We start from the raw sequence: 68,445 nt of genomic DNA, 5'->3' as shown, positions 1-68,445 counted from the left end.
AAAATTCAATTTTTTATCAAAATCAAAAATTTTAATGATGTAACCCCTTATAAAATTTTGCAAAAATGACCCAAAAATCGATTTCTTCCTGACATATCTAGAAAGATTCCCCTGTTGATGCTGATCAAGAATATATATACTTTATAGGGTCGGATTCGTCTTATAATACCCTGCAAGGGTATAACAAGAAAAGAAAGGTAGGAAAGGAAAACAAAAAAACATCAATAAATCTAAAAGGCATTAATTTTAATTTTAAATTTAAATTTATTTATTTTATTTCAGGCTTAAATAATATTTGTTTGCCTCTTTTCTTACTTAATTAAAAAAAAATGTATTTACTTTTTTTCTGACAAATAATAAATAATTATCAAATATATTTAATTAATATAAATAATATTTTAAATATCAAAAATATTTAATAAATATATAAATAATATTTTAAAAAATGTTTAAATATTAAATATATTAAATAAAACTATTTAAACCATTTTTTCCCATTTACAATCAACTATTTCCCCCTTTTTTTTAATATTCCTTTATATTGCACTTTTTTTTCTCAGTGTAAGCATCTGCATGTGTGTGTGTGTACGTGTGTGGCTGTTTGTGTTTGCTTGCCCGACTGCGTTTTGTGTCGTAAATTTAATGGGCAGTGGCGGAATCGAAAAGGAATCGAAACGAATTGAATGGCAAACTGGGAGCCATGCATAAAAAATTGCCAAAGCCAACGGACGTGCGTTTGGCTTTGGGGGGGTTAAAGAGCAGGGGGCCAGGCGGCCAAGGGTTAACTTCGATTAGCCCTGAAAAAATAGCAAAAAAAATAAAAAATGTTGTCATGGCCTGTGGTCGCACATATGTGCCAGGCTGGGTGGGTGTGTGTATGTGTGTGGGGGTGGTCACAAGACACAAAAATAAAAAAAACACACAAATAATAACAACAACAACAACAACAGCCATCTGAAGTTGTGCAGACGCGGCAAAAATAAATAAATAAATATAAGAAAAAGACCAAAAGACCAAGTTAGTCGCGGCTAATAAAAAATAAAGGCTAAAGAGATCGACCAGCAGCTACCCTAAGCTGATTTTAAAAAATGTTAAAAAATGTATTTAAATGGAAATTGATAAGAAAGTAAAGAAAGTATTGTATAATTTATTAAGGGGGGACATCTGAGTAACTGGCAAAAAAAAAGCCCATTTTCTAGAATTTTTTTTGGCCAAATGAAAAAGCCAATCGAAAAATTTTAAAGTAGGTTTGATAATGTTAGATGTGAACTACAAAATAAATTTTTTTGTTAATAAATCGAAAACAAAATGACGGCTGTGCAGCATGTCTTCGTAGACCCTATTTTTTTGAAAGGGGTCCATGGCCGAAAACCTAACGTCCTTAGTTTTTGATCTAGAACAAAAAATCAAATTTTGTTAGTTTCTATATCTCAACCGCTATCGACGTACGTAGGATTTTTTCGATATTTTGATTTTTTGCAAAATGGTGAGTGATTAAATAAAATGTTCAATTTTCATGAAAAAAAACGTCACAAAATTGTTGATAAAAAAAATGTAAGCAAAAAAAAAAAAAAAAAAATCCTACGTACGTCGATAGCCATAGGTATTTTGGATATACTGTCAAAATTTCAGATCGATCGGTTAAGATTTGTTCGAGTTATGTCTTCGGCCAACTCAAAAAAAGTGGTTTTGAGAAAAACGCGTTTAAAGTTTTAAAATCGTATATGATTACATGTGAGGCATCGCCGCAGAATGGAAAATTTCGACACTTAGAAACTTTTGCCGGACTCTATCTTTTGATATGTTATTTTAAAGACCCTAAAGTATTTTTTAAGCAAAAAAAAAAATTTCGATTTTTAAAAAAAGTTACTCAGATGTCCCCCCTTAAGTAAAGAAATAAACGAATAAAAATTAACAATGATAATTAAAAATAGTAATAATTGAATTACTAAATAAAAATTAAGAAATATTTTAAATTGTTTTGGAAAAACAAAATTAAAAAATATTAAGAAATTTCAATTATATTGGAAGATATTTGAAGAAAATTTAAAGAAATTACAGCAATAAAAAAAAAAAATAAAATAAGCTTCAAGGTATTTTCATTAAATCTTATTAATCAAATTAATTTTAATAATTATATTAATATTGAAAATAATAATACATTAATTTAATGATATCTCAAACCTGAAATATTTATTTAATTTATTTACCATCTCATTGGAAATGTTTTTAAAGCATTAACAAATAGATATAGATTGCTAACGAATTTTAAAAGGATATTTGAAGAGAAAATAATAAAACTTGCTTCTAAATATACATAAGAATATATACATTTAATTAATTAATATTCTTTAACATTATAATTAAAATCACAATTTTATACTTTTTATTTATGGTTTTTTTTATAAAATCGTAGATATATTTAAGGAGATTTCCCTGAACATATTTTATATATTTTTTAATATTTATTTATATATTTCAAATATTTTAAATAAGTAAATCTATTTATTAATATAAAAAGTATATCTAAATATGAATAAATAGACACTGTATTCATATTTCTCGCGAAAATATAAATATAAATCCGCATTTTGACGTTGATATTTTACAAACATAAATCTAAAACAGGATTGATATATCGATAATATCTGTATTTTAATGTTAAATGCTATAAATTTGCAATTTAAAATTCTACATTTATTAAAGTTAACTATACCTTTTCGATATAATAATTGAGCACTATAATTTTATTCGAATTTTTATATTAATATACATCCTTATCCTGACTTTTACTCTTAATTAGGACCTTCCCTAATATTCTAGGTCTCCTAAGGTGGCATCTCTGTTATATACACCCAACTAATGTCAAAGGCAACCTGCAGGTCCTGCGTCCTTCGTTCTCTTTTGTTTTGGAGCGGGGGGGGGGTTTTGGTCGAAATAGGGCCATTGATCAAAATTGCCACAATAATGGCGAAAAAGCCACCCCCACTGGCTCGCTCGCCCACATTCGCATCAGAGTCCGGCGCGTTTAGCCACCCCCTACCCTTACCACCCTTCCCACCCCACCCTCCTCCTCCTCCTCCTCCCACTCCTTGGTCCTTCGTCCTTCGTTCCTTTTCGCCTCACATTTCATTTCGGTTTCATGGCGGAAAGGAAAGCAAATATCGCCATTGCTGTCCAACATGGCAACGGGCAGAACGGACAACAGGACATGCAGGACTTGGCGGAGGAGTGTGAGGTGGGTGTGGTGGGAGTGGTGTACTGTGCTGTGCTGTGGGTTGTGAAAAGTGGGCGGGCAAGAGAGGTCCTCTACCATTGAAAGCCTTTTTTGATGGCTGCTGTATATGTGTGGTGGTAGCAGCCCGATGAAGGCAAAGGTAGCAGGCGGTTGCCAACGCGCGCCTCTCGGCACGGAATGTCCAACAAGAACCAAGGGACACGCTGCACTGCAACAAAAAAAATGAGGTAGGTGTTCAAAAACTATAAAAAAATATTAACATTTTGATACTTTAATTTGAGTTTACTTTAAAAGCGAGAGTGTTTGAATTTTTTAAGGCTACTTTTTAAAATTATATTTTGCTCTCACTCTCTCTTTCTTTTAGGCTTTGCCTGCAATGTATCAGTCGGGTAACAAGAACTGTTAAGAAGCGTCGACCTAAAAGTAATTTCATTATTATTATATATTAAAAATTCTAAAATATTTTCCCTAGAACCTCAATAAGATGTAAAACCAATAAGAAAAAAAGCAAACCCAATAAGCCTAAAACAAGCCACGAAAATAAGAACTTTTTTTGTTGCCTAGTTTTGGGCAGCATTAAAAGTTTGTACAACTAAATTATATATTATATTTCATTTTTTTTTAATATATATATTTTTTAATATTATTAGTTATAAATATTTTTTGAAAATTGAGTAAGCCTTTGTTTGCTTTTTTTTCAATACTTAATTTTTTTTAAGATTTTAAAAGCAAATTGAAAAATTTAAAACATTATTTTATTTTTTTTATAAATTTTGATATATATTTTCTATAAATAATAATAAAATATATACAAAATATATATTTAATTTCTTTAATATATTTATTTTATTCTTAATCTTAGCCCAATTTTTTTTCTACAGTGCACACACACACTCTCCCAGGCGGGCTCGTATCACATGCGCTGGCTTCGTAATGGCCACAGTTGTTGTTATGGCCAAAGTTCGTACGTGAGGGTCGAGTTGAGTCGCAAATAGCAGCAGGACCGCCAAGGCAGGACCACGAGAAGGGGCAGATCCTGCTCACAGGACAGCAGCAGTCCTTTCTGGTGGCCGTTAGCTGGTCGGGTCGTTTGTACATATTGCATCAAAGAAAACTTTTGCCTCACACACACACACACACGCAGTCGCAATGGAAATGGGGAGAAAAGCTGGGTAAAAAAGGAAACGGCTATGGCAACAAACGGACAAGGGACAACGCCAAAGGACATGGTCGAATATGTGTGAGTGTGTCGGTCCCCCCGTTCACATATGTACAGGCATATGTACACATGTCCTATGTGTATGCTTCGGAGGGAATGGGAAAGGGGGCGAGGGGGAGTGGGCAACCCAGCAAGGACCTCCTGAAAGAACTGGCCACGCCTCCTCTTGGCCACTCTTTGCGGACGTTTCAGGGCTCGGAAAATGTCCTTTTGGACAAGGGAAATCCCCCAAAAAGCCCAAAAACTTTAATTTGATTTATTTGAATTATTTTTTATTCGAATTCTTTCTAATTTATTTAATTTTTTATTTGTTTAGTTTTGCTTTTAAAATCCTATTTAGATTTTGAACAATACATTTTATATTAAAAACCTCGAATATAAATTATAAAAATCCTTTAAAAAATAACAGTAGCTACCATGAAAAACCAAGACTTAGTAATATTCAAGACCGATATATAAATCGATATTTTAACGTTGCGATACATAAGTACATATTTGCGATCGATAAAAACATATTTTATAGGATATTTTGACCCATTATAAACTGATAAAGATAGAGTATATATTTAAATAAAAATTGTGGAAATCTTTCCTCAATAATATCGATAATTAAGAATTAAATGCGATTTTTTTAGATTTTTAATCTTAGCAAAAATGCATAAAATCCAAAAAAAAAATCTATTATTTCCAGAAACTTTTGTGCGAAATCCATTAACAGATCCTCTTTCATTAACCATTTAACAAGATCAGCACAGAACTACCAATAAAAACTTAGGAAATTCTAGGAAACTAAAAAATGCTATAAATTTTTGAAATATTTGTGGTTTAAAATCGGTTAAGGCCCCCACATACGCACCGGCCCCCAAGCTCAACCACAAGACTCAACACCAACCCCAAGGACCGCAACCCCAACGACACCCCCCACCCCACCCCACGGATAAGCAGGCAATCAGAGTCCAGAAGAGCAGGCTCAAGACCAAGACCAGGACCACGGACCACGGACCTGGGCTGATCTCTGGGACAAAATATTAGTTCTGTCAAAATAAATTTCTTTGAGTAATGTAATCCCATTTTGCGGTCTTCGCCCACTGAAGCGAACGAGAGGAGGAGGAGGGATGGATGGTCAGGGGCGGGGTTGGTCTCATTTTTTGCACCCCGGAGCCCCCTCCTTCACTCCTGGTCACATATCGCATCAGGCTGAATATGAATGCGATAAATCTGTTCGTGATTGTTTTTTTTTCCGCCGCCTTTCTGTGTGTTAAGAGTATGTGTGTGTGTGTGGGTGGTTGAGGTGTCCAAAAAAAAATACAAAAAAATGGCAGTGGAATTCGCTAATCCCAGGCGAGGGGTGAGGGTGCATGGAGAAGGGGTTGCCAGAATTCGCAAATTTAGCTCAAATCCCAATCTGAGGTTTCAGCGTGTGGGCTTCAGCTGGCCTTTATTACACTATTTCCTAAGCAGCGCCAATCTAGGCTCAAAAGAGCGGACAAAATGGGAGGCAGGCACTCAAAAAAAATATAAGAAAAAAAAATTAATATTTGTAGCAAACAAAAACAGGAATAAATTTATAAAGAAGCTATATTTCCCATAAATTGTTATCATTTTCGATAATATATCGATAAATATCATAAATTTCGATAAATGACATTTATAATATATAAAATGCTTTTTTTTTAATTTAAATAATATATTACTGAAAAACAAATACATTGCTTTATATCATATTGAATATATCGTAAAAAATATTATTTTAAAAAATTTCAAATAAATTATTAATTATTAATATTATCAAAATATATCGAAAATATCCAATAATTATTTATTTATTTGTTTTATTTTTGTTTATATTAATTCCATAAATTATTAATTAAAGTCAAAAATAAATTTTAATATTTTATTTATCCTTCTTAAAATCTCATCAAATCTAAAATCCAATTTAAATCAACATTTTGTCAAGTGTAGCGTAGAGCAAGGAACTCAGTCGATTACGGACACATGTATTGTCGTTTCACGCACATGGAGGACGTGACCAGGTGGGTGGATTGCCCCCCTGCCCAAGGCCACCCCACACACATACACCCCTCCTGGCTGGTGGATGGTGTGGGCACGGCTCTTGACTTGGTCGCCTGGATGATGACAATGTCTCCTGACAGCTTCTGCGGCCTGGGCCTGTGATTGCCAAAAATGCGACACGATGACGGCAACGAGGGATTGCAAAAAAAAAATAATATATATATATATATATGTATAAAAAAAAACACAGAATAAACCATAATATATATGTGCATGTATAAAAAATGAAACCCAGAAATGTAATACACTCTGAGGGGGAGAGGCCACGGCCACGGCCACACACACGCAGCGTCAGACATTGATGAGGCCAAATTTCTGTGATTCGTCATCTAAATAGGTTTTCCACGAGACACACACCCGTACACCCAGGCACACACGCACAAAACACTGCGCGGAATTGGCTCGCATTACACGCACACACTCGCGGACCGGGGGAAAATTGTCCAATCTCTGGGAAAAGCGGCGCTCGGCAGCTGAGCAGGAAATGAAAATGGGCAGCAAAAATTCGCATAATTTAAATATTTCTTCTATTTTTCAGCACAAAAAGAAGGCTAGAAAAAAAACGGGGATTTGTTAAAGAGTTTTCTCGTTCTTTAATTAATTTATTTATTTAAATTTAAATATTGAAAAATATTTAAAAGCATTTTAAATGAAAATTTATGCAAAGGAAGCTAATTTACCAAATTAACAACAAATTAAACTTAATGCAAATGCTTTATTCGAGCTTTTTTGTGATGATTTTTATTGCGTTAAATTAAAAATAAAAATATTTAAATTTTAATACCCCAATCAGAAGCTTCAAACGCCTCGAAGGAGTCATTTCCGACTCCATAAATAATATATATTTTTGATCAGCATCAACAGCCAAGTATTTCTAGTCTTGTTTGGAAGAAAAAAAATTGTTTAATATTTATTATATTTATATTTATATATATATTTATATTAAAAAAAATGTTTCAATTTTTCAAAAATTGAAAAAAATTTAATTTTTTTTAAATATTAAAATCAGTATGCAGATTTGTTAATCTAATAAAAACATTGAACTTTTTCCGATTTGAAATAAATGCATTTTTGGCTTAGTTATGTTAGATTCCAGATTTGGTCCCCTGATCCAAATGCAAACTTTAAGGATATACAAACTTTGACTTCCCAAAAACAGCTTCCTTTCTTGTCTCTTGATCTAACATTATTAATATTCTTTTACTAAAATACCTCTAGATATACCTGTGTATCTAGTATAAGTTTTATTATAAGTAAGCCATTCAAATGAAGTGAAGTTTAGTTTTAAATATTAAAATATTTTAAATATTTAAGTATTTAGATGATGACCTTAATTCTTTTTAGAGCGCTTCTTCTCAATGGCATCCTCGATCGAGTACAGTTGCTTAAGCAGCTCCTTGTGGCGTTTCCTACGCTCCTCGCCGGCCATTGCCTCCCCATTTGAGGCCTTCTTGGGTTGATCATTCTTTTCCTTCTCTTCGTTCATGTCCTTGTCTTTCTTCTCCTTCTTGTTCCCTTCCAGATTCTTCTCCTTGTAATTAGCCACCTCCTTATCCGTCTCCACTTCCTTCTCCCTATTCTTGTCCTTCAACTGAGGCTCCTTCATGTCCTCTTCGTGCTCCAACTGCTCCTTTAACTTAGTCTCCTCCTTGCCTTCTTCGTGCTCCACCTGCCGAGGCTGCGGCTCATTCTCATTGTCAGAATCAACTGACTTCTGGGGAGAGGCGTGTGTCGGCATTCCCATTATGTTGCACATCTTCTTAATTTTAGTGGATAAAGACAAAAGCTTCTTGGTTCTTCTTGGTTTCTAGTTCTACTTGGAAGTAAGTGCACGTGTGTGTAGTGTGGAGTGGTTGTAATAAGTGTAAGAAAATCTTCCGAAAACCAACACCTACGCTTCTCACACGCTTCTGGGGTGTATTTCTTGATCCCGACGAGCTTTCCAACCACGAGGATCCTGATTCCAGCTCCAAGTAGCAAGGCGATTGATGAAAGTGCAAAAAAATCGAATTCAAGCGAACACTTCTTGGTCACTTCTTCTAGCTGCTGCTTCTTCAAACTGCAATGGATTTTTTTTAACAAATTAACTAATTTATTCACTAAACGAAAAAGAGAAACCAAACTTTGTAAACACTTCAGTTGTAATTATAGCAATGACTTGGAGAAACTGCTATTAGAGTTGACACAAAAAAAAACGATGTGAAATTGATAGAATCCAATGTAGCTTTTCGCCGATTCTGTCTATCGATAAATGAAATCGATAAGCACCTTACACTTAAGAATATTCTTATATATAAAAATATAGAAAATAAATATATAATAATATGTAGAAAATATTTGAAGACACCTTTCCTGGCTTTTGTTCACCCGACGTGATCCGATCAAAAGTAAGGGTATGGTTTTTACAATGCCAGATATTTAATATTTAAATAAATAAATAACCAAAAAAAAAATATATATGGAAATAAATAAATGGAAAATAAGACCTAACAATGCGCATGCGCAACATGTGCCAACATGTCTTTAAGTACTGTACATTTGGCGTTGCCAGATAGTTGGAGTGAGAAAATGGAAAGTACATAAACAAACATGTGTGTTTTTATATATACACCTGTGTGTATATTTTAAAATTTTTTCGTTTACTATTAGGCATAAACTTTATACACTAAAACAGTAAAATAAATATATATATATATATATATATATAATATAATATAATTGTTATTTTATTATTTATTTATTTATTTAAATAAATAATAAAATAACAATTATATCTGGTTTTTTTTCATATTATATTTATTATTATTTTTTTATATTATATTTGTCTGTATTAAAAAAATAAATAATTTAAAATATTTATTTTTCCAACAAATAGTATTTAGCTTTCATTAATATTTACCCTTAATTTTCCATAGAATTGCAATAAAGCACAACAATTGTAAATGTTTTTTATCATCCTTTATTTATGATCTATTATAAACATAATTTTAATTGTTAATGCTCCATCACTTGTGGTGGGGGTGTCAAACGGAGGAAATAAAAAAAAAGTTAGGACATTTTTTTTTATCTTTAAGCCTAAAATACATTGAATTGATAAATTGCCAACGCTGCGAACGAGGCTTTCATATATCGAATCCGATGCGAATGTTGCGTTAACCACTAAGTATTGATTGATGCCGAAAGATGGGATGATTTGGAGGGACCTTGGGTAAAGGAGGGGAGCTCTTTTGGAGGAAGTAGGAGACGTAGACAATGATGGGCCTTAGGTCAGCCTTGAGCGCTTCTTGGCAATGGCATCCTCGACGGCGCGCAATTGCTTCAGCAGCTCCTCCCGGCGTGACTTCTTGCCAACGTCCATGTTTTGGCCCAGCTCCCTCACCTTATCCTTTGTTGTCTCCTTGTCTTTATCATTCTCCTCCTTGTCCTTGTCCTTAACCTGTGGCTCCTTCTCCTTGTCCTTTCCGGTGTGCTGCCGCTGCTGGTCATTCTCATTGTCAGAATCGGCTGAGTTATTGGGCGAGGCCAGCGCCGACACTCCCACCATGTTCGATGCCTTCTTAATCTCAATGGAAATGGGCGAACGCTTCTTGGTTACTTGTTCTACGGCTGTGGATGGGAGGTTATAGGAGGATTGAATTAGTGTAAAAAAATCTTTGAAAAATCCACACTTACGCTTCTTGATTAGTTTGCGCTCGTTGAGCGCCTTGTCGGTGGCCCTCACACGCTTCTGGGGTGTCTCCCGCGATCCCGACGAGCTGCCCGACGACGAGGATCCCGATTCCGATTCCGAGTACGAGGTGGTTGATGAATCTGCAAAGGAATTTTAACATTTATTTTTATTTTAATAATTTTCTTAAAAACAAACACACAGACAGAAGGATGTTATAGATCAACTCGACTTTAAAAACCGACTACTAATTCTACTCCTTACCTGAGTCGGATGAGCTGGAGCTGTGTCGACGTCTCAGCTTGTCAAACTTCTTGGCCGCCGGCGAGGTGAGCTTCTTGCGCTTGGAGGCGGGACTATGTCCACCGGATCGCTTGTCCATGGCCGGACGCTTGTACGAAGGCGAGAGGCTGCCCTCTGCAAAAAAAAAAAAAAAGTAAAGCGGGATAACGTTATTATACATCAAAAAAATTAGAAAAATAATTACAAACTCACTGGACGAGTGCCTAGGACGTCGCGGTATCTGGCTGGGCGAGCGCGCCGTCCGACCGCCTAGACGACGCGCCGAGGAGGCCGAGGAGGCGGCGGCGGCCAGCTTGTGCGAACTGCTGCCATAGCGCCGCTTGTGATCCGGCGGCGGACTGCTCGAGCGCGACGAGTCCGAGCTGGAGTCACTCTGCGAGCTATTCGACGTCGAGTAGGACGAGTTGCTGCTGTAGCTGCGACGATCCCGACGCCGCCGCTCCTCACGCTCATACGAGCCACGTCCCATGGACTTGGAACGCATCCAGGGATCGCTCCACTCATCGCCACGGATCCCGTGGCCACCGGCTGCCTCCACACGCTGGACAATCACCTCACGCGCAGGCCTTAGCCTGCGATCATCCTCGTAGTGCGGCATCCGATGTGGCGGCAATTCACGATACCGCGCCATACGCCCGTAAGCATCAACATCCTCGTAATGATGCGGCGCCATATACTGGCTCCGACCGTAGCGATCACCCGGCGGTCCATACACAGAGTACTGCAGCGGCATAAGGGCACGCGGATTGGGATGAGCATGGGCATGGGGATGGGGAACGGCATGCGGATGCATGGACAGCGGCATGCTGAGCGGATGCAGTAGGGCTGGATCGCGGGACGATGATTGTAGTGGCGGCGGTGTGGAACGGGCCATGCTGGTGCTTCGCTCCTTGAGGTAATACGGATCCTTCTCCAGTTCGTCCGGTGAGAGTGTGAGGTTCATTTTCTTGTCCTCAAAGTCCATGTCCTGCTCCTTGCGTTTATTGGCCTTCCGCATCATCTCTTTGGCGGTGCGGAGGCCCCGTTCCCAGGCATTCTCCACCACGGGTCCCCCCTCCGGCACCAAGGCAGACCGGGCATCGTGAGCGCTATACACGCTCGGCGAATGGAGTAGCGCCGGCCGATGGAGCAGCGCTGGCCGTTCAGTCCTATAGTCATGATAATCGGCGGCTGCAGCAGCATGAGAACTGTAGGCAGAGGCGCTGGCCCGGGATGCAGAGCTAGAGGAGCCAGCAGCAGCAGCTGCCGAGGAGGAGGAGGCTCCACCGCCCTGCATGGGCACGGAACGGACGAGGCTCTCAAACATCGTATAGTTACCCTTGTCGGTGACACCAGGATGCAGGAAGCGACAGCTCATCCCCCAGGTGCACTGACCCCGCGTATAGAAACGACACACGGGCTTGGGTTCCGTTTCCTCGGGACGCTTTTCATCCTCGTCAGACACCTCGCCCTCCTCCAGCTCCTCCTCGTCCTTTTTCTTTTTTGCTGCGGCTGATGATGTGGCTGACAAGGCCTTATCTTGGGCTTCATCCTCGCCATCCTCGAGACTTCCATTGCTGGCAATGCCATCCTTGGCCTTGCTTTTGGCCTTGCCTTTGGCTTCCTCATCATCGTCGGCATCCACCTCACCATCATCGTCGTCGTCGTCGGTGTCGATGTTTTTGTCGCCGCCAACGCAATCCTTGTCATCGTTCCCGGCTCCGCCCTCATCCATTGGTGACGCCGACGACGTCTTGGCCTGTTTTGTTTCGCTGGCTTTGATCTGCTCTGGGCACTCGCCCTCCTCCGCTTCAAAGTCCAAAGCATCATCGTCATGGGTCTTGACCAGATCCTCCTCAAGGCCAGAGGCAGGTGTGCGTCCATCAAGCTGGAAGAAATGGAAAACAAAACAAGGATGAAGAGAGATTCGGTTTGGCTACGTAAAGATCGGGAATCTACCTTGGCATCCTTGCTGGCCTTGGCTGGCTTCTGGCCCCCGTTCTGCTTGACCTGTTTTACCTCATCCTCGTCCTCGTCCATGGCCGAGAGTGAGTCATCTGACAGGGCGCCATCCTCCTCCTCGTCAGCCTCCTCCTCCTCCTCTGCCTGGCGGCGTGAGTTCTTCGGCTTCTCCTCAGCCTCAATATCGCTTACATCACTCAGATCCTCATGACTGATGTTGAGATCCACGGCCGCTTGGTTGTACAGCCGTGGACTATTGCTCCGACTGCGTGCGGAGGAGTGGAACGATTTGGCGCTGGGCGGTGAGCCAGGTTGCTCGGTTTTAGAGGTCAACGAAGCTGTTATGGGTTCCGTTGTCGTCTCTGAATCTCGCTCCGGTTCGGGCTCGATCTCGGGCTCTGCCTCTGGCTCCGGATCCGGCTCAGCCTGCTCCTGCTGTGGCACTTGTTCCGGCAGCTGCTGCTGCTGCCGCTCCTGTTCCGGCTCATCTTCACTAGACGAACCGCTGGAGGAACTGCTGCCACTGCCGCTGCTGCTGCTGGAGCTCTTCTTTTGCTTAGTGGAGAGATCACTGCGACTGGAACTGGAGCTAGAGTTGGAGGAGGAGCTGCTGGTGGAGGCGGCTCGAACAGAACGATCCAGTACTGGTTCGCCAGCCGATTCTGAGGTCTGTTCCTTCTGCTCGGTAGGATCTTTATTGGAATTAACGGGCGAATTGGAACGAGACTCCGACGAGTTGGACGGAGAGCTGGCACGAGAATCGTCCGACTCCATGTCGAGGACCATGGGTTCGCCGCCTTACGCCGTTGTTGCGGGCAACTCGGACGTTCCACGCCTTCCTGCAGGAGATGGTTAAGGGGAAAAAGATTAGACTTCAGGGCAGGCATAAGGGGGAGAACAAGAAACAACCTCCTTGGACGCGACACACAATTCTTCGGGAACCGAGAGCGGAACTGGATTGGAGCAGCGAGTTGAACATTTGTTGAGGGGAGGAGGAGAAGAGATTTTTCCTGGTTTCTTCACATTCAAGCGGACAAATAGAAAAACCTTAAAATTACAGATCTAAAAATCGTAATCTTCTTTTTAATCTTGTGAAATGTTATTAATCGAAATTCGAAATGCGGACAATAAGACAAGGCGCAGCAAAAGGTCAGTGTCACCCCCCAACAAATGTCGATAACTGTGTGATTGCGACGATAACGCGATGGGCATTGCTATCGATAACGTCTCTTTAAATTATCTTTTTTTTTACTTTTTTCTTTGTGGGAATGAGAGGGGGCAGGAGTCGAGAATAAAGTTTTTATTTTATTAAAAAATTTGTTGCTGTTTGTTGGCTTTTTGTGGGGTTCTTACCTTCATTGCGTTTATTAGCATTTATTTATTTTTAATTTTATTGATTATATCGTGTGTGTGTGTGTGCTACGGTTTTTTTTTTTTTTTTAATTTAATTTTTGACGCGAACGAGAGCGAGAAAGAGGGAGAGGAAGAGAGAGCGAGCGCAGGAGGCATTTACTGAAAGAACAACAACAATTACAGTTGAAAATACGGGATAACTTGCGCCATTCCTCTTCACATTCTCATTCTGACAACGGCGGGACGGTCTGTCTCCCTCGCCCTTCTGAATTGTACACACACAAGTAGGACACGCACGCACGCACACACACACTCGAACATACACAGAGGCACACACACAGGAGAGAGTTAATTATTTTCGGACTTTTGCGCACTTTTCGCGACCGACAGACAGATTTTTTTACTTAACCACTTTTCACTTACTTTCAACTTGTACATTAACTTTTACTTTTTTACTTTTACTCATTTTTCTTATACTTTTCTTTTATTTTTACTTTTTTTTTGTTTTTTGTTTTTTTTTTGAGGGGAAAGATAGAATACTTGAAAATATATCAATTTGTTGGTCTGAATTTGCAATATGCACATTTTTTGTTGCTGCTTACCTATGGCTGAGTGGCTGCGAGTGAGAGAGAGTGGGAGAAGTACGGAGAGCCAACGCCGCCGCCGCTACTTCTCGGCCGCCGCCGTCGTCGTCGTTGCTGTATGCTGTGCTTGTCCCCCTTTTCTGCTGGCGCTGCGCCCGATGGAGAACCTTCAACTCCTGGTTAGTCCTGATGGAGCGCGTTACCTGGATCCTGTTTCTAATTGCAATTCCTGGTTTTAGCTGCCGAGAAATGCGTTCTTTTTCAGTCCTCGCTGTCCAAAACCAGCGTGACCGCGCACCGATAACGATAGAAAATACTCTCCTGCCCAACTATAAATACCACAAAATACCATTTCAGTGGTACCACCTTTTTTTTAGGTTGCTCATAGTTAACTTAAAACATTTATTTATTAATTTAATTCTCCTTTTTTTACATCATTTAAAAACATAAATTTAATTTCACCCGTTTTTGCCATTAAATAATACCATAAAGTAGTAAAAGAAATACAGTCCAGGTGTTTCTCGCTTTTTGACGTTTGGCCGGCGTTGCCAGACTGCTGGCAAAGTAGCGCTTTCTAGCTCATTTTTCAGTGGTGTAGCTAGTGGGGGTTGAATTTTCATATTCGCAAGCTAAACATAGAAAAATTATTTTAAAAAAAGTTAAATTATTGGAATGTATTATTAATTTACCCAGGAATACGAGATATAGCAATGATAATTGTCTATTACTCGATATATCATTTAAAATCTATGTAATCCCCTTTACATATTTTTCCCTGCGCCTCTGACAAATCTAATCTCTCCCCAAATAATTATGGCAAACCATTCAAAATTAACATTTATTTTGCATTAACATCTAAATTACGCAACTAAGGACCGTGGAAATAAACCCTATCCCCACCAACCGCCCGCCACTGCCCGTCGATCGTGTGTGTGTACACACTGGCCCAAAGATGCAGCGACTTACGAAATCGTTACGTTTACTACCAGCCGGCACGGGTAAGAGCCCGCTGCAGGCGCTGCTCCTGCTGAATGGCTTCTTCCCCACTCCCTCCTCCTCGTACTCCACGTCGGAGCCGGTGGAGATGAGCTTCGAGGTGTACCAGGGCGAGGGACAGCCCACGCAGCCGCCGCTGATAACATTACACGGCCTCTTCGGCTCCAAGCAGAACTGGCGCGGCATCAGCCGAGCCTTGGTCCGTAAGGTGCCCAGAAAGGTGAGTGATTGATTTCCAGTTATTCTGTAGTCTCTTAAAGACTTCGTCCCACTACTCCAGATATATACCGTGGATGCCAGGAATCATGGCGAGAGTCCGCATTCGATTGTTCACACATCGCGGGTCATGAGCGAGGATATCCGTCTATTTCTGGAGCAGCACCAAGCACCAAAGGCAGCCTGCCTGGGTCACAGCATGGGCGGTCGTGCCATGATGTACTTTGCCCGGAAATATGTGAGTAGCAGCCGGAAGAGGACTTCCACGATTAAGGAGGTAAATAATCCACCTCAACTATCTATCCTTTTAGCCCGAACTGGTAGAGCGTCTAATTGTGGTGGACATCTCCCCCATATCAGTGCCACGCGGCACCGAGGAGATGAAGCATATTTTTGATGCCATGGTTAATTTGAATCTCTCGCCCAGCCTATCCATGTCCGAGGGTAGGAAGATAGCCCGGGAGAAGCTACTGGAAGCCACCGAGGACGAGACGGTGGACTTTATTATGCTGAATCTGCGCAAGGATCCAGAGACTGGAGCGTAAGTGGGAGTACAAATGGTATAGAAAATTGATATATCGACTTGGAATTTGATATACAAATTGATATTTTTGCGATAAAACATCCTTTTACATTTGATATATCGGTTTTCCCTTTCATTGTTAAGCTTAAAATATTTCTTTTTGTTTAATATATCAGCTTTTCCTGGGCCTGCAATGCTTCGGTGCTGCGTGACTTTCTTACTCGCTTCGAGGATTATAGGACTAACATCGACCAACTACCACCGTACCCAGGACCCACCACCTTCATCTGTGGCTCCCATTCATCTTACATGAGGTTGTATCCTTATTTATAACTATTAAAGCTTCTAAACTAAAAGGTTTTCTTTCTTTTAGACGAGAGCACTGGCCAGAGATTTTGGAAATGTTCCCTGAGGCTGATATCCACTGGCTGGACGCCGGCCACCTGGTACACTTTGAGCAGCCACAGGAGTTTATTTCCATAGTCACCGAGTTCCTCAAATAGAAGAAATAGATTTGACAATTAAACTTGTTTAAAAATTGTACAAAAAAGAGGCAATAAGAATGAGCTTTAAGCTAAATTTATGAGAAAAGGTTACATTTTATTTCTGTGATTTGGGGAAATGCATGTAATTATTATTAATTTATTAATTTATTTATTTGTTTTTTAAGTAGAAATCGATCTTCTACTTCAATTAGAGGGAGACAGAATTTAGTTAATAAAATAAAACTAAGAATTAAAGCTTGCTTTAAAAATTAATTAAATTATAAAGTAATTAATTTTTTAAAATTCTCTATATTTGCCAGAAACCCACTGAAAAAAAGGCTTGTAGCTCAAAGAGCTTCTACTTGGACATCGCTGCTTTTAAATATTTTCAAGGTTTTCAAGTCCTTTCAAGGATTATATATATACCATATAATATAGACCCTCTTTCCTCCCTCCTATCATATTAAAAAACATCAAGTTGTGGTGTATGTACATTTAAAATGTAATTTAATTTAATCATTCTTGTTGTTCGGCGTGTGATCTCTCGTTAGATACATTCGATTTTCAGGGTTTAAGGTTTCCTTTTTTTTTGCTTGCCTTCCTTGAGACCCCCTCTTTTATTTGTTTAAAAAATATACATACACAGGACACGAAAAAATGCCATATTGAACAAAGAGAGAGAGAGAGAGCGAAGCTGATGATAGATCGTATCGTTTAATTATCCTTCCGCAGCCTCCTCCTTCTTCTCCTTTTGCATACAAAAAATTGACAGCAAGTGATGCTTGATCGTTTTGCTTTGGTTTCGAGTGTGTGATGTGTGTGTGTTTACTTACAATTAGTAATAAATAAAAAATGTATACATATTCATATAAGAGATACCGAAAAAAACAGGCGAAATCACATTGCACTTAAAATTAAATATATTCAAAGATCGGGGAAATTATTTATCAAATAAACACAGTTTGCGTGCTTCGGTGTGAGTGTGTTTTCTTTGTATTATGAGTGTGTGTGTGTGTGTGTGTGTGTGTGTGTGTGTCTGTGTGTTTGTCTTTATCCTTGCTAAAATACATCAAACAGGAATGGTGGGTAAAACTCTCGTGCTAAGGCTAAAATGGCTGTGATAATTCCCTCAAATTCGATGTGTGTGTGTGGAGTGTGTGTGGGTTGTGGTGTGTGTGTGACAATTCATTTGGATTTTGTCTCACAGCTTTTGTAGTAATTTTTAGTTATTAGTTTTGCTCTAGTTTCTTCGATCCTCCTTCTTAGTTGTAGTTTTTGCTCTGTTCTTCCTTTTTTTAGATCCTTTTAGATTCCTTTTGTAGACTCTTTTTTAGATCCTTTTTGTTTTGGATTAGCTTTCTTTAGATTCTCGTTTTTTTTAGATTTTTGTTTAGACTATAATGCCTCCATCGTAGGCGTAATCGGCTTTGTTGTGCATGACGAGTCGGTTTTCCACAAAGTAAAAGCTGTCCGAGCGTGTCTCAAAGGGGCTCGATATCATCTCAGCCACTGTAAGGTTAAAGATATGTTAATACATTAGTTTATTTAACAATTTAATAATTTTGTAATATTAAATTTAATTTAAATTTTAAAAAATTTGTTGAAATTAAATTATTAAAAATTAAAAATTATATATAAAAATTATAGAAATAAAATTTAAATTTAGGTTTTTTTTAACATGATTTCTAGTTCAGTAAAATGTTAATTCAGAATTTTTCCTGAAATATGAATTTAAATTCGTCTTTGTGAATAAATAAATATAAATAAACTATTAAAGGACAGTAATAGTGGATTTTTAAGCTAACATTTGCTTCAAAACATTTTAAATTATAATATTATTTATATTATTTTATTATAAAAAATACTCTTAGTAAAAATGAAGGTAAAAAAATATTTTTAATTTGCATAAAACAAGGCAGAGTTAAAAGCAAAAAGCAGAGCTCGCCTTGACCTACATTAAGAGCCCCCTCCCTTTGTCCTAATTTTTGGCCACTGAGCTGAGATAAAGCATTACGCAAGGCGCTAAAGTAATTTTCCTCTAAATTTAAGAAAAAATCTTCACTTAATTTATATAAGAGAAGATATAATCCGGCTAACCAATAAGAGATTCAGTGGAAAAAGTAATACACACTTGATGGTTCAAGGGGAAAACAACTAGGAAATTTATATCGACAACTAATATCGTTATCATTTTTAAATATCGAAAAATATAACTTTAAACGTTTAAATACGAAAAAAAAACAGGAATTTATATCCCCAAAAATACTGAAAACATTGCTATTCCATTTTTAAATTGTGTAAAATTATCTATGCCATCTATTAAATATCAATATTTCCAACAAATAACCGAATTTCTCCGATTATATTAGTTAAAAACAACACGTTTTGGGTTTCGGATCTCACCTAGGTCGGGTGGAAGGTTAGGAAACTCGTAGATGTGCTCGCACGTATTCTTCGAATACGGAAAGCAGTAGCCGAACTCGAAGTCAAAGGTTTTTAGCAGGCGATCGCGAAAGAAGTGCCGCTCGATCATGCGAAAATTATTTACTGGCTGGCTGCCCACCGTGAATTCCACACTGCAAAGCAATAACAAGAAAGTTTACATTTGTATCATATGAAGCTTTATCTATTCCTTACGTGGCTCCCACTGTTTTGAGGTTGAGAAATGCCGGCGTAAACTGATAGCGCACATAGCGCCCGGCATTCGGATCGGCAGTGTCCTCCAGCGTTAGCTCCTCGGCCGCCGCCAGCATGGTCTCCTCGACGGACAGTCCGTCTGGAAACTGTTCACTCGGCGGCTTGGCGATCTCAAAGAGCACCGCTCCGCTCTCCAGATCACGGATCTTGAAGCGCGTAAAGTCAATCTCGAACACATTTGCATTGGCGGAGCACAGATAGTCGTCGGTGATCTTGGTCAGGTGCAGTACATCTTCGGGCGTCACGCTGGACGGCTCCGAAGATCGCTTTGAGTCACCTGGACCAGCGCATCCTTCTCCGCCGACGGAGGACGACGCCGCTGCTGCCAGACCTGTGCTGCTGCCACCATTAGCCTCGCCACCGCTGCCGCTCGTGGCCGTGCCGCTGACTGAGGAGGAGGAGGAAGAAGATGCGCTGGCGGCGGCTCCGCTGGATGACTGCTGCACAGGATTTAGTTGCTTGCCCACCACACTCATTTTGACTAGGATTTATGGTTGGAGTCCGGGTTTTTGGGGGGTTCCTGTTGCGGCTGCTGAACAGTTTCTGGTGGAGATTTAAGGCTCCTGGCTGGCTGGCTGTGCTCTGGCTAACGATGGCTCACTCTGCAAAGAAAGACGTCAAAAGGTAGGCAATGAAAAATACACACAAAAACAAATATTATTTACAACAAATTTCTACGGTTTTTGGAACTTAAAATTGATTTATCTTAACTTAAAAGCTTCTAAAACACACAAAACATAAAGAAAATAAATGTCCAACAAAGGGAAATCGAAAAATAACTGCACACTTACCCACACATACACACACTCCGGGAGTTGCCATCAATTGGAACAGGATTTTGTTAGTTATATACACATAAATATATAAGGCTTCCTCCTTATTTGTCAATATCCTCAGTCTTTAACAGGGAAACGGAGAACGGAGAAGAAACCACAGCCAAAAGTCAAAAACGAAAAAGAAGTAATAGAAATAAGAACGTTAAAACTGCACACACGAACTACTCTAACTCACTTACCCACACACACGCAGGCTGCAAGTGTTGCCATAACATTCGCTATTCTCTCTTCCTCTTCGCTCCCTCTGCCAGCAACAACAACAACAACAGCCACAGTTACAACAAACAAACGACAAAGACCAAGAAGAAGAAGAACAACAACAACACACACACACACACCTAACAAATATGTATGTATATGTTTGTATAAATACAAATCGAGGAAAAATCCAGCAACAAGCTCGAAGGCGCGACCCAATTTCTGGAAAAAGCGCTTATCCTGTCCTGCTCTTTGTGTTTGTTTTTCTCCTTTGGCGTCCTTTTTGTGTGTGTGTGCGTGCGTGTATTGGCTTTGTTTTTGTGCGTTTTGTTGTTGCTGCTGCTGCTGATGCTCTGCCGCTGCGCTGCTGCTGCTACTACTCTTCAAATCAATTCGGCTTGCATGGCGATAATTAGTGCATTCCAGCCCTGAAAATACTCACGTACTCGTTTCTCATTGCCTCGCATACACACAACTGGTTCATGCTCATTTTTGCGTTGAGAGCGATCGAATTACTTTTTCTTTTAAAGGGGGTCACACTGTTTGCCAGGCGGGCTGAAAAATATTTTTAAAAACTAATAAAATAATTTGGTAAGAAAATAATACATTTTTCTAATTATAAAGTAGTTTTTATTTAAAGTTTTAATTTAAGAAATATGTAATTTTGTTTGTTTTTTTAAGCTAAGCTAAGAGAATGTGCGTTACACACTGTTGGCGGGCTATTGGCACATTTTGAATCCTATTTACAAATTCAAGAAAATAGGAGGGAAATAGGAAATCTTTAATTCAAAATAAAACGGAATAAAAAAAATTATTATATTGTAAAGAAAAAAACAAAAACTATGGTTTACTTGCGGGCATCAAATTGCAACCATAAAATAAAATTCGAAAAGGAAGTACTTTTTTCAAGAAGGCAAATGTGTTAAGTGGCGTGTCGAGCGCATTCCCTCCTCCCCATGGTTTCGTGGCCAACAATTAGTTAATATCCATGCCGGCTCTCAAGTGCTATACCATCTGGATTCAAGAAGCAGAGGAGATAGGAAGCGGATTCCGATTTGGTTTTCATATTCAGACGCACGGGCGCCGCTCCAAGAAGAGTGTGTACACACTGCAAAAAATAGGAGTATGTAACGGAAAATAAATTTTAAAAATGTTTAATTGTGTTTTGATTTCGCTTATCATATATATTATTCAAATGTTAACTATACTCAAATTAATATCTATGAATTATAATGAAAAATTATTTAAAATGTCATATAATCTGATTTTTGTAATTTTTTTTAAGTGTCAGAGAAAACTGCTCGAGTTCAATTCTAGCTCCTCTTTTTCGTATGCTTATTTTCTCCGCTTTCCGCCGCTGTTGTTATTGTTGGGCCCTTAAGTGGGTATTTTAATATTCGCAGCCGGAGGAGACCAAAGAAGTGTTAAGTTTCAGGGGCCACATATGCACTTATCCCCTTGTCTGCTCCTTCGTTCGTTCCCTTTTGCCGTTGCCCACTCCTCCTTCTTCTTCTTCTGCTTCTTCTTGTGCTCCTGCTCCTTATCCTCCTTCTTCTTGTTGCACAGTGGGACATAAGTACCATCCAAGTTGCAAACTTAACGTCACACGTACGCTTAACGTATTATTTAATTATTTACATTCTGTTTTCTTAACGTAATGTGGTGAATGTGCTGTATTTCTACTGAAATAAAATTATAATAAAATCCCCGAATGCCTACACGCCCCCGTGGTGGGAATCCCTTCTTTCCTTGCTTATTTATGACAACTTATTAGGGGTTTAAAAGTCGGTTCATAATATAAAGGCGCTATTAAAAGTACTTTTAATGACTGTAAGTTATTCAATAGGCACCTAACCCATACTTTTTTTTTTATTAAATCATCCATCCAGCCCACTGTACCTAGGCGTTCCGCGTTTCCTGTATGCGCCCGTATCCGTGTGGCAGAGTGGAAACGTGTTCGCTCCTCAATGCAATACATACATATACAAATTTATATATACATATGTATTTGTATATGTTCAGTACAGTTTGGCTGGGAGTCTGTGCTGCAAACCCCAAACATCCATCCCATCCCCAATCTGAAAAGGAAGGAAACCCCTCTCCCGGCAGATTTATGCCCGAAACTCAAAGATAAAACTGCAGACTGCCGGGCAGCACCTGAGGAATATGGAATTTGATAGCCCGAAAGGGTCGAGATCCCAGGAATTCGACGGTATAATCCATCTTTCGGATCGGTAAAATGCATAAAAAAACGACGCGGTTTTTATTTCATTTCGAAATTTCACAGCTTGTTGGGATTTCAGATTTTAGTTCTCAGATTTTAAGCGATTACAACAGGTGGTCCTTGTACCTTGTACAATTAAAATAGAATCTTTTTATTCACCATAATTTGACATTTAAATATTAAATGCTTGTCATATATTTGGTTAATGTGGAAATTTAACTAATTAGTCTTAAACAATTGTCGCTTTTCTCTAACATCTTATCATCTCAATTTAAAATTTAAAAGTGTTACATGTTGTTTTATATTTTTTAATATATTTTTTTGAAAAATACTCCAACGTTTAAAATCAAATTAATATTACGTTGTTTTTTGGGGAATTTTTTTGAATAATTATTGGTTTCATAGGCGGGGAAAGGGGGTTCCCAGCATAGGCATCGAGTTGTCCGCACCCCCAATGCATGTGCCCCCACAGGGGAATATGTGTGTGTGTGTGTGCCGGGATATCGAAAACAAACAGTAGAAGAACAACAACAAGAGCAAACGAAATCGTGGGTGATAAAATTCGTACTCGAGAGGGAGAGCAAGGGTGTATGAAATGGGGTTTATAAAATTTATCACTGCCTTCGGTTTCAGTATTTTTTTTTCATTAATTTGTTATTTATTAATTTTTTTTTTCAAATAATTGGGTTTTTCTGTGTTAATTTATTTAATCCTTTCTAATTTGTTTGGTAAACTCACCTGCTCCTGTGGTGACGCCTCTGCTGCAGGCCACCTCTCTCTCTTTCTCTTTCTGCCGCCGCTGTCCCAAGTGGCGATGACGTTATGAGCGGCGACTTGGCGCGCCGGACGGTCTGGCAAATGCAATGCAATGCACACTGCAGCCACACGCACACAAGCACCCTCCGTCGAGTGCTCGTTTCCGTGAGCGCGTGAACTTGTGTGTGTGTGCCTTTCTGGGGTTCATTGAGTGTTTGTGTGTATTGTAACACCTCCCAAGCAGCGCGTTTAGTTCGTCAAAAGCGCCAACAACAACACCAGTGCCACACACTGAGAGAAATAATACGATATTCGCTTCTGGTATATGTTTGTTTATTCCCTTACAATATAATCAAAACCTGAACCGTTGTGGGATTTTTTCTCTCTGCATTTGCAAGAAGAAGAAGCAGAAGAGCATAATCTAAATGGAATTTTGCTTTGCTTTGCGCTTCGCTTTTTCGAGCGATTTCTCAACCAAGATACAAAAATTACAACAACATAGACGAGCCAGTGAGTGAGCTGGCAGCGGCGTTGACGCCGACGGTAACGCCGACGCCTCGCTGCCCACTCTCCTGCCTTTGAATCTCGAGTCTTTCCCCCAACCCTTTCCCCCTCTTCAACGATTGTCCCTTCCTCCACCCACTCCACATTCCACATCCCCCACCTTTTCCTTCCCCAGCCCTTCCCTTCCAACCTTTCTCATTCGCCTGCCCTCGTTTCGACCGCTGTGCGGTGTGCGTGTGTGTGTGAGCGCTCTGGCGCTGTGTGAGTGCGGATTTTTCTGGCGACAGACTGTCTGGCCTGACTCTGCTGCCGCCGCCGCCGTCTTCACGTTTGTTCGGCCGGTACAATGGCGGTCACTCTAATAGCAGCGCAGCCAAAAGGAACTTAAGGGGGGATATACATGTAAACCAAAATTTTTTTGGCAAATTTTTTTTTTGTTTAAAAAATAGTTTATTACTTAAAGAATAGACTGTGTAAGTTTCACCATTGAATTCCAACTTTAAGTGCCTCAAATTAAGTATGCAAGCAAAGTATACAAGTGTTAACGTGGGCACATCAAAAACTTTAAACGTCTTTTTCTCAGCTTCTAATTTTTGCATTTCTGCCTATGCTATGGACACGATTCAGAAAAAACTACGTAACATATCGGTGTGAATAAAATTTTATTATGATCAGCATGAAATTATCTTCTATTTGAACCTACATGGTTGTTATAAAACTGAGTATTACTATTTTTTAAGAGGGTGGGAAGTGAAAACTGATCACCTGAAAATGGCATTTTTTCCTTCAAATCAAAATTTAATTTTTTTGTCTTGATTTCTTTTGGGTTTTTTAGGTTCAAATAGAAGATACAGGTGTAATGAATACAAAAAAAATTTAGTTTACGGGTTTTGGACTGGAATTACGACCCCTATCGTGTCCATAGTACGGCAACTCAAAGCTCGAGGCGCTACGGCATATGTTCCATAAAGCCGCCATTTTGTAAAATATTGTTTATAACTAATTTTTTTTGTCATCTGTGACTCTACTTTTAACTATATCCAAAGTTTCACGACGATTGCTTGACTATTTCTTATAAAAAAAAAATTCACGAAAAATGGCCAAATTTTGACTGCTTACATGTATATCCCCCCTTAAAGATAAATATGTACAGTCAAGGCTTTGAAATTAAAATTAAAATTTAATTATATAATAATATTAATTTCCTTATTTTAACGTTATATGTGATTTTTTAAATATTTTAAATGCCAATATATCTATATTTATGATATTTTCGATATAATATTTTTTATAAATCCCTATAAACACCGCATAACTTAACATTTTAGACCCACTTTCTTGACCCCCACTGTGCATGTGCCTCCAGAGTTCGTATGTATGCAAGTACGTATGTAGGTGTGCCGGCTTGTCCGTTTGTCCCGGGACACGAATGTTTTGTTATTGCTGCGTTTTGTTATTGTTCCTCGGTGCTGATATGGATTCTCGATGCCATGCACATGCACTGGTGTTGGTTTGGACGGTGTGAGTGGGTGCATTTTATTGTAGGTATCCCACAACACACACACAATCTAGTGCTGCCATTGCAGAGTTTTAACCCTTGAAAGGGTTGCTTCCTTTGGCATTCCCTGACCTTCAGGAGCGAAAAGGAAGCCAGCAGTTTTGAGTCCCGGAGACCCTTTAATTGCCCGGTTTCCTTACAAAAAAAATAGCTGCAATAATGGCAAGATTTTACTTTACCATATATTCCTTTAATTTATAATATTTGAATACTTCTTAAGGTTAAAAATTAAATTCGATTCCTTTTTGGTTTTTGTTTTTGAATTCTATTTTGAATTGCACAGTTTTGAATTTTCTGGAACACATAAATATTTACTTTGAATGAAATATGTACATACATATGTACATATGGATGTATATTTCTGTGTATGCCCAAGCTGCAACTACATTCAAAAATAAAATTCAAAGCGAAAAAAAAGAGAAAATAAAAAAATTCTCGTACATCCACATAAATATTCCGAATAATGCATGTACAGACACGCCTGGAGGGCCCAAAAGTTTATTTTGTATGTTTTCCCAAGGAATACTTACTGGAAGGGGGGGCCTCCCACTCGCCAAGCACCCCCTGCATTCCTATGCTCCATATGGGGACTGTTATCAGACTCCAAATATTGGATTTACATAGATAGATAGTTGACCCCACCGCACACAGACACAACCAGAGACCCCACCAGCACAGTAAACAAACTTCATTCCCGCTGGAGTACAGTAGGCACTGGAAAAAGTGTGCTAAAAGAGGTGGGGCCTCGCTGGAGGGAGTGAGTATTGTGTACTACAAAATAGAAGGTAGAGATAACTGATCCACAAGTTTAATTGAAACGATTTTTGGGTTATTTTAAGGAAGAATGGAATACTAAGATATCCTTTTAAAGGATTCGAACAAGTTAAGCTATCTTTAGCCTGCCTTTTTTTTATTTTTGTACATATCTAAAGTCTATACTATACTCTCAATACCTTAAGACCCCATCCGGAAATTCATAAATTACTCAATTATTATCTTAAAATCAAATAATATCGAATTCAAACATTGATACTTCCTATCGATGAGGAAGAAGTAACATATTCAAGTCAGAACACCCACAAATCAAATCAAAATCAAGTCCTGCTTGAAGGAAGACCCTTTGACAGGGGACCCTTGGACACAAATCATGCAACCGATTGTGAGATCATTATCAATAATCTCTAGGGTGTTTTGGTTTCGGGTCTCTCCTGTGGTTCCGATGTAACGCTTGCGCGAACGGAATTCAAGTTTGATTTATGGTTGGGCCCCCGATAGATTTCATTCCCATAATTTGTATTTCGGGTGCGTCCTCCTCTTGGCTTTGACACACAGTTATAGGCTATAGCTATATGGCAGGCTATATGCCAATGGGTCTCGTCTCTGAGCGATTTATGGACAGGTGGCGACGGCGGTAGCTACTGTGCACCCGATTTCTCGATTGTCAATGCCAGGCGCGTACAGCATTATAGCTTATAGAGATATGCAGCATATATATATATAGATGTATGGACTGATAGATAGACGTGTCTGGTGCGTATCTAATGGGGTCTCCGTATGCTCATTTAACTTTTAAAAACGAACAGATACCGCCGACACCTAAATTATGGCCACCTGTGTGCGATGTACCCAGCTGAATCACCAAATATATCGGCGATATATACTCTATATGCATAAACCCGATCACGTAGCCGATAATCTTGCTACCGGATATGGATTCATTCATCATTCGAATTTCTCATTTCACCTCCCTCTATCCATGGATGATAAATGACTTTCTTTAGACATTTAAAATATTATAAAACTGAGGATCTCTTTTTATTTTTAAGACTTTATATTTAATTTTTAAATTTTTCATAATTACTTTTCATAACTTTTGATTAAGAGATCTATATTTAATCCCATCATCAAATCAAAATGAAGATCGTAGATCGAAGATCTATGATAGCGGCAGGTAGCAAATATCTGACTAGGATCCGATGGCTATATGGTTTATGGTGCTGCGGCCGTAAACGCAAGCCAAGTTCTTTACGGCTTCTACGACACGCACCCTAAACGCGGAGGATTACGCTAATATTGCCCCCCGTAATAAAGACGCGAGACCTGGCCCAGGGCCGAGTGTTGCGTCTGATTGGTTTTTCCCACGATTACAATTAGCCGGACGGTGGACGGACCAAGCACTGACCTGCTCTGACCTGACCCGAGCTGACCCGTCAGTCGGAACTGAAGGAAACTAAAGGAAACTGAAAGCAGGCAACGCAAGTTGGTCTTAATCCGACGGGAAATCCAAAACACAACCCGCAGTCCGACTTGCCGAGTTGTTGAACTGACTCTCGGACCGATCCCCGCACCGATCCGGGCTGCGATCCTAAGCCAAAGTTAGGGGCACAGCAACAGGACACACAACACATGTGTGTTGGTTCGGCCGGGGAAAGCCCCGTCTTAAAGCTGGCCCTTTGGTAACAACACATGTTATATAGAGGGCCTACACAGGTTCATGTTCCTTGGAAGGATGGACCAGACACACCAGAGTCCTGTCCTGGGAGTTTCCCAGAGAATATATGTATAGGGACCAGGTCGAACGGAACTCCTCCTCCAAGGAGCCACTTGTCTCTGGAAAATCAAGCATCGCAACCAATGCGATGATCAAGTGGCGTCTAGAAGAACCGCAGAGTTCCTAATCTCCACAATAAAATTTGGAGTTTTTGGTGGGAGGTTTGGTTAAAAAAAATACAATGATTAACCATGATAAAAATATATATCCTAATTAATTAATCGATCTCCTAAAATTTGTACGAAATTTAAATGGATTGGATTATTGACTAAGCAGTTATGTACTAACATATGTTAAAAATATGGAAAATATGATTAGATCATCATGAGATTAATAAGTTAGGATCAGGAATCGGGGATCAATGATCGTGCAATTTGAAGGGCTTAAGCCAAGTCGAACGAGGAGTCATGGAAGAAACCCCAGAATATCTGAAAGAGAAAAATATACATATATCCATGAAGATCACTGATCAACCGCTGATCTGCCTAAGCCTCGGCTCTTACTTTTGGGTTGCACAACACTAACGAGAATATCTTGAATCTTGGATCTCACTCGATCTTGGATCTTTTGATCTTCACTCTTGATTTGATTCGCTCTGATCGATGGCTGTTGGTTGCGATGGATGGGGGCTAATGTGAAAACAAGTTTCGTAACTATGTAAATTAACCTCCATACGGCCAGATCACGCGTTGCCAGTTACTGCTTCAGCTGATCACGAAAGTGCAGTTCGTTCAAAAACGTAAAAAAAAAAAAGAAATAATGAAAAATTAAGGGAGAAGGTAAAATACTGACACCGAACTTAGGCATACACTTCTATGGCTTTAATAAAGAGTTTAGATGTAATATAAGATATAAATGGGTGAATATAATAAATATAGATAGATATACCATATAATAGTATTATTATTGGATATAATAGTATACATACTATTAATTATTTGAAAATTTTTTCATATCCTTTAAAATAAACCTTTTTTGTTTTTACTCTTTGTAATGACAAAAATTTAATTAAAATATTTACTGGGATATATCTCATTAATATACATAAATATATTATTATATTTTTCCATCCCATAGTTTTCTGTAAACCGTTCTTACATTTAAGCTCTCCCAAGCCCAAAGAGTATTATTATATGTACCATTAATCTAGAAGCCCCAACCTAAGCAAATTTACAAATTAATAATAAAATTCAGCTAAGTAGAATAGATCAGGAAATTACCAAATAATATATATATATAATTTTTTTTTTAAAGAATGAAAGAAATAAATAAAGATTGCCACCCACACGCGCCTCAAAAATGCTAAAACATGCACAAAATATTTTTGCTGATCAAGGAAATGCAAATGCAATGGCGAAAGTGAAAGTAAAAGAACTTCTCGGGGGCGCTGGCTGCATACAAACTATAGTCTATATATATGTATATGTACGTATACCGATACAAAGAAACATATTTGGCTAAATTTATGTTGACTAAACAGAAAAATATTGCAAGTTATGGCCGAAGCGAACTCACAAATTCATTGAGAACGTGCGTGTATATATATAGTTATATGTGCATTTGTGCAAGTTCTGGAATATCTGCATATATATAGAGGGGACCCCAAAAAGAATTGCATAGCAACATGCCTTTTATGGCTGCGTTTTATTTACAAACATTTAGCAACAAAGTCTGCTGGAATATAGCTTTTATCTCGAAATGGAAGAAGATCTAAAATTGAGGAGTTCAGAAAGGCTGATAGTCTCAAAGGACTTCTTTAATTGATTAGTAACATTAATAATTAAATGGCTTAATTAAGAATTTGGACACTTATTTGAACATTAAAAAAGATATAGGATCAAAGAATCTCCAATTAAAAATAATAAACTTTTATTATATGTTATTTATTAATATATATATATAACTTTATTTCTATTCAATCCAAAACTTCAACTGAAAAAATCCCCATTTCATTGGGATCTGCGGATCTTCGTTCTCGGAAGAATCGGAATATAATATGTACATTTTTATATTGTAATTTTTCCATTACTATAATTCCCATATTTGATTTTAAATTGATTTGACTGAATGGGGACTTTTGGGCTTTCCACTTTTTCGTTCTGACTTGCGTTTCCCAGAAGCTATATTATATACATATATGCCTATATGTATATAGTATTGGTCGTGGTCATCGGTATAGTCATACCCGCGGGTGGAAAAGTACCCGGTCACATTCCGAAACCTGGTGGCTGATAGTTAGTTAGTTGGCTGTCAGTTTGTAGTTGGTAGTTGCTGGTTACGTCCATCGATCGATCGGTTTGCCAAAGTCGAGGTCGCACCACAACACACATTTCTATATAGAGGCTTGTATACAGATGTATGTATATAAGAGGGTATAAGAGGGTGGCATGTGCATGTGCAGAAAGCCAAAAGCCAATGGGGAAACTGAAATACAGCAAAGCCCCAAAAACTGAGAATAGATCTGAGATCTAGATCTTGACCTAAACGTATCCTCTCTAGATCTCTTGAAATAGGGATGATCTTTATAGTTAATTCGACAAAAATCTATCTTAATTTTTTAGATTTCAAAGAAGTCTGAAAAGATCCACAAGATAAATATTCTTAGAGATTCTTAAATGGATTCTTTAATGGGGAGGAATATATCTATATATTTATTTTAGCTTTATGAGCTTAGATTTATTTTTATTTCCTAGCTTGTAGCTGGTAGATAATTCTTCTGATCAGATAATACTTTTGATGAGTTTTGATCAGATAACTCATCTGATCAGATCAAATTTTTTAACGATTTTATGATTTGATCAGATCTTTCATCTAAATTCTTCTTTCAATCCTTGAAACAGTAAAAGACTTTAGGGATAGAAAGTTTAAGTTGAAGTTTAATGAAGAATTAATACGTTTTGGATAACCCCACTTCAGAATATACTTCATAGATGTCCATTCCATTAGGTTTTTATATAACGAGATATATTTCATAGCCAATATGGGTTCTGAAAGTGCGTTTCTTGGAGGTTCGCCTGTAGCAGAGATATGGTGGGTGGTGTGGTGTAAAGGGGTCCAGGGGGTGGTGTTCCTGTTGTCCGATCGACAGAGGCAGCGACACAGCTGCGTCGACGGCGACAGCGAGAGGAGCAGAAGCCGCAGCAACGACGGCAGCAGAGGCGGCGGCGGCGTCGGCGCAACACCGACGACAGAGTGTCTGGCGGCGTAGCATGAACTGGCGACATTCTGTCTGGTGGCGATCGGTGGCGACGTTGCCGATTTTCAACAGCGGCAGCCACAATCGGAATCGGATTCGGAATCTCGCTCTCTTTCGGCTGGCTCTCGCTCGCCCTCACCCTTTCCGTCTCTATCTCACCTCACCTAGCTCCTTGGATGTGGGTACCTGTTGGGCGAGCTTGCGAGCTCGCTCGATTGCTTGCTCTCTTGTTGGATCAGCAGACAGAGCGACGTCAGGGAATGAACAGGCGTTGGATGAATGTGGCTCTCTGTGGCTCCCCATATCTCTGTGCCCCCAACACTCATTCGTACGCTCTCTCGCTCACTGTCGTTCTTTTCGTTCATTCTCCGAACCGCATTCATCCACACACACATATTCACACATAGAGACGAACTTTGGCGCTTGCTGCTCACGTCCGCTATCCGTCTGCCATCCCGCTCTAGCGCCTGCAGTTAACCGAAACATGTGAATACGAAATTAAATTAAATAACATTAGCTTGGTACACCTTGCCGATTGCCACTGTGCATCGCTCTCTCTCTCTCTGCTGCCGCCAACGCAGACGTGGAGACGCCGTTTTGTTGAGCAGAGCTTTCCTGTTGTTATTGCTGCCGCTATAGCTGCCTGCAAACGTGGCACAAAGCCGTGATCCTGAAAGCTCTCTTGCTCACTCCTGGCATTTCAGTGTGAGCGAGGTGCACAGCCACATCGTGTGTACGTATTTCCTGTGGAGCAGCCAGGGATGCCGCACAACAAAAATGCAACGAACATGGCGCCAGGGCTGGCCAACTTAAATTAGCTAAGCTCCCTCTCCGCCCCTACCCCTTGCCAGCTCATTGATTGCCTCGCTGCCGCTCAGTCTGTGTCTTTCCAATTGAAAATCGACAACGGCGCAACAACCACTGCAAGCGGAGGCGTCGACTCCCGACATTAGCGACGGCGTCAGCATCGACGTCGGCGTTGCCGGCATACATAGTGTGGCGCTGCAGAAGAGTGGGGGGAGGCCAGCAAGCGGCAAGGGGGGCAGTGGAGAGAGGAGAGGAGCTCGAAAGACGAGTTATGTGTGGTGTGTGCGGTGTAAAAAAAACCTGTTTGTTTAAACAACAATTTTGTACTAAAAATACAAATGCCGCACAGATACACACATAAAGCTGTGAAGTGGAAGAATAAGAAGAAGAAGCAGCAGTTTAGTAGCCAGCGGGAGAGGGCGAGCGGGAGCTCCAACGAGCACGAGTGCGAGAGTGAACTCGTAATCGCATACACACACGCACACCACTGCAAGTGTGGCGCTTTATGCTGCGCTGCTTGGGGCGCAGCCAAAGAAGAAGAAGAATACGTGATGATGGAGGAGGAGGAACAAGCAATGAGCAAAAGCAGCAGCAGCAGAAGCAATGGAGAGAGGAAGAGGAAGAGCCGCCTGCCAGTTTGTCTGCCAGAGTGCGCCACACAGTCTTCGATACGCTTTTCTCTCTCCATCAGTCCCTCTCCCCACCTACTGCTCCCCCACCTCTTGATCCACCGCTGTGCACAGCTGCATCGGCAGAGGCAACTTTTCGTTCGGTTGTTGTTGTTGTTGGTGCTGGCTGCGCACGTAGGCGTCCGCTGGTCTGTCGCTGTGTTCACAACTACAGCCATACTAATAGGGACAGTTAACGTAAGAAAGAAAGCGATCTATTTAAGGATCTAGTTAAATAGATCTAATGAAAACAAAATAAAATCATACAAAATATTTAACATTTTTTATCTCTAATTGGTCACATGTTATGACTCCTGCATTAAATGATATGTATTTAAATTTATTAAAACGGCAATGTAAAAACAAATTCCCCAAAAATCTAAATTTTTTAACTATTCAAGCGGCTTTTGCTGTAGGCGCTGCGTCCGCTTTGGTTCGGTATTCTTTTATTCTTCTTACTTTTGTTGTGTTTGTGTGTGTGCGTGTGTTACGTGTTCGTGTGTTGGCGTTGGAGGGCCCCAATATTTGAGGCACACAGGCCCCAGGCAGCGCCGTCTTCTGCTGCTTCTTTTTCTTCTGCCCGCTTCTTCTGGCTATTTTGTTGTATTTTATATTTTTTTACGTTATTTATGCGCTTTGTTCATTTTGGTTCACGTTCGAGACTGCAAAACAGAAATTGACTCAATTCGACGACGACGGCGTCCCCCTACTGACCCCTTCTGGGCCGAGTCCCCTCTGAGCCCCCGCATCTGGGCCCAAAAGAATGCCGCGAACTGCAACCGCAAACTGCGACGCCGGCAGCAGCAGCAGCAGCGACGTTTGCTAACTAGCCTGAGCTCCAAAGAATTGACTTAAAGGAGAGGACGTAAAAAAGAGGAAGATGGAAGGAACACCTGAAGCTCCAAGGTGTGTTTGTGTGCGTGTGAGCAGCAAGAAGACGACCCTTCGCAAAGGAGAGAAGCAGAGACTAGAGAGAGCGAGGACAACGAATGGGAGGAAAAGAGGAGGGCAGCGCATTAAAAGTCAGGCGAAGCGAGGCGAAAAACAGGCAACACACAAGGATCCAAGAAATTCCAATTCTTGGAAAAGTTAATAAAAGTTTTGCCTTCGCGCATTGCCTTTCTCATGTATGCACTGCAACAAAATTTAAAGCTTTTCTTTAAAATATCTGAGATCAAGTTTATGAAATCCTTTTTTTAAATTTTTTTTATCAGGTATGGGTTCTCACATTATCATAACTCTTTTCAGATCAAAACTTTATTATGCGATCGTTGATTTTTCTTAACTCCTGTCTCCCCCCTTTGCTATTAGACTTTGGATAGTGTCTATAATTTAGTCACAGTGTAGCCCCCCTTTAGCGCCTCCTTTTGCTGCTCTTCTCCTTGGCTCCCAGACTCATACACACACATACACAATTTATGTGGCGCGGTTTTTTTCCTTTGTATATGGTCAGCATGCATTTTTATGCGCCTTCCAAAACCGCCAAGGCGGCGGCCCAATGTCTGGCCCATAGGGGCACCATACACCAGGCACTAGGCACCGGGAATCAGGAGCGGGGCAGCGAAGGATGGAAGGGGGCCCTTTGAAAGGGGGCTTGGGAGGCGGGGGAACGACAACAACGACGACAACGTTACTTTACCATGACGCTGGCTTTTTGACTCGCAGCTTTGGCAGGCCGCTTTCTTTTCCAAGAAGAACTATCCATTAGGCGCCTGAGTTCGCTTCGGTTCGTAGTTACCTGGAATCGGACTTGGAGTCGAAGAATCGGCAATTGGGAATCATAAGAGGGGCGAAGGAACGGTGACGGGAGAACGAAGAACGTAACGATCGTGCAGCGAACGATCCTTAATGCCGCCATTGGAAGTCGTTAAGATTTCGGAGGAGCTGCGGGACTGACGGCCTGATGGACTGAAAATGGATATTTCACACATTCTCAGCAGTAGCCCAGCAAATGATACGTCATAGGAGTGAAAAGGCCATAAATGGTTCGAGTATTTGGTCGAGTTACGTAACCTATAGGCCCCCAAATAGTTTAAAGTAACCCAAGAAATCTACAGCTTTACCTTGAAAAGGTTACCACTCTAGCAAAAGTTACGAACTGTAACACGATGCTCTAGCTCTATTTAGGCTTTCCATAGCATATCATCCTAATCAATTAATTATTTATATTAACATTGATAAGAATCGATCAGAGTGTTTGAAAGACAGGCGCTTGCCAGATAGTTTAACAAACCGCACACACTACGCACAGATTGATATGAATTAATCTGAAATTTAGCAGAGACGTGTTATAGGGAAGATCACATTGTCATTGCATTGCGAAATCTGTGTTAAAATAAGAGTGAAACATGCAATTTGTAATAATAATATCACTTAGGCCTTCTGCTGATATAACACAATGTTTTCCTGGATGTATGTTTTTTGTTCGCTAACCGAAAACGTGATCGCCCCACGTGGATCGGTGGGGGGTAATAGGGTTTATTTGAGGGGTGACGTACCCCATAAAGATACCCAGAGTGGTGGTTGGTCAGTGGCAAAGAGATAACCCCGGGGGCACTACGTGTTCAGATAGATAGTGCCGATATGAGTGGGCTCTACAGCTCTGAGTTGTGTATATAATATATATACATATACATATATATGGGTATTCTGATTCCGATTGTCGACGGCCACTATAGTGCACTTTGTAATTGCTCGAGCCCCATTCCCATTCCGTCGAAATTGTTTACAGAATCGACTTTTATTGGCCGACAAATAGAACTTGGCACTTGAATCGCCTTTGTTTGATCTTATCGCCTGATAAGGCTCGCCTGTATGCATATATATAGTCTACGTATATTTTCTTCTATGGGTTTAGTCATAAGCTAAATGAGCACGTCTCTTGTTCATAGTTCAGGAATTTCCTGCTTGTTTTGTTTCCCCAAAGGGCTTCTCATCTAGTCACATGATATTCGTCCTTGTGGTGAAATTAAAAATGATATAAGAGTAAGCTATTGAAGAGTTGATAGTTGTTTTGTGAATGAAGTTAGGTACATGGATCAAATTTCTATATAAGGCCAAGTAGTATGTTGTATCTATTATAAAATTTGGACTGTATATTTGAATGAGTACAGCTGTTTTAGCATCCATTGGGTTTAGGCTCAAAGCTTCAGAAGATTGATTTTAATCTGCATCAATTTAAGGATGTACATATTTATTGGAAGAAGAAGGACTGACGAGATGTAGAACAATGTAGAAGAATTAAGATAAGAATTGGTAATATTTTGTGGGAAATTAATGGTACTAAAATCGTATTTCAATATAAGGCCTATAGGGATGTTGCAACTTTGAGATACTTTTGATATTCAAAGATACTCTATCTTTGTCATCAGTATCTAATAGTTTCTAGAATCTTCATCTGTACCATATTCTATGGGACGTAGTTTTTTGAAATATATGTGTTTGAGCTTTAAAGAAGAAGATTCCTGGAAAAGCTTAACACTGACTTTGTAAGATTTAATATATCCTAGTATTTAAAGGATATATGCATATAAAAGTTTCATTCTGCCAGGATACGCATTTGTGCTTCTTTTTTTTTCTTGGCGAAGCTCCATCTTGTGGAGTTCTTGTTCGCGCCTTCCCTTACGTGCCCCGTTCTTCTCGTGTCTTCTCTCTCCTTCTGTCGTTCGGTGTTTGTTTGTGTGGGCTTATTCAAACGCAGACAGCGCGGCGGCAGCGTCGGTCAGCAAAAGCAACCTGAGGCCTGCTCCTCGTTTTCCTTCTCCTCCTCCTCCTCCTCATTCTCTCTCCACGATCGGAGATCATAAGTGCCCCAGCACGTCGTTCTCCTTCTGCGCCTCCTCCTCCTTGTTCGCTGCCGCGCCCTTTCCCTTTCCCAATTTTTTATACTTGTTTTTTTTTTCCTCAACTTTTTAATCAATTCATATGTCTTAGTGTGTGTGTATGTGTGTATAGGTTTCTTCGATTTTTACGTTACCTTTTATATTCAATTTTTATCTCTTTGCCTTCGTCTTTTCCGCTTCTTTTTTTGTTTTGTTTTTTGATAAATCGATTTAGAAGCCGACGGGGTCTAAATAAAAAGAGTGGAATTCTTTTGATTTTTATGTGAGATTGGTTGTGTGTGTTGCTTTTGAACTTTTTGTCGGTTGAATTGTGTGCATGTGTGTGTGGTGCGGCGTTTTTTTCGACATATTTTTGGGTTGTTTGTGGCCGCTTTACTTGGAAATGCAATTCAAAAATGTATTTTTCTCGCCTTATATTTTAAGATTTTTTAAATTCTTTCCCTTCATATTTTTTTTTTTTAATATTTTTCAAAAGAAATCAATTAAAAAAGTAAGTTTGTACATATATTGTACATATGTATGTATGAACATATATCCTTTAGTTATTTTATACATTTATATTTTTAATATAACAGAGAGGTACTTTTCAATTTGTTTAAAACAGTGCCTTTTCTGTTTTCCTGTTTTATATATAAAAAAGGAAGTTGTACTGAAGCCTATTTATTATTTTCACTGTGATGCATTTTTGGATTGCTTTATTTTAATTAAACTTTTTTCAATGTAAAATTTTTTTCGAGTTTCTTATCCTTTCTTCAGGCTCCATTTTGTATTGCCATCTCTCTTGCTCTTCCCTGATCTTTATATTCCCTTCCAGACAGTCCGTCGTCGGTGTGTCACACAGTGGGGTCAAAAGGGGCGGCGGAGAGCGAGCTGCGGTACAGTGGGGCGGGGCAAAAGCGATGTGGGAATCATTTTGGGTCCAGAGATCTATCATCGTTTTTTCAGATAGGTGACTCAAAGATCTCCGCTCCCTTGCTCCCCTCATCTTTCCCCCACCATCTCGCACGCGCAAATTGATGTTCACCACACACTCTATTTTTTTATATTTTTTGTCTTTTGTTATTTATGAATTTGCATACACACGCAAGCAAAGCAGCCCACTGTCCCGTACACAAACACCAACACGTAGAGGGTGAGCTAGCGAGCGAGCGAGGTGGCTGCGTGCATATGTGTTTCATTCATGAATTCCAGATTTTCGCCGAAGCAGGAGAATCCACATGATGAAGAACGCTGAGAAGAAGAAGAGGCGGCAGGCCGCAGCAGCAGCATTTTCGTTTGTCATTTGCAACAAGTGCGGGGCACTATTGTTGTTGTTCTCGGCTGCATTTATTGCAGTCTGCTGTTGTTTTTTTCGAGCTTAGACAGAACGGCGGCAACGTCGACAGAAATAAGCTATGTATACATATACCACAAAAGCATACATATATATGTACATATGTGCACCCACGGCCATAGCAGCGAGTAAAAAAGGAAGATAGTTGGAGATGTCCGTATGTATGTGTGCCTGTAAAAATATAAAAAATGCAGCGCTCGTTGCATTGCACATTCAACAGTTGATTTGAGAGAGTGAGAAAGCAGCTGCCGCCGCCGCCGTTGCCTCTCTCGGGCGCTCAACAAGTTCGGGCGACGATCTGTTGCGTCGGTCGTGCCCGAGAGCGGGTGCGAGTGCTAAGGGGTGGGGGTCAACAGGGGCGGGGGGCGTGGAGTGGCAGTGCCAGAATGTCTGGCAGCCACGACTCTGGCGCACACACACTGGGACACTTGCTAGCGCTCGTGTGTGTGAAAAACTGGCAGAGCCAGCGAATTTGTAGCGCAGCCAGGCAGCAGTGAAACAACAACACCACACACAGCACACACGGCAACAGCAACCGCAACGTCGCTAACGTCGTCGCAGCACAGTGGGGCCAAAGCGAAAGCAAAGTGGCAAAGGGCATTCAAGGAGAAATCTATTATTAATTTATGTATTTAATTTAATTTTCCAAGTTTTAGAAATGCAAAATGTTATAAAAAGTTGCGGTATTGCAGATTTGATCTATAAAATATATCAAAGTCAAAGGTTCAAAGTTTCTAAGGTTAACAGAAATAGATATATCAAAATTGTATGTAAAGTAAAATACAGATATTAACAATTTAATTGGAAGGAGGCTGGGCAGCTTTTTAATTATGGTTTGTCCAAGGACCTATAGAAAATATCAGAACAAGCATATAAAAATGACGATTGCGTTAACTTAGTTTATTTCTTAAAGAGCAGACACATATAAAAAAAATGAAAATATTAAATACAATTAAACTTTAACTAAAATGTGAAAATAGGATTAATTAAAAACATTGAACTTAAATTGAATATGTATTATACATATTTCCTCCGTCTTACAAAATTTGTCGTTTATTAAGCCTTGGCCCCACAGTACCTCCGCCGCCGCGGTGTTTGTCAGTTAGTCAGTCGAGTCGTCGGGTGACTGTGGCAGCGCTCCGGAATGGAATAAGGAACGGGTGCCGCCAGGGGAGGGGACGCGTCCGTCCCCTGCTGTCCATTCGGTCCCACCGTACACGAACAACAAGAACAACAGCACGGCGCACAAAAGCGCCGCGGCAGTAATAACAACAACAAGAACGGGTACGGCCACTGGGGTCTGGCGTCTCGCTCGCTCCACACGCACACATGGAAGCGCAGACACCTCGCCGACGATTGTCGTCAGTTTGTCTGCAGTGCTCGGCGCCGTTGTTGTTGCGCCGCGGCTCGGCTCGGCGCTCTCTCGATGCCACTCTCACTCACACTGACGCACACCCACACGAACGCCAGCAGACAGGCAGGCAGCAAAGGCGGCGCTGTGTCCGAGTGTGCGTGTGAGTGAACGAGCACGAGCGAAGCCGGCAGCGACGGCGACGCTGGCCGCGGCAGCGGCAGCGACTGAGCGAGGCAGTCTAGAACGTATCTTCGAACTAGAACGCCGAGGGCAGAACAATTGTGTTTTGGATTCCTTGCCGTGCGGATCGCAACGCGAGTTATGAGAACGAAGTGAACTAACTCAGACAAAACTTACAACAACTGCGCTGGCAAAACAACATTATCATTACATGCACTATTTTTTTTAACAGTGAATTGAATATATTGAAAAGGCAAAAATTAAAAAAGTAAAAACAGAAAGAAACCAAAAACGAAACGAAGAAACGCAACGGATTTTCAAAGTGTGAGCGTGTGCGAGTCGAGTTGAGGTTGAGTTGAGTTTTTTGAGAGTGTGTGTCTGTAAGCGTCGCCGTCGACGTCGCTGCTGTCGTGTGGAACAGAGCTGCCAGATCGCGAGTTATGAAAGCGCAAGCGTCGCATGCAAGTAGCAATAACAGCTACAACAACAACAAAAGCACCTAAGAACAGAGAGAACGTGAACAACAAATTTATAAGCGAAATATATATATATATATTATATATTTTTGCTATTCAAACGTTTTATAAACGCCAAAAACAAAAAACCAGAAGAAAATACTTTAAAAGATGGATAGCAGCAGCAGCGAGCAGAGTTTAATCAACGGCGGAGCTTTGAATTTCAAGCGGCCCAAGGATGCGACGACCACGGAGAGCAACAACAACAATAGCAGCAACAGTAATGGCAACAACAGCAGCAGCGGCAGCCCCAAAATGGGCAGCCGTCGCATCTTCACGCCGCACTTTAAGCTGCAAGTCCTGGAATCGTATCGCAACGACAACGACTGCAAGGGCAACCAGCGGGCCACGGCTAGGAAGTACAATATCCACCGACGTCAGATCCAAAAGTGGCTGCAATGCGAGTCGAATCTGCGCTCATCGGTGGCCAACAATCAGCAGCAGCAGCAACAGCAGCAGCAGCAACATCCACATCCGCATCACCTTGCCCCCCAACAGTCGCAGCAGCAGCAGCAACTGTCGCCGCAGCAGTCTTCGTCCGTTTCGCCCACGCCCGTCAAGGTGTTCCATCAGCTAAGCCATCCTTTGGTCCATCAGCTGCATCATGCCCACCATGCCCACCATGTCCATGCCCAGGCTCAGGCCCATCATCATCATCATCATCATCACCATGCTGCCGCAGCGGCAGCAGCGGCGGCAGCAGCAGCAGCAGCAGCGGCAGCGGCCCATCATGCTCATCATCTGCTGGCCAATGGCATGGTGCCGCATCCGCATCCACTGGCGGCAGCCCATCCGCATCTGCATGTGCCAGTGCCAGTGCATCCGCATATGCAGCAGCCGGAGCAGGAGAAAATGCAGCAGCAGCAACAGCAGGAGAAGATGCAGCAATTGCCTCCAGCAACCAATGGTAGCAGCAATAATCAGCTTTCGGCGGCCAAGATCGCAGCCGTGGTTGCGGCAGCCATGGCCACCAGCACAAATGCTAGCTCCAATGCGACCAATGGTAGCCCCCATCCCCATCCTCAGACCCTGCCTCAGCCCAGCCCCACCAGCGCCAATACATTGCCATATAGCAGCAGCGCCTGCAACAGCAGCAGCAACCCAAGCAACAGCAGCAGCAGCAACCAAGTGCCAACACAAGTGCCAATCCTGGGCAGCAGCTCCCCGGGAAGCAGCAGTTCCGCCGTCAGTCACATTCCACTCATGCCTTATCCCTACCATGCCGCCGCCGCTGCCGCCTATCACCTGGAGAGTCGCCTGGAAGCGGTGGCCACGCCTGCGCCCATGGATCTATCCCTTGGCTCCTCTGCTCGTCGCCAAATGCAGATGCTAGAAAAGGATGACCAGGATGGTCATACAACAGGGGCTGGTGTGGATCTGACCTTCAGGAAGCGCAAGGTTATCACCATGCCGGTGCAGCCGGATAAGATCAGTAAGCTGGAGCAGACGGCCGCCATTAAGTTGGAGCCGGAAACGGAGACGGAGAACGAGGATGTGGAAGTGGATGTGGAGACGGAGCAGCCAGAGGAGCACAACAACAAGCTGCCCTCCAAGCAGGTCAAGCTGTTCAAGCCCTATTTACTGGATGATGAGGAGGAGCACGAGGACGAGCATGAGCATGAGGAGGACAGGGAGGATCTAGATGGCGAGGAGGAGGAGCAGGAGGCACGCGATGCCGATGCAGATGATGATGAGGAGGAGTCCGAGAAGCAGCAGCAGCAAAATCGCCGCCTTAAGAAGAAGGCAACGGTATGCGAACAGAGGGATCCCATTATTTGGAGCAATCATCCCTATGCAGCGGTATCGCCAGGACGCTCCTCCAGCTCTAGCTTTCATTGCCCCCTGCAGACATTTCCCGTCAGCGTCAGCTCCAGAGGGAGTCCTCCTCAGTTTCAGCACGATACGAAAGCCAACAGCAGCAGCAGCAGCAGCAGCACAACACCCCTCAGCCCCTTCTCGGCGCCCGCCCTCTCGCCCACCGGCTTCTGCTGTCCCAAAGGATCTCCCGTTTCCGGCTATGAGAGCAGCTCCTCCACCTATAGCGACAACAGCAGCAGCCGGAGCAGCACGGGCAGCGGCAGTCTCAGCGGCAACTACAGCCTCAACCTGCAGCTGCATGCCGTCTACAACGACAACAACCTGATGTACATCCAGCAGCAGCAACAGCAGCAGTACCAGCAGCAGCAGCAGGCCCATCACCAACAGCAGGCGCACCTGCAGCGCTGGCTGGATCAGGAGCAGGCACTGGCCAGGACAGCGACGCCCCTGATGCTCGCCTCGGGCAGCAGCCCCACGGCGCCCACGAACCTGACCCTGGTGGCCTGAAGGAATTAATACAAGAATACTTAGCAGAAGGAGGATAAGGAGTGGAGAGAGAGGATAACGAGGATACGGAGCAGCAATCCCACCAATCGGAAGTTATGGCAGTCACTGGGCCTGGCCTTTTAGCTATCTAAGCCATCATTTTTTTTATTAGTATTTTTAATATATATATTTTAACTAGCACCTAAGTCTTACCTTAAAGAATGTTAGGATCGTAAGTGAAACAAAAACATATATCTTCCAAGCATATCAGCAAAAAGAGAAAACACTAAAAATAAACCCCGAAAGCAGCCCATAGGTCTTAAGTTTAAATACTTATATATTTTATTCTTTTTTTTTTTTTTGGCTACCAACTAAGAACAAATTAAGCTTAAGTTGTGTATTTTTTTTTTTTTTTTAATGTGTGTCTGTTCTTTTTTTTCAAGTGTAAATAATTGTGTAAAAAAATCAAGAAGCCAAGCGAAACATTTGAATTTTGCTAAAAAAAAAAAAAGGAAAGGAATTTCAACGCTTAAATTTAATTTGTGAAGAGAGAGAGGGAGGGGGGTAAAATGTGAGAAAAATGCAACGCAGAGAAACTGAGAGAAAAATTTGTTAAGAGTAAAACGCAAGCTTTAAAACACACACCAACACAACACACACATACACGTTTGGAAATTGAAAATTGAAAATTCTTGTGATATTGAAAAACAACAAAACAAAATTTTGTAATAAACATAAAAAAAATTGTTGAAAACTGAAGCTTAAACAATATATATATTCTATATACATATATATATATTTACAAACGAGAGCAAGAAATTAAATGTAAAAGAGTTAACAATAATAATAATTATATACAATATACATATATACAATATATTTATATATATACAAAACCAGAGTTTTTTTTTAAAGGGAAATCTTTAGAGCTATAGAAATATCAGTATTTTTCTATATAAAAAAAGATATATTTGACAAAAACAAATACAATAATTGTGTGACCATAAAAACAACCATACAAACAACAACAACAATCAACAAAACCAAGCAAAAATCAACAACAAAAGCGAATCGATTAAATTAACAGCAGAAAACTAAAAAAAAAAAATTAATTAAACTGGTTTTATCATTGAATTTTGGGGCTGGGACTTGGCTTCGTTGGGAGATTTAGCCATGGAACTGGGCGTGGCCATGATGAATCTTTGCTTTTCTGGAGGATACTATTGGAGAGATTGGTATCTATATTTTCAGAATGGAGTTTAGGGATTTTGGGTCTAAGTTTACATGATATGGCTACCTGAACTGAAGGACAACCAAGTTGGAAACAGTTGAATGAGCTTAAATAGACCCAAAACTGGAGTATCTATGTTTGGAGGATTATAGGGATTTTTTATGTTTATCATAGACTTGACATTAAACAAAGAATGAAGTTTTGGATCCAAATGTGGAATAGCCACTGTGGATACTGTTAATGGAGGGGTTGCAGCTTGTTTTTCCTTTTCAAATGGATTTTATAAATTCAGGATAATTTCTTGCAGATTTACCCATAACAAATATTATCTTGATTATAACCCCGTTGGGATACTGATTAGTGACTTTGATGGTCTACGAAAATCTAGGGACATAGGGCTAAATCGACTTGGCTGTTGATGCTGATCAAGAATATCTATAATTATATATATATATAAATTTTTTTATAAATTGAGAATTCAGGGTATTTTTGTATAATTTTATAAAGTAAAACTATCCTTATCCACCATCTTAAAAAAAAAAAAAAAAAAAACTTAAAAACTTCGTAAAAAATTAAACTACCTTTGCTTTCCCCAAATCCAGCTCCCATAATCTAGACAAATCTGCCCGGCTATAGCTACGTAATTCCTTTGGCTGACTGTGCGAGAGGGATTTATAGAACGAACCGATTGCCGTTTGATCTTGGCGATCCTCATGGACTGTGATGTGATGGATATGCGTGTCACGGGTTATGGCTTAAGGCTTTCTAGGGTGGCTTTTCCATGTGTGTGTGTGTGTGGGATGGGGGGGGGGGGTTAGTACTAGGTATTGTACTTATACTATATAGCAGCGCGGGCCCCCTGATCGGATCTCTCTACTCGGTTTCGCGCTGGTCAATTCGCTTGGCACATTTCGGCGGCGGGGTATGACTAAGCCGCAAATTCTATAATGATTGTATTTTTAAAACGTTTAAAAATAAAGTGCTCTCGTTTGCCAATGTGTGCGCCAATCACGAGCCCCACAGCACCAGCACCAGCAGCAGCACCATCACCATCAGCCCCACCACTGCCAGCCACACACATGCCCACAGCCACAGTCACTGGCAGAGGCACTGCCACAGCCACATCATCGTCAGAGGCAGCAGCGATCGAATTGGATGGGATCCGTTGGGTTTGGGGCTTGGGATCGTTGGTTCTTTATATATATATATATATATTTTTTTTTTTTTTTTTTGAAGGGGTGGACGGGGGTTTCGGTTCTCGAGTCATTGTTTTTCACTTGACGCGCTTTTCCTTCTTCTTCTTCTGCTTCGGCAGAGTGAAAAACTAAAGAATTTTTGCGACATTTGCGGACAGAGAGAGGAGACCCCTTTGGGTTTGGGGGAAAAGAATATACATATATCGAAAGGAAAAGTTCGAATCCGAAAATCTAGCAAACTTTACAAATTTAGCGGTCTATATCATAGTAAGGAAGAGAATGGAAAGAAATGGAAATCACGAAATAAGAAATAATATGAAAAATAAGGCAAAGGAACAATAAGGAATGTAAGAAGATCCACTGGGAATGGAGGAAATGGAACCGAAATAATGGTTTACAGGCAAGGAACTCAAGTGTGGGAGAAAATTAGGCAGGGAGACAGTGGCAGTGAAACAGTGACAGAGGAACGGTGGCACGGGAACAGTGACTGTGATATAAAAACTAAAACAATAGGTATACGTTTTAAGGAAAAGAACTTAGACACAGAATTATGACAAGGAAACAATGTCAAGGAAATAATGGGAAGGGAACAGTGACAAGTAAATAGTGGGAAGGGAACACTGGCAAGTAAACAGTGGTAATGAAACAGCTGCAACAAAAGCAGAAAATATGGAAGCGGAACACAAACCACAGGAAGCAAAGGCAACACAGGATCTACATAAAAGAAGAACAGGTTTGGTGGGAAGGAAAGAAAAGGAAGCTAAGAAAAATCGGTAGACCAGTAACCAGGGAACAGTGGCAATGGAACACTAACCAGGGGAACCCAGGGAAAAGCACAGGCTCTACACAAAGGAGGGTAAGCAGGTGAGGAATATGACCCAACCGAAGGCAAACCAAACTACACACATTTGCCAGATCGCGGGACCGTGGGAGGAGCTACCGATCTCGCAGATGATTGCAAAATTTCGATTTATTTTCGTGTTGTTTTCGTCGTAGCGCGTTGCCGTGTAAACTTTTGCTCGCTTTCTTTTCTTTTATTATTTTTTTTCTTTTCTGTGGTGCTATGTATGAGGTTTTCTCTGTGATGCCACGTGACAAATTTCGATCGTAGAAAAAAATAAAATAAATAAATATATATTTTGATTTGCAGGCAGCCAAAAATTTTACAAAGTAAATACGGGAAAAAGGGAGCAGACGGTAGGGGATTGTATTGGCGCAGGAATAGATTTCACCTGAGTCCCAAGTCTCGAGTCGCGAGTGCTTTGCAGATGGCAAGATCGCCACCGCCACCGCCTTCGCCTCTATATATATATATATATATATATAAGGTACCTGCAAGTACCTAGTGTACCTTATATACAAATATACACCTTCTGCTATCGATCGAGCAAGTTTTTGTGCACCCGCGATGTTGTAATCACAGGAACGGATCTCGCGCGATCCGATTGACGGCAACGATCGTGACATAATCATGTTATATGAATGATTTCTGTTTTTTTTTTTTAAATCTGAACTGTACCAATTGTGGTTATATCTGTGGGATATTTCTAGGTTATGACAAAAGGAATGTTTTTTAGATACTTAGCAAATGATACGATCATTATTACCAATTAATAAATATATTTTCCGATATATGAACTCTTTTTAGTTTGACAATTGATCTAAAAATTGTGAAAATATGCAGGTAATCCTTGAATGTACTAGAAACTTTATTCCTAGACTCATTCTTACACACTTGCAGGGTATTATATTAATAAGACAGATGCTTGCAACGCAGTGAACAGCATTAACAGCCGAGTCGTTCTAGACAAGTAACGAAGCAAAAAAAGATTTTTTTAATTTTTTCAAAATTTTATAAATAACCCTTTAACGAACTCTTTTTAGTTCCACTAAATACCCATAAGTGTGATCTAAAAACTCCAGTTCCCCTCCAAGTGGAGATCACTAATCAATCAGGGCAGCCGGGCAAGGGATCCATCAATGTTACGGGCTCACTCTGGCGGATCCATCAGATCCCCGATCGAGATATAGTAAGTACCCGCCCCATTTGTACTAATATTTCGGGCATTTTTTTATTTAATCAGATTTTGCAGTTTATTTTTGGTACAAATAACAATCAAATAAATCATTCTCGAGTGGGCAAAAAAAAAGCGTTAACTAATTATAGAATCAGTGTTGGTTTTCTTATGCCTGACAGTGTCAAATCGGTGCTCTTCAAATACAATATTTAATTCACTAAACAAAAAAATAAAAACGATCATCGATTTCGGCGGCTTGGTGGAAAACATATTGTGTAAGGTCGACCCAGACCAGATATAGATACGGCAGTGGTTATAGGAACCCCGTCCAGACCCAATTCCAATTCTGGCCAGGTTCTAGACTCGGTTGCTATCTTGACAGGCGGATAAATCGCGACCGAAATTGATAACCTAGCGAGGTTTCTTTTTTTTTTATTTTTTGTTAGGTAGTTTTTTAGTTCGTTTAGTTAGTGCAGGGCTTGGGCCAGTTTCCGGCGGCTTAATGGAGGTTGATCGATGAACACACGGCTAGCGATCCAGCGATCACTCGGCGACTATATACAGTCGAGCTTCGGCTTATTTAATAACAAAATATATAAAAAATAAAATTTTTAAAAATATATAAAATTCCATATATTTTCCAAATTGGTAGATATATTATATACATTTTTTATTGCAGTCTTTAAATAAAAAATAAAAATAATAAACAATATAAAAATAATTTAAAAATAAATAAAAAAGAAATATCTCCCCCTTAAAAAAAATAATTTAATAAAAAAGGCCACATAGTTTTCAAATTCGTATATATATGTATATATTTTTGTTTATTACAGTCATTAAAAAATAGCTTATATAAATAATATACAAAGTCGCGTGATGTTTTCAGGTGTTATTATAAAAAATAAGAAAAAAACAATAATAAAACTAACATAAGGCAAGGGTAGAATAATAGTTGCTTTGTTTTTTTTTTTTTTTTTGTTTTTAAGAAGTTTGACTGTATATAATAGATATAGGTATAAATATTGGTATTATTAGTTTAGTGGGTAGTTCCAGTAATCGTTTGGTTTGCGCTGCTCGCTCTGTTAAATGCTGTGGCATATATCATAAATATTACATACGGATTAAACTTAACTAGACGTATAGTTCTATATATATATATATATATATACATGCGTATATATATATCGATCGATGAGGATCGCCCTGGGATTTGCTGGAATCGAAAAATAGAATTGCACGCTGACATGGACACTCACACACACTCACTCACGGACTGGGCTAACATGGGGTATATATACACCACTATATATATAGAAATACATATATACATAGAGGCTGGACTAGACATCCTTGTAGTCCACCGATAAATGCAGGAAATTGTCTGGATAACTAAGGTGCTCGGACATCCACTGCAGCTGCGTTTCCTCGTGAAGATCTATACCATGGGTGCGGCATCCAACTACAAATAGGTACAAAAGGGGCTAAGATATAGTATATATAATATATATATTAGCTAAAAAATATTTTTAAAATAAATAAATAATTAAAAAGCTAAGTAATTCAAGATATATTGCAGTATAGATATTTGACGATAAATCGATATTTTATCGTTGTAATATACGAAATGTGCCATAAATTAATAATATGTGTCTATAATATGTGTCTAAAATAATCGGAAAAAAGTAAAAAAAAAATAATAGTAATTACATTTTTCGAACATTTTTTGAAAATATCAAAATTCTAAAATTATATTAATTATATAAAATTATTTTTCAATGTTTAAAAAATCGATAAATCAAAGTTTAAGCTATTTCTGATATAATATTAAATGTGATATATTTATCTAAATAAATATGGGACTTTATATGTATTTAAATCCTGGATTTAACATTTATATATATAGATATAGCCTTTTTGGTGTTTCTATTTTTGTTTTCCCCCGTTCAAACATATTATTAATATTCCCTATAATCAAAGTATCAATCATTCCTAAAACCCTCTAAATGTTCAAAGCAATTAGACCGCCGAAACAAGTCTGATAATCCGAAAAAAGTCCCCCCAGGAGTTCATAGGTATAGGAAATCTTCTATAATGATTGATCATATAATTATTACATTTTAATATATATCCTTAGTATACACCTAATGAAAAGCTTTAATGGAAATACCCACTAAAGGCTTACAATTATGTAAAAAACAAACGCCAATCAATATAGTTTATTAATGAGCGAATATATTGCTTATATTATAATGAATGAGATCAGCCAGGGGATTACTTGAGGCGAGAGATAAGCCAGCTTGCTCTATATAAACAGCGGAGTTGGTGATCATGATCAATTTGCGGGCTATAAAAGATTACAGAAGAGCCCAGAGAAGTCTCCACAGAATTGGACTATTGGAAATCTGAGTTTCAGAGCCTTATCTACATGTTCTCCCTCTTTTCTTTTTTTCTTTGTGTGGCTAATCATGTTTTGTGACGAAATTTCGTCATTTTTAATTTTAGCATATGAATTGTAATTATAGATTGCCGATCACCGATTCCAAAAGTGCCATTATTGCGATTGCCAATCGCCGGCGTCGTCGTCGTAGTCGTAGTCGTGGGTTATGGCAAGTCAGTCGGTGTTGATATGGTCTATATAGTATATATAGTATGCTGATAATGGCTGATTACATACGGTGGGAGGCGAATGAGCGTTTGCCTGCAGATAAGATTTTGTGCAACGGGCGCGCGAGTTCATGCTTAAAAAAGAGCCCCCGTCCACCGTTTTCCGTTTCCTTTCGTTTCGTTTCATTTCGTTTCGTTTCCATTCCATTTCATTCCCCGCAAGTCACGAGTTTAATGACCAAAGCTAATGGCGCTACCCAAAAATAAAATATAATAAATAACGCCGCGAGGGCAATTTCAGTAGCAGCGTTTAATCAGGTGGTTTTTTTTTAATGGGGTTTCAAAATAAATTATTAAAATATTAATAGAACTAGTATGAAAAAATGTATACATACATTTTTATATTCAGCTTAAGACTGATTACATTTATGATTATAATAAAAATATTTTAATGAGGCATTATTAGTTGTGACATGAAAGCAATTAATACAGTCATTAGGGGTATTTTTAAGGCACTTAAAGAAAATTAAAAACAAAAAAAAAACCTAAACGTTCTAGGGAAAAGGTACATATGTACATATATAACATTTATTGCATTTTATTACATTATTATATTATATTATTATTATTATTTTTTTAATATTTAAAAAAAATATCACAGAAATATCTTTTGAAATAATCCTTACACAGCTCATAAATCTTGCAATTAAAATTATTAAATATTCAAAAATTTCAAGAAAATTCTTGAGACACTCGGGTGGATCTTCTTCACTCTCTCTCTCTTTCTCTTTGACCCTCTTCCCTCTCCCTCGCTAAAATGAGTATAAAAACAGGCAGTCAGGGGCGTCCCTTGCGCGCGCCAAGTGGCGCCAAACCGTCTGAAAATTTATTGATCCCATTTTTTATTATCGTCGTCGTCAGCAACGAAAATGGGGGGAAAGAAAAAAAAAAAAAAAGTAAAACGTGGAAACAGGAGGGAACGACATGGTGTATAGCTCATAGCTAAAAATAAACAAAAATCGTTCCACCGATCTCTCTGATAAGGCCCCCAGCTCCAATCATCATTATAATCACTTAATAGATTGTGTTCCTATAAAGCCATTAAAGAAAACAATATAGAAACTGGGCTGAAAAAAAAACAGTCAACCCAATCCCATCCAATCGTTCCAATTCCAAATGTTCCACCTGCAGTGGGAAAATGACATTTTTGCAGTTCAGTGACAGTGACGCCATAAGAAAGCTCCCCCCAGCTAAAAAGTGCTAATCAATTGTTTTTTGTGGGCTTTTTTGTTTTGTCTTACTTTTCAATTTTAATTTCAGTTTAAGTTTATTTTCATGCCGCTTACAAAGTAGAGAAGGAAATTCGGCGAGGGGGAGGCAAACGGAAGGAGAAATACAAAAAAATTCGTTGACGTTTGCAGTCCGAGTTGTGAATTGAAGATTGCAACTGATTATTGCCGATCAACCAGACGAAAAAACAAACAAACTTTAGAGAGAAAAGAACGGGAAACGAATAAGGAAAAAAAAACATGGATAAAAGTGGAAAATTAAGTGGGTGCCAAGGAGAGGCAGGAAGAGAAAACCAAATCCAGAACTGATCTCCAATTGCACTGCCTTCTATAGCAGAAATATAATGCCAAATAAAAATATAAAAATATACATATACATATACATACATATATACAAATAAATATGTATATCCACTGAAAATAAATTCATCATACAGTTTTCATTTTCACAAATAAAATTTCTTAAGCATCTTAATTCTAGTTTAAATAACGATCAGTTTTTTAACAAAATGTAAATAAAATACAAACTCACAGCTGCCCTGCAGCCCACCCAAGAGCAGGGCGTGGCACGGCCAATTGTCACACCATTGCACACGCACACCTCGCACACACACACACACACACACATACACAATGGCCAGTCCAGGTTGCAGTTTGCAGGTTGCCATTGTTTGTCTGATTGACGAAATGCAAACGAAAATGTGTCGAAATGGGACTAAGCAAATGCGACGATGATGCGAGTGCGATGGAGTGGAGTGGGGGGTGGCGGCAGGTAGGAGCAAGGGGAAGGAGAGCCCATAAAGAGATGCCAAGGAGAAAGAAGGAGATAGCGAGGGCGAGAAGCAGAGTGATAAACATTGAGGTGCGATTTCCGTGCGCCGCCGTTTTCACCGGAGTTTTGGAGTGCAGCGAAAAAAAAGCAAAAAAAAAAAAAAAAAAAAAGAGGAGGGGAGAAATACTAGGAGGTGTAGAAGTAGAAGGCGGGGGACGAGGTGCCGGCGAAGGTGTAAATACAAATAAGCGGAGGTGATATCTCAGAACTTCCTTTTCACACATTCGAGAGAGGTAGAGAGAGAGAGCACCCTACACAAATACAAACACAAATACAGTGTAGCCTGCATAGCTTACGCACACACAGGCACACACAGCCACCAGTGTAGACAACTTTGGATATATCGTCGCCAAAATGTATCTTTTTGTATAAGATTAGCTTTATTACACAAAAAAAAAAACTTGATAATATAATAAATTAGGCCGTTAAGTCTATATTCATTCAAATAAAACTATTAATTAGGTACTTCACATTTTGAAAGTGCTTCTAAAGTAATTTTAGTTTTAAAAACTAAGCTTTATTTTTGGTTAAACCTGGCAACACTGAAACGGCACTTGCATTTTATTGTTGCTGCTTTCCGGCGATGCGCGGGCAGAGAAGTTGGCGGCGCTGCAGGCGGCAAATCATGAAAGCAGCAGCAGCAGCAACAACAAATGAAGCAAATACCAATGCAGCAGGAGCAGATGAAGAAGAAGAAGAAAAAGGAGTAGGAGAAGCAGCGGCCGAAGGTGAGGGAGATCGAGTGAGAGGGGCGCAGGAGCCAAAGGCAAAGCCAAAAGAAATGCGTTTCTTTTATTTTTGACGCGTCTTAGATTCTACCTTCCTCTTCCTCTGCTGTTGCTGCTTCATCTTCTTCTTTCCTTTCCTTGTTTTTTTTTTGTTTTTGTTGTTTTTTTTTTTTTGATTTCTTGGAATCGCATCTACTTTGAACCTTCCACGTTCCGACTGAAAACGGGGAGGAGAAAAGAACGATAGGAAAACTGAAAAACTCCGAGAGGCGACGCGGCTGCATTGTATATTTGAATTTCATTTCAATTTAAATACGATTTTCTATGAAAATGCACGCACCACAAACACTACGTGCAATCGTTATCCGCCCGCTCCCCCGCCTCCTTTTTTTAGCACTCCTCCTCCTCTTCTTTCACGATGAAGAAGAATCTGAAGAAATTGATCATGGTTTTCAAGGCATTTTTCTGTATGATTTGAAAAAAAAAGATGTAAAATTATTCTCCATTCGATTTGTCGGAAGACAAAAAAGATCAGTAAAAAGATTAAAGGGAATTCCTATATGGATGTTTATATGATTGAAAGTTTACAATTAGGAGGAGCCCTTTAAAAAAATGCGAACGAAAGACATTTATATTAATAATTATTATCCAAAGGAAATCCATAAAGAGCTTATTGGGGTTGAGGTTATTAAAGCATTAATAACTAAAAAAATAAAATAAATTTTAAAAAATAATAAATAATATATAAATAATATAATAGATATAAACAAATTTTTTACTCTCTCCTTAAATAAGGAGTATTACAGTGAGCTTGCTTTTTAACTTGCTAAATCCGAAGGATCCCTAAGTTCCCTAGATCCTGCCAGAGGGAAAGCGGAACCCCGAGTTTCAAATGTCAGAGGATTGCCTTGGCCTGGCCCACTTAAGCCAGGCGTGCTGCTGAGCAAGAGTCCTGATATGAGTCCTGATGGCCCCGATAGTCCCTAGGGTTTGGTACCTTGCACCAAGGACGCCTTGTTGCCGAGAACATGTGACCTTTGGGAAAATACGTGTCTACGTACCGGTGCTCCGTGTCCATCTTTGCTTGCTCAATTGTTTTTAGAGTCCTCCTCAAATCTCTCACCTTTTCGAATGGGAAATTCCTTGGATCATCGGCGAGGTTGCCGTGCCAAGCATGCAAATACAAATTTCACACCTCACCGAGGGAGAGAGATCTGGCCAGAGAACACCTGGGAAATACCCAACCTGCATCGGGCACAGAAGGAACATATGGACAAGGAAAAAAAAAACAGAAGAAAACTCTCTGAATGGAAACAGAGCCCGAAGAAGTGCCCGAAGTGCAGTCCCTCACAATATAATTCCTAAATCCCAGCCGCAGGTATTTAGTTCCGCCTTTTGTCCGTCTCTGGAATTCCCAAATGCTATTATTGCACCTAAGCCGTGGCATCATGGAGTGGGAGTTTCTCTATTGCAGTTGCAACTTGTTGGCCCTATCTATCTCTTTTCCTCACTGCGGCATTGTGTGTGTGTGTTACCATCTCCCTCTGCATCGTGTGTGCTGTCTCTCTCCCTCTTTCTCTTGTCGCCGGCGCCGCAGGTCAGGCGATCAGCAAAAGGACAGAATCCTAGGTTTTTTGGGGGCTTTGTGGAGACTTAAGTGGAGACTTTTAACTAATTTATCACTAATTTAATTTTATTTCCAATTTAGTTGCATTTCTAAGGTTTTTTCTTCGATACTATTTTTTCTATTAATATAATATAATAAATAATTAAACAATATTTTTCATATTTAATAATAATTATAGGAAGATATTTTTAGCTTTTTTACAAAGTTTTTTTTTGTAAATTTTATACAGTAAAGAAAACTAAAAATAGTGAAGTAGTCAAAATAGCAAAAATCATCATCAATATTGTATTGATACTTTTTCTATACATTTTTTTTAAAGGTACTAATAGTAAATATAAAATATTATAATAATATAATATTTTTTTAAGCTTATTTTAGGATCAATTTCTTTAAGTTACTAATAATATAAAAAAAATGTATAAAACATTTAATAGATCTCATTTTTAATGGCATATTTCCCCGATTGCTGTTACTTCTCCAAATGTTTTTATAGTTGCCCGGAAAAAAAATCATTTTCCAGACAAAAAGAATATGCATTTTTCATTCCATTTCGAGTTTGAATGGACCAACCTGATCGGTGCTGCTCCCTCTGGGCCATGGCCAAGAGACCAAGAGACCTGCCTGCCTGCTGCTACGGATCCGATACGATCCGTTCCGATCCGCTCCGGGTTCGCTTTTCCACCCCGGGGGCATTGTTTTCCACCTCTCCTCTCTATATATATTTTTTCCTTTCTTTGGTTCTATATATATATTTTTTTTGTCTGGACAAAAGAGGGACATTGATGAATTGAAGAATGAGTGCCGCAGGGCGGATTTTTCGGCTCTTGGCTTGGCTCGTTTGTGTTATTCAATAGAAAAATAAATAAGTCAGAGCGAAGGGAGAGGGAAGAGCAGGGGAGGGTTATAGACAAGCACTTGGCCATGCCAGACTGACTGGCACCTTTTTCCCTAATTTCCAAGAGACGCTGCGTCTGGCCGCGTCAGACAAAAGGTCTTTCTACAGTTTTCATACATTTTTCTAGGTTCTATTTCTCTGTTCTTTTTCTATGTTTGAAGTAGCAGAAGAAGAGTAAAGGTAACTCACCCGCTTTGCGCACAGGTGTCGATAATTCGGCCATCAGATCGGCCAGACTCTTTTTGTGTCCACCCTCGCCGATCGGCGATATCAATTTCTGCGTGTACGTAAAGTCCTGCGGCAAAAAAAAAAAAGAAAGAGAAATCCATTAATCTTTGAAACCAAACTGACGGCATATCCTTACATCGTCCGTATAGAGCCGCAGGGGAATGTTCTTGAAGGACTCCTGGTCGGCATAGGGCTCCATCAGTCTCCGATTGACGGCCCAAAACTGATCGAACTTGTCATTGACCAGGCCCAGCCACAGTTGATTGTGATCCTTTTTCTGCATGGCCGAAATGACCAGGCCGCGATGCTTCAGGACATCTGCCTCTTTCAGGCAGGACATGTAATGGGATTCCAGCAGTTCCCTGAAAGGGTTTATCAATGGAAAAGTTATAGGTTAAGAAAGTTTGGAAAAACCTTTGAAATATGAAGAAAAACTAGACATTCTCTTAAATTTTATTTTCGGTTCAACACGATTTTGCTTCTCTAATTAACTTAATTCAGGCTCCAACATGTTTAATCCTTTATGAAAATGAAACAGGCCTTATATATAGGACACTTGCTAGCCAGGACTTCAGCTGGTTTTAATATAAAATGTATAAATAAAATAAAATGTATAAAACATAATCAAAAAATTATATAATTTAACCTTTTTAAAAGCTGTTCCTAAGAAAATGTTCTTAAATAAACTAAATGTTTCAACTAAAAACGCAAAACAGGTGATTTTCTTAACCTTAAACAATAAGATAAGATACTATAAATATTTAAAAAAAATTAAAGCTTTAACTAACTTTTCCTAATAAAAATCCCATATAAAAGCGAAACTATTTTTATCTAGAATCTGGATCTGTTGGATAAATACTTGGAATTGAGCTTGACGAGCGTGTCCTCGGGGAACTTGGAGTAGTGTATGGTAAGGCACCAGGGTGTGCTGTCCTCCTCCGGATGCAGCAGGTCATACAGGACACCTGCACAGGGAAAGAGTGCAATAAATAATAATTAAACAATTAGAAACACCCTCCAATTGGAGTCATAAGACAGTCTTCCCCACCAATTGGATAATGTAGGCGCAGGGGCGTTCCATTAAAGTCAAACCACACGGCGCCATCCTGATGCTCGGCAGTTATATAGCGGGAAAAGTACTTGCGAACCTGCAAAACATAGCAAATATAACGTTTTATATATTATTTGTACTTTTTTGGAGTGCATTGTTTACCTTGTCAGTGACCAGGGGCAAGTAGCTGAGTCGCGATATCATCAAATAGAAGGGCTCCGGTTTGATGCCAACGATCTCGTCGCGGTCCGCCTGGAAGCAGATGCCTATCTGGCCCTCCCAGATCATACGCAACACCTCGCGGTCGTGGGCCATGCTTGCAGTTTTTGCTTAAATTTCTTTTCTCTTTATTTTTTGCACAATACGTTTTGGTAATAGTGATGGCACTGGCTGTTATCGATTGGCATTCCAATTGGGTGCGACTGCTATGTTTGCCATCTATCGGAAGGTTGCCGTCTAGGGTTGTTTAGCAATGTCCCAACCTTCCTTTCCATAAATGTTTTTGATTAATTATTTTATAACGACACATTGCTTCACATACGTAATTTAAAAAAGTTCTTTTTCATCTTGATTATTTATTTACCCCTTTTAAAATACTTTTCTGTGTTTTGTCGTGTTCTGTTTTGTTTAGCCAAGTTCTCCACTTTTTGATCCGGTTTTATCTCTTTAAAACCATTCCGATAGTCAGAGCCAAACAAGTTGATCGTATCGATCATGCTATCGATAGTGCCATCGATAATTCAGCGATAAAATAAATAAAGTCGACGTGCCTCTGCTCGTTTTTTTTTTGTTAATGCTTTTTTTGTGCTGCGGCTGCGCTTTTAAATCTTCGCGTTTGCCGTGCGATGCAAATATGACCGGCGATCGCCTGGCCAGTGGAAAATACAACGCGAAACGATCGGAAACTGTGAAAAACGGATGATAAAAGCGAAACTCCAGAAATTGCCAGCAACTGCAGCAGCAACAACAATAAAAACTCGGAGTCGGAGGCGCATTGTGTGAGAGAGAAGAGGCTAGACGAGATCGCATAAGGAGAGGCCGAGACCGAGTGAGAGAAGGAACGAAGGCGAAGGAGGTGGAGGAGGAGGAGGAGTGGAGCACAGAATGGATGTTGAAATACCTGTTTTGGCTGGATATCTTAATGTGCCGACCCAAACTGGATTTTCGCTAAATCGCATCTCGAAAAAGGTATGGAAAATTGCCAAAAAAAAAAACAATAAGAAAAACAAACCTGTGTTTTCTGTATTTCGTTTAGAAGTTTTCTCGAGATTTGTTTCTTTTGAAGTTCTCGATTTTGCAACGAATTTTGATATATTCTTTAAGTGCGTAGTAATTTTTCGATAAACAGGACTTACAGGCTATTTTGTGAGTGTGTGCGTCGTGCCTGGTACTTGTTGCATACAAATGAAGTCTCCTCTGCGAGTGGGAGTGAGAAAGGGAGGCAGCATGAGCGAAAGAGAACACTCTAACAAGAGAGCGAGAGCAAGATCGCGCGCGACACACGACAGTTATGGTCAAGAAATTAGCATCAAAGATGCGCATAATAAATTATTTTTTTTTCTTATCAAATATTTTTTGCAATTATAGGAATTTTTAATTTTTAATTACAAAAACATATGAATAATTTAATACTTAAAGTTACTACTTTTTTGACCACAATTATATCTGAGCTTCAAACGAAACACACACATCACACGCACAGCTGGGCGATTCATGGAGGCTTCATGGCTTCATGTTTATGTGCGGACAGGAAATTCTTGAGCCAGCGAAAAGAGTGAGAGCAAAATGGGCTCAAAAGAGGGATAAAGAAAGGGGCGAGCTGAAAGAGTCAAGTAACGAAAGGATTCTGATTATAACAGATGTCCTTTAGGATATGAAACCGAACATTAATTCCAATTCGAAGAGCTTTTTCTATTAAGTTTAAAAATTACATAAAATATATTTATTAATTAATAAAAATATCCTCTTTGCAGAAAGCATGCAATCGGTACTGTTTGCTGTTCAAGGCCAGCCGTCATGGCATCGCCCGTCTGGAGATGTGCGAGAGCAAGGAAGATCGCAATCCCAAGATCTTCACCCTTGAGAACTGTGTTAAGATCACCCAGGAGCCGCCGCCCGACCGCCTCATCCACATTGTGAAGCGTCATGGCACATTAACCCTGAGCACGAGCAGCGAGGAGGAGCTCAAGGATTGGATCACCGCCCTGCAGACCGTTGCCTTTTGTGACACCTCGCCATCGGGCGGCATTGGCGGGGCCATTGAGGAGGACAATGACCTCTATTGCAGCTCCTTTGTGAGTGATGATTTCACTTTATATATACATTTTACTGGCGCGTGTCGATTTTGGGGTTAACACTTGCTAATTCTTTAATTATCAACTTTTTCAAAGGATTAACGATTAATTTTAATATTTATAATCATGTTTTTGGGTTGATTTTAGGACAAATGTTTATTTATCGGGCTTAATATAATATAAATAATAATATTAATAATAATAACTAATAAATCTATATTATTATCACTGCAGGATGGCCTCTTCATCATCACACTCATCCCCTCGGAGGCCTCCATTCGTTGCAACATCGAACCCAAGACGTACATGCTCCAAATGACGCCTACGGAATTGCAACTTAAATCAGAGGATTTGGGCGCAACAGTGGCCATGTGGCCGTATCGCTTCATCCGCAAGTATGGCTATCGAGATGGCAAGTTCACATTTGAGGCGGGCCGTAAATGCACCACCGGCGAGGGTGTCTTCACCTTGGATCACACCAATCCGCAGGATGTCTTTCGCTGCATGTCCGCCAAGATGAAGTCGATGAAGAAACTGATTAGCGGCGACAGCAGCACCCTGAGCACACTGGAGTGCAATGAGAATCAGTTTAGTGCAGCGGCTGGCATGGAACCGGGCTCAAGGAGCCCCCTGCCACCGTCACCCTCGAGCAATCCACACGGGAGCGTTGGCGGCGGAGAGTTTGAGATCAATTCCACACAAAGTTGCATCTCTTTGAGGGGATTTATCAGTTCGAATGATTCGCTGAATAATTTCTCTGGAGGAACATTATCCTCAACAACGGCGGGCACAGCTTCGGCTCCCTCTGCACCTGGTTCTGTCGTCACACTATCCGTACCGCACAGCATTCCCAAGAAGCCGCCTCGAAATTTAATGGGAGTAAGCCCAACAACAACAACAACACCCCAACATTGTGATAAATACAGGAACATGGTCAAATATGAGCCTGTGGCCATAACAACATCCTCCGCCGCCGCCACCAACACCAGCGATAACAACAGTTCGGTGATACTCAAGCCACACATCGACAAGGATGTGTCTGGGCCGGATTTACCGCCCGATCTGCCGCTGCGCAATGAGAGCAAGGAGGCAGCGCCGCCCCCAGAGCGGGATTACGAGTGTATTGAGAATATAACAGAGGCGTGGCGTACCCGAGGCGTTGGTGATGTCCGGCATTGCGAACGTATGCCCATACTGTGCGATACCACGGAGTTTGTCCGCCAGCGCTCGATCACCAGCAGCGGCACGCCCAAAATCATAGATATCGATATTGGCGAGGGTATAGGCAATGATGCCGTCGTTGCCAACGCCTCCTCCGATGGCAACTATGATCGTTTGGACTTTCTGTCGCCAAACAACAAGACCTCCAGTGGCTACAAGACCATTGTGAATGTGACTCTGCCTGGGAATCGGATACGTTGCAGTCCGCCGCCGCCAAACGAATACGAACTGATTGCCAGTCCCGATACGGAGAGCTTTCGCAAAGCCGACGACAGTCATCTGGGCTATGGGGTACTCCGAAAGTCCACTGGCACGGTCAATAACAATAACAACAACAATCTGGGAATCTCCAATAGCAACATGGAATCAGCGACAACAACGGGAACGGGCATGGGAATGGGAACGGGAACGGGAGGTACGTCGGCCATTGATCATCGCAGCTATAATGGCCTCAACTACACGATTGTCAGCAAGCCGAAGCGAGTGTAAGGTAACGATGGGACTGGGAACGGGGACTGAAAGTGAAAATGTTAAGGAAACTTAAGCTAGAAGGGGTGCAGTCTGTGTGTGGAAAGAAGATTCCGAACTATAGCTGTTTTCAATTCCAATTTAAAGCCATTAAAGCATTGAATATCGTAAAGAAAGCAAGGGTAAAATTCCGAAATGATATATTCTCAAAAATATATATAAATATATCAATATCCTATCAAAAAATTATGGTAAATTTGAATATTTGAAATTTTTAAATATGAAAATAATTTAAATTTTAATACAAAATTATTAAAAAATATCAGAAAATTGGTATTTTTATATGTCATAATTATCTTGTCTCTTTTTTCCGATTTTGTAGGCTCAGTATATGTATATCAAACAGAATATCACAAATATCGCCATGTTAAAATGTTAATTTATATATACAGTATTGATATATATCTATATTTTGTGCCATCCCATTTACTATATATATTTTGTTAAAACTTCTGAAGCAGAAACCTAGAGTTTCTACTTTTAAGCAAGTTCTTGAGCAAAACTTTACTTAAAATTCCTTATTTTCAACAATTAAAAACCGAAAAGACTACAGAAATACACTAAAGTAAAGGCACTAAACCCTTAAATTCCAATTTAATAAATTTTTAAAAATGTATTAAATATTTGAGATAAACTACAAAGATTTCTAAATGATTTTTAGAATACAATTCGATATATTTTGTCTTGAAAACCCAACCTTTTTTTATATATTTCAATATGGGAAACAGCAAAACAACAAGTTTTTACCAGTAAAATGCATTTAAATAATAAGCAAGAAAAGCAGAGACTGCCCAGGTGCCTTACAAAAAATAAGCAAATAAAAATGAAAGACGATGGCGGGCAATACTTTCACAGAATCTCGCACAAAAATATTCGAATACAGCCCCCGCCAGCCATTCAAATCGTGTTGTTTTTATTTATATCTTTTGTTTATCTTTTCTCTGTTAAATTAAACTGTGATTATTATATAGAATTGTTAAATTTTGTAGCCAGCACAGACACTGCCACCGCCACTTGCACTCGAGGAGATCCTCAGAAATGAAAAGAACTCACAAATTTAAACACGAAATGTGTGTATTTAATTTGTATTTAAAATATATATGTGTGTTTTTGTATATTTTAAAAATGCAACCTTAAAATTTGTAATTATTTCCCGATTTAATCATCCATCCATAAGGTATTTCGCTGCCATATCTCGAATTGTTATTCCTATACGATAAATCGTATATATACCTATATAGCTGCCATAGGAACAACATTTTAATGCCATATACACCCCGAAAAATCTCCCAAAAACAGTTCTTTTTATCAATAGAGACTGTAAATATAGGTGTTTTTTGTGTTTTTTTTTTAAGTGCTGTGGAACTTCAAGACCCCAAGACCCCTTTAGTCCCCGTGCACGTTCCAAGTTCTCAAAGCCAGGATCCGTTGAAATAACCACAATATTTTTATTTTGGGTATTATGCAAAAGGTCACAAAAAAAAAACGAAACGAAATAAAAATAAATAAGAAGACAAAAAAAATACCAAAATAAAAATTGTGACGCACATTTTACTTGAAAATAACATAATTTTTTTTTACTTACTTTACGTTTACGATTATGTCTATTGTATAATTATTATCTTTTGTGTCTGCAAACCTATTATTGTGTAAATAAAGACCCACAAAAAGATCCAACGAAACGAAGTTAAATAGTTTTTATTTTGTTTGACAATAAGCTTTGCCTGCACTATACAAGCAAGGTCATAAATCTCTTCCTAAAACAGTGTGCCTTGAATAAGTAGGCATAATCGTTTTATCGTTTTGGCTTTTCAAACGGAATAGCCACCGGAAAATCGTAGTTAAGTTCTGCTCTCCGTCTCTTCCACTCACTCATACTACTACACCAGTGTAAATAAATTGGGAAAATAATAAGAAAATAATAATAATAATAAAACTAAAGAAAAAATGATCTTGCTTCGCCGTTGCCAACACCTGCGCCTGCGTCCTTGGGTTCGCCTCTGCTCGGCCGAACTGATACATAAGGTGAGTGTTTAGTATATATCCCAAGGATAATGGCTTTATTAATGATGTGTTAACCGCAGGATGGCTTCATCGAGAAGCTGCGACACAGCTTCGAGGAGGATGTACGCAGCAACCTGGTGGTGCCTACATATAAAAGGGCCATGCTCTATCCGGATGAGATTGCCGTGAAGGATATCAATGGGGAGTACACTTACTTCCAGCTGTATTTGGTAGCCAAGCGTCTGGCCATACAGATTTCCAATATATGTGGTGAGTTGTGAAATTTAAAATTCAGTACTAAATGTAATCTTTATAAACTTTATATATGATCCTATATAAAATATCAATAATACATATGAATATATTCCCTTACTTTCTTGGGTTCTATTCTCACCATATACCAAAATTCACATATATTATCGGCTTAGGAAAATTGTATTATCTATACATTTTTATATCTAATCATTTTGTGACTTGGCGTGATCCTTTCTTAGACCCTTATCTCCTCCTATACCAAAATTCACATCGATTGGACTGCATTTTGTAGTAAAATATTATATTATAATAATTAAATTAATAATTAATTATAAACTCCATTCTCACAGGCAGTGCCTCGCTCTCGAATGTGGCTTACCTTTGCTCGAGCAATGCCCTGTGGATAGCCATCCAATGGAGCTGCTGGATCTCTGGCCAGGTGGCTGTGCCTCTGGAATGTGGACAACCCATCGAGCAGCTGCGTCGCCAGGCCACGGGCTGCAAGGCCAAGCTGCTGATAGCCACGCCCGAATTTGAAGAAATGGCCCATGAAATCTCACTGGGCCTGCAGTCGGCCACCATAGTGCTGAATCACAGCTTTGTGCCGTCGGCGGAGAGTGTGTCCTCCACCTCGATGTATGTGAAGCAGCTGGTGAGCACCCAGGGTGACCTGCTCACCGAGAGCACGCTGCCGAGTGACTTTTATGCCGGGGCACCGGCCATGCTGGTCCACACACCGAATGCAGTAAATAAACCGAAGCCGGTGCTGCTCTCCCATCGCAATATCGATGCCCATGTCCGTTGCCTCATCGACAGTTGGCGCCTGTCGCCCTCGGACTGCCTGTTGCCCATTCTCTCGATGAATCGCATGAATGCCGCCGTCGGAGCGGTGCTCAATGTGGGCGGCACAGTCATTCTGCAGCAGAAATTCGATGGCCATAATGCCTGGAGCGCTTTGTTGGGCATCAATAGTCCCACCAAGCAGCGGGTCACCCTCTTCCTGGCCATGCCCATTGTGTACAAGCGTCTAATTGCGGAATACGACAAGATGTTCGCCAAGGACTCGCGGATGGTGGACTACATTTTGAATCATTGCCGCCAGAGGATTCGTCTGATGGCCACCGCCTATGCCCTGCTGCCGGATTCGGTGTTCCAGCGCTGGCGCCAGATTACGGGTCAGAATATCTACGAGTACTATGGCATGGTGGAGACGGGCCTGGTGTTGGGTCATCCCCTGGATGAGCAGATGAGCGCCAGTAATAATGCCGCCACCACACCACCCTCAACACCCACACAGACTTCGGCTGCGAGTCAGAGTTCAAATCCCGGCAAGATGGACTATCGCCCCGGCACTTTGGGTGCTCCACTGAAGGGCGTGACCGCCCGATTGATCAGCAGCAAGGGCACCGAGCTGATCACCTGCAAGAATGAGCTGGGCGGCAATGTGGATCATGGCCTCATCCAGTCGGATATGGATTTGGGCAGCGATACGCCGCTCTCGCAGACTGTCATCGGTGAGCTTCAGATAGCCAAGTCCGATTTGGTGTCCAGCTCCCTGGGCGGCGGCATCAGTGGCCGGCAAATAAATCCGGAGGCAATTGGCTGTAAAATGGAGGAGACACCCGATGGCTTCGTCAAGACGGGCGACATTTGTGCCTATCAGAATGGCAACTTTTATTTCCTGAGCAAGATCAGCGATGTCTTCACCGTCGGTGGCTACAAGGTTTATGGTTCGGAGATCAAGAAGGTTCTGATCTCGCATCCATCCATCAACGATGTGGCCGTCTTGGGAATACCCAACAAGGTGTGGGGCCATCGCCTCGGAGTCATTTGCATTGTCTCCCCGGATGCTGATATCGATCTGGATGCCATCAAGACCTATTGCTATCGCCATTTGCCGGCCCACAAGTGCCCCACGGTCTTCAAGACCCTCATTTCCAAGTAGGAAAATGGAAAATCCTTAAACAAATCCTTAAACATAGCCCTCCCATGGACCATGTCCGCCTTGTCTGGGCCACAACAAATTCATGTGAGATTTCATGCGACATTCGTTTTGTAACATAATAAAAAATGTTCATTTTACAATCAAATTATCTTTGCAGACTATTTTTTCTTATATTATTTTAGTTATATTTTGTATATTTTATGTCCTTGTGTATTATTTGTATTAATTATTAATGAGTCTACCCCCTTAAGAACTATATGTGCTAGAGAGAGATGACAGATGAACTCATTTGAAAATTAGTGCCGTTAAATAAATCGATGAACGCGATAGTTCGCTTATCGATTTAATCGAACTGCCACTTAATAAATAATAAATATTTTTAAATGTTTTAGATTTATTTATTTAAATAAATGTGTTTTCCTTTTTTCTGCACAAAGATAAAGAGAGACAAAAGGGGCAACTTGCCTCTCTCCTTCGCCCAGTCTCTCGGCAAGTGTTGGAAAACACTTTTCGGCCTGTCAGCTGAACGATAGTATCGATAACAACCGTGGTTTTGACAGCTCTCCAGCTCCTCTTCGTTGACAGCCCTTCCGTTTTCTGTTCTTTTTCTTCGTGGTTTTCGACTGACAAGATGGCTCCAACCGTAAGTCCGCGGAAAATCGTAAATGTTTCGGCCCATCCCCCGTCCAGCGAGTGCCTTAGTAGAAAAATATAAACCGGCAAACTAACGTTTAAACACTGGCGATGGAATCGCGGCGAGACAAAACGTGAAAGTGCCTGTAAAAACGAAATTTGATTTGTGTTTTTTTTCTGTTATGTGATTTTAGGCCAAGACCAACAAGGGTGATTCCAAGACGGCCGCCAAGCCGGCCGAAAAGAAGGCCGCTCCTGCCGCCGCCGCCGCCAAGGGCAAGGTGGAGAAGCCCAAGGCTGAGGCCGCCAAGCCCGCCGCCGCCGCTGCCGCCAAGAATGTGAAGAAGGCACCGGAGGCCGCCAAAGCAGCCGCCGCTGCTGCCGCCAAGCCTGCAGCTGCCAAGCCAGCGGCCGCCAAGCCCGCTGCTGCTGCTGCCGGCAAGAAGGCCCCAGCTGCTGCTGCCCCGAAGAAGGACGCCAAGGCTGCCCCAGCTCCGGCTGCTGCTGCCAAGGCTGCTCCGGCCAAGAAGGCTGCCTCCACCCCGGCTGCCGCTCCTCCGGCCAAGAAGGCTGCTCCCGCCAAGGCTGCCCCAGCTGCTGCTGCTGCTCCGGCTGCTGCCGCTGCCCCAGCTGCCGCTCCCGCTGCCAAGCCGGCACCCAAGCCCAAGGCCAAGGCTGCCCCCGCTCCCAGCAAGGTGGTCAAGAAGAACGTGCTGCGCGGCAAGGGCCAGAAGAAGAAGAAGGTCGCCCTGCGCTTCACCATCGACTGCACCAACATTGCTGAGGACAGCATCATGGATGTGGCCGATTTCGTAAGTAGACAAAGCAGAAGAGCAGAGAGCTCCTTCGCCCCGGCATCCGTTTCTACCGCACCAAGCTTTCCATTGCCCCCAAAGTTAGCCAGGGACTCTGGATAAAAAGTTGTGGTTACAGCGAAGCCTCACATCCATTAAGCGATAAACTGCTCGCGGACTCTTGCCGTGCCGCCTGCGGTTAACAACTTCTGGAACAGATTATCTTGGCTTTTAAAGTATCTCTAGAATCATTAGAATCTCTCCGTCGTCCGATCTATATATAAAAAACCGTATTTCTTCGCTGCCTTATCAACTGGGCACACGCGTTTCCGACAAGGGGCTCTGGGCACTGCACAACGGGGTAGCCATTGACCGCCAGTGACCTGGCACTGGCCAGTGGTGCAACCGTCTGTGAACAGCGTCAAGCCGTGCTATGTGTACCGCCACGTGGTGGGCCCTGGGATTGAGTTGCGTCCACAACCGTGCGTCGCCTCAGGCCAAAATTCATAGTGCGCCCTGCTCATAAGGGTGTCCAAGCGTCGTGACACCTGCAGGTTTTCCCAACTTTAGCAGGACTTCAAGATTGGAGGATTAGTTTCTCCCCAGTATATCTTCCCTTCCTTGAGACACACACAGACACACCCGCTAAGTGGGCAAACCGAGAGCGCTAAACGCGTCAAGAATTTAGAGCAGGGCGCCAGATGGAAACGTCGCCCCTACTACCAAGTGGATCAGGTAACTACTCTTTAACTAGGTTTAACTAGGGAGCAAAAGTGTGATATGATGTGTCGACAAGTCTATCGCGCTCAATATCACATCGAAAATCATAAAACTTCGATATATCGAAACTTTCAATATCGAAAAAGGTCGAATTTAATGTTTAAAAATATTATTAATTTTGAAATACGGAATCTTTAAATATAGGAAAATATCGAATTGAATTTTAAATTAATATTGATATCAAAAAGGTCTTTAATTTCGGAATATGGAAACATAAAATATTGGAAAATATCGAATTGAATTTTAAATTAAAAATAATATAAAAAAGATTATACATTTTTTAACATCAAAACTTAATACATCGGAAAATATAGAATTTTATTTTAAATTTATATTCATGTTAAAATGATAATAAATTTTTGAATTTGAAAATTTAAGATATCGATTTTAATTTAATTCATATCAAAAGGATCATCAATTTTGAAACTTAAAATATCTGAAAATATTTCTTAACATTAAAATATTTAAGTTATCCTTTTTCGATTATATTGTTTTTGATAAATCACAGAAAATATCGTTTTATCGCACATATGTATGTCGCAGCGTTCAGAAATCGTTTTATGTATCGAATTTAGCTTCTGATATCAATATATGGAGATATCTCGATATTTTCTAGGACCTAAAATCACTGCCAAATCTCTATATATTTAGGCCACGCCGATTTGCCGTCAGAGAGTGAGCTTGAAGCGTCGCTCTGATGGCAGTGTACTCAGTGGCACATTAAAAAATTGGTCACTCTTCTTTATTTGGGCCTTCTGTTCTCTACTCACTCGACTCTTGGCCTTAACAAAGACGGAGACATTCAAAAAAATTTAAATGCTTCTGAAAAAAAAAAACAATTAAAAAACAAAACTAACCAGAAAAACCCTACTGTTCCCCAACTCGCAGGAGAAGTACGTCAAGGCCCGCCTTAAGGTCAACGGCAAGGTGAACAACCTGGGCAACAATGTCACCTTTGAGCGCTCCAAGCTCAAGCTGCACGTCAGCTCCGATGTGCACTTCTCCAAGGCCTACCTGAAGTACCTCACAAAGAAGTACTTGAAGAAGAACAGCCTGCGCGACTGGATCCGTGTGGTGGCCAACGAGAAGGACTCGTACGAGCTGCGTTACTTCAGGATCAGCTCCAACGACGACGAGGACGACGATGCCGAGTAAACACAGCACACCAAACTCTCACGTTTACAATGATCCTGTATTGCCTGATTCGTTTTTATTAAATAATCTCACGACTCTGAAAGAGGAGCTCGTGTTTTTACACCCGCAAAACAACAAGTTGTGAACTCTGGAACAAGAAAACCCTTGGGGGGGTTTTTAGCGCCGCCAAATAAAAACCAATGGGGTGTGATTCTCCCCGAGAAAAATTTTGGTTGTTATCAATTGTGGGTTTCTCAAAGGGTTTCTTTATGTTATAGTTTTTAAAACAACTTTGATTATGCAAAAGATTGTCAGCACAGGGAGGGATATGTATTTCTGTCTGCTTTAAGTCTGCTTTTTAAATACCCTGTAAAAGCTTTCTTGCTCTAAATGATTCACTAATGGGCAAAAAAAAAGCTAAACCCACACGCTATCTTTGTCTATCTCGCTCTATTTGGTGTTTGTTTATTTTTCCTTTGTGTCTTTCGTATAGTTTTTCTTTTTCTGTCTTTCGTATCTATTTTTTTATATAATTTTTTTTGCCATTGCCAAGTATTTGGTGAAAGTTTTTGAATGCCCTTGAAGAGAGCATAACCATTAAAGGCACAAGCTTGTTTATTTGTTTATGTTTTTAATCTACCAATGAAAGGGAATTTATTTTTAATATTCCAAATGAGGGATTTTTTTTAATATTGCAATGAGTTATTTTTTGTATTTATTTATACAACCTAAAGTAAATATTGTTTTGTATTTTACAGAAAGAAAAGCCTCGCTCTTATATGTACAAATGCAAAACCCACACAAGGTGAGTACAAAAAAACCTTTGAGGGTATTATAAATATAGTTAGATGCTTGCAATGCAGTGTAGGAGTCATTTCCGAACCTATAAAGAATATATATTCTTGATCATCGCAAAATTGCAAATCGTTTTATCCATTTTCGGAGGAAAACAAAATTTGAATTTTTTTTGTTCGATCGTTAAAATTATCAAAAATTAATTATAAATTTGAATTTTTTTAAATATTAAATTTAGTATG

At 40.4% G+C, this 68,445-nt stretch overlaps 9 protein-coding genes across 16 annotated transcripts; 5 read left to right on the top strand and 4 right to left on the bottom strand.

Annotated features, from left to right (window-relative positions):
• Positions 1-7,753: 7,753 nt before the first annotated feature.
• LOC108079362 (putative uncharacterized protein DDB_G0271982) lies at positions 7,754-8,751 on the bottom strand. 2 transcript variants are annotated; one of them, XM_017173671.3, is made up of 3 exons: positions 8,654-8,751; positions 8,426-8,589; positions 7,754-8,343 (listed from the first exon to the last, which is right to left on the bottom strand). In XM_017173671.3, the coding sequence occupies exon 3, from the start codon at positions 8,284-8,286 to the stop codon at positions 7,861-7,863; it is 426 nt and encodes a 141-aa protein (XP_017029160.1). In that variant the 5' UTR covers positions 8,287-8,343; positions 8,426-8,589; positions 8,654-8,751; the 3' UTR covers positions 7,754-7,860. The 2 variants fall into 2 exon arrangements, with proteins under 2 accessions (XP_017029160.1, XP_017029159.1); XM_017173670.3 differs by having other exon boundaries at positions 8,426-8,714.
• Positions 8,752-9,473: 722 nt separating this feature from the next.
• On the bottom strand, positions 9,474-14,698 carry LOC108079414 (zinc finger CCCH domain-containing protein 18). Of its 3 annotated transcripts, none has more exons than XM_017173740.3 (6): positions 14,397-14,698; positions 12,439-13,280; positions 10,693-12,367; positions 10,462-10,614; positions 10,203-10,340; positions 9,474-10,136 (listed from the first exon to the last, which is right to left on the bottom strand). In XM_017173740.3, exons 2-6 carry the CDS (start codon positions 13,225-13,227, stop codon positions 9,793-9,795), a joined length of 3,099 nt encoding a protein of 1,032 aa, XP_017029229.1. In that variant the 5' UTR covers positions 13,228-13,280; positions 14,397-14,698; the 3' UTR covers positions 9,474-9,792. The 3 variants fall into 3 exon arrangements, with proteins under 3 accessions (XP_017029229.1, XP_070143991.1, XP_070143992.1); XM_070287890.1 differs by lacking the exon at positions 14,397-14,698 and adding an exon at positions 13,795-14,188; XM_070287891.1 differs by lacking the exon at positions 14,397-14,698 and adding an exon at positions 13,351-13,727.
• A 379-nt stretch (positions 14,699-15,077) lies between these two features.
• Positions 15,078-16,696, top strand: LOC108079415 (sn-1-specific diacylglycerol lipase ABHD11). Its single transcript, XM_017173741.2, has 5 exons — positions 15,078-15,594; positions 15,655-15,828; positions 15,902-16,131; positions 16,290-16,427; positions 16,487-16,696. Exons 1-5 carry the CDS (start codon positions 15,331-15,333, stop codon positions 16,614-16,616), a joined length of 936 nt encoding a protein of 311 aa, XP_017029230.1. The 5' UTR covers positions 15,078-15,330; the 3' UTR covers positions 16,617-16,696.
• A 1,225-nt stretch (positions 16,697-17,921) lies between these two features.
• On the bottom strand, positions 17,922-20,726 carry unc-119 (unc-119 lipid binding chaperone). 3 transcript variants are annotated; one of them, XM_017173793.3, is made up of 5 exons: positions 20,311-20,726; positions 20,087-20,193; positions 19,236-19,897; positions 19,002-19,174; positions 17,922-18,107 (listed from the first exon to the last, which is right to left on the bottom strand). In XM_017173793.3, exons 3-5 carry the CDS (start codon positions 19,769-19,771, stop codon positions 17,989-17,991), a joined length of 828 nt encoding a protein of 275 aa, XP_017029282.1. In that variant the 5' UTR covers positions 19,772-19,897; positions 20,087-20,193; positions 20,311-20,726; the 3' UTR covers positions 17,922-17,988. The 3 variants fall into 3 exon arrangements, with proteins under 3 accessions (XP_017029282.1, XP_017029284.1, XP_070144456.1); XM_017173795.3 differs by lacking the exon at positions 20,087-20,193; XM_070288355.1 differs by lacking the exon at positions 20,087-20,193 and having other exon boundaries at positions 20,505-20,726.
• An 18,669-nt stretch (positions 20,727-39,395) lies between these two features.
• On the top strand, positions 39,396-43,208 carry brk (transcriptional repressor brinker). The gene has a single exon (XM_017173776.3). The coding sequence runs from the start codon at positions 39,929-39,931 to the stop codon at positions 42,140-42,142; it is 2,214 nt and encodes a 737-aa protein (XP_017029265.1). The 5' UTR covers positions 39,396-39,928; the 3' UTR covers positions 42,143-43,208.
• A 4,314-nt stretch (positions 43,209-47,522) lies between these two features.
• Positions 47,523-56,220, bottom strand: Atg5 (autophagy protein 5). Of its 3 annotated transcripts, none has more exons than XR_011445485.1 (7): positions 55,983-56,220; positions 55,818-55,917; positions 55,629-55,734; positions 54,906-55,131; positions 54,731-54,836; positions 47,833-48,025; positions 47,523-47,779 (listed from the first exon to the last, which is right to left on the bottom strand). XR_011445485.1 is itself a non-coding variant. In XM_017173806.3 (6 exons), the coding sequence occupies exons 1-6, from the start codon at positions 56,133-56,135 to the stop codon at positions 47,907-47,909; spliced, it is 810 nt and encodes a 269-aa protein (XP_017029295.1). In that variant the 5' UTR covers positions 56,136-56,220; the 3' UTR covers positions 47,523-47,906. The 3 variants fall into 3 exon arrangements, 1 of the variants encoding a protein (XP_017029295.1); XR_001770873.3 differs by having other exon boundaries at positions 47,837-48,025; XM_017173806.3 differs by having other exon boundaries at positions 47,523-48,025.
• Positions 56,221-56,554: 334 nt separating this feature from the next.
• Dok (docking protein homolog) lies at positions 56,555-61,549 on the top strand. Its single transcript, XM_017173744.3, has 3 exons — positions 56,555-57,008; positions 57,794-58,114; positions 58,349-61,549. Exons 1-3 carry the CDS (start codon positions 56,925-56,927, stop codon positions 59,822-59,824), a joined length of 1,881 nt encoding a protein of 626 aa, XP_017029233.1. The 5' UTR covers positions 56,555-56,924; the 3' UTR covers positions 59,825-61,549.
• Positions 61,550-61,658: 109 nt separating this feature from the next.
• On the top strand, positions 61,659-64,212 carry Acsf3 (Acyl-CoA synthetase family member 3). The gene is made up of 3 exons (XM_017173745.3): positions 61,659-61,888; positions 61,948-62,137; positions 62,473-64,212. Exons 1-3 carry the CDS (start codon positions 61,811-61,813, stop codon positions 64,065-64,067), a joined length of 1,863 nt encoding a protein of 620 aa, XP_017029234.1. The 5' UTR covers positions 61,659-61,810; the 3' UTR covers positions 64,068-64,212.
• Positions 64,213-64,557: 345 nt separating this feature from the next.
• RpL22 (Ribosomal protein L22) lies at positions 64,558-67,635 on the top strand. Its single transcript, XM_017173768.3, has 3 exons — positions 64,558-64,710; positions 64,895-65,512; positions 67,163-67,635. The coding sequence occupies exons 1-3, from the start codon at positions 64,699-64,701 to the stop codon at positions 67,427-67,429; spliced, it is 897 nt and encodes a 298-aa protein (XP_017029257.1). The 5' UTR covers positions 64,558-64,698; the 3' UTR covers positions 67,430-67,635.
• Positions 67,636-68,445: the final 810 nt, after the last annotated feature.

Source organism: Drosophila kikkawai, chromosome X (assembly GCF_030179895.1).
Source record: "Drosophila kikkawai strain 14028-0561.14 chromosome X, DkikHiC1v2, whole genome shotgun sequence".
NCBI classification, from domain to species: Eukaryota; Metazoa; Arthropoda; class Insecta; order Diptera; family Drosophilidae; genus Drosophila; species Drosophila kikkawai.
The sequence above is the reverse complement of the archived record's forward strand: the minus strand, read 5'-3'. Positions and strand labels throughout refer to the sequence as shown.

What these genes read in the sequence shown, in the direction of transcription:
- LOC108079362 (XM_017173671.3), bottom strand. Translation starts at nt 8,286, where the DNA reads ATGTGCAACATAATGGGAATGCCGACACACGCCTCTCCCCAGAAGTCA.
- LOC108079414 (XM_017173740.3), bottom strand. Translation starts at nt 13,227, where the DNA reads ATGGTCCTCGACATGGAGTCGGACGATTCTCGTGCCAGCTCTCCGTCC. An exon ending in AGGCCAGCAAGGATGCCAAG is followed by an intron (nt 12,368 to 12,438) that starts GTAGATTCCCGA and finishes CATTTCTTCCAG; the next exon opens with CTTGATGGACGCACACCTGC. An exon ending in CTCCAGCTCATCCGACTCAG is followed by an intron (nt 10,341 to 10,461) that starts GTAAGGAGTAGA and finishes ATTCCTTTGCAG; the next exon opens with ATTCATCAACCACCTCGTAC.
- RpL22 (XM_017173768.3), top strand. An exon ending in TCATGGATGTGGCCGATTTC is followed by an intron (nt 65,513 to 67,162) that starts GTAAGTAGACAA and finishes CCCAACTCGCAG; the next exon opens with GAGAAGTACGTCAAGGCCCG.
- Atg5 (XM_017173806.3), bottom strand. Translation starts at nt 56,135, where the DNA reads ATGGCCCACGACCGCGAGGTGTTGCGTATGATCTGGGAGGGCCAGATA. An exon ending in TGCCCCTGGTCACTGACAAG is followed by an intron (nt 55,918 to 55,982) that starts GTAAACAATGCA and finishes TATGTTTTGCAG; the next exon opens with GTTCGCAAGTACTTTTCCCG. An exon ending in GCGCCTACATTATCCAATTG is followed by an intron (nt 55,735 to 55,817) that starts GTGGGGAAGACT and finishes TTCCCTGTGCAG; the next exon opens with GTGTCCTGTATGACCTGCTG.
- LOC108079415 (XM_017173741.2), top strand. Translation starts at nt 15,331, where the DNA reads ATGCAGCGACTTACGAAATCGTTACGTTTACTACCAGCCGGCACGGGT. An exon ending in TCCGTAAGGTGCCCAGAAAG is followed by an intron (nt 15,595 to 15,654) that starts GTGAGTGATTGA and finishes CCACTACTCCAG; the next exon opens with ATATATACCGTGGATGCCAG. An exon ending in TCCCATTCATCTTACATGAG is followed by an intron (nt 16,428 to 16,486) that starts GTTGTATCCTTA and finishes TCTTTCTTTTAG; the next exon opens with ACGAGAGCACTGGCCAGAGA.
- Acsf3 (XM_017173745.3), top strand. Translation starts at nt 61,811, where the DNA reads ATGATCTTGCTTCGCCGTTGCCAACACCTGCGCCTGCGTCCTTGGGTT. An exon ending in CGGCCGAACTGATACATAAG is followed by an intron (nt 61,889 to 61,947) that starts GTGAGTGTTTAG and finishes TGTTAACCGCAG; the next exon opens with GATGGCTTCATCGAGAAGCT. An exon ending in ACAGATTTCCAATATATGTG is followed by an intron (nt 62,138 to 62,472) that starts GTGAGTTGTGAA and finishes CCATTCTCACAG; the next exon opens with GCAGTGCCTCGCTCTCGAAT.
- unc-119 (XM_017173793.3), bottom strand. Translation starts at nt 19,771, where the DNA reads ATGAGTGTGGTGGGCAAGCAACTAAATCCTGTGCAGCAGTCATCCAGC. An exon ending in CTCAAAACAGTGGGAGCCAC is followed by an intron (nt 19,175 to 19,235) that starts GTAAGGAATAGA and finishes ATTGCTTTGCAG; the next exon opens with TGTGGAATTCACGGTGGGCA. An exon ending in TAACCTTCCACCCGACCTAG is followed by an intron (nt 18,108 to 19,001) that starts GTGAGATCCGAA and finishes TTAACCTTACAG; the next exon opens with TGGCTGAGATGATATCGAGC.
- Dok (XM_017173744.3), top strand. Translation starts at nt 56,925, where the DNA reads ATGGATGTTGAAATACCTGTTTTGGCTGGATATCTTAATGTGCCGACC. An exon ending in TAAATCGCATCTCGAAAAAG is followed by an intron (nt 57,009 to 57,793) that starts GTATGGAAAATT and finishes TCCTCTTTGCAG; the next exon opens with AAAGCATGCAATCGGTACTG. An exon ending in ACCTCTATTGCAGCTCCTTT is followed by an intron (nt 58,115 to 58,348) that starts GTGAGTGATGAT and finishes TTATCACTGCAG; the next exon opens with GATGGCCTCTTCATCATCAC.
- brk (XM_017173776.3), top strand. Translation starts at nt 39,929, where the DNA reads ATGGATAGCAGCAGCAGCGAGCAGAGTTTAATCAACGGCGGAGCTTTG.